Source organism: Anastrepha ludens, chromosome 2, assembly GCF_028408465.1.
Source record: "Anastrepha ludens isolate Willacy chromosome 2, idAnaLude1.1, whole genome shotgun sequence".
NCBI lineage: Eukaryota > Metazoa > Arthropoda > Insecta > Diptera > Tephritidae > Anastrepha > Anastrepha ludens.
In genome coordinates, this window is record NC_071498.1 from 171,543,847 (window position 1) to 171,615,935 (window position 72,089).

General features: G+C 37.5%; 1 protein-coding gene across 1 annotated transcript; it reads right to left on the reverse strand.

Annotated features, from left to right (window-relative positions):
• Positions 1-37,253: 37,253 nt before the first annotated feature.
• Positions 37,254-46,182, reverse strand: LOC128855779 (uncharacterized). The gene is made up of 2 exons (XM_054090956.1): positions 45,693-46,182; positions 37,254-37,456 (listed from the first exon to the last, which is right to left on the reverse strand). Exons 1-2 carry the CDS (start codon positions 46,180-46,182, stop codon positions 37,254-37,256), a joined length of 693 nt encoding a protein of 230 aa, XP_053946931.1.
• Between the last annotated feature and the right edge of the window lie 25,907 nt (positions 46,183-72,089).

Here is a 72,089-nt window from a genome sequence, read left to right on the forward strand (position 1 = left end):
ATTTTAGCGTATGAATGCCTGATTTCGTGAGACGCTCTTCCGAAGGGCTGTTATAACAGTAAACTGAGGAGGTTGAAAAGAGCTGCATGAATCGGCATCACCGAAGCATGTAGAACTTGTCCGAGCACTGCCCTGAATGTCGTTTTGCGCTTACTTCCCATCGACTTTTATATGCTTTCCATCGCTGCTTAAAGTGCAATCAACTTAAAGGAGGTTGGCTTCTGAAGGCAGTCTCGCAAAGGACATGGTAGCATCTTTCGGCAGTTAACACCGCACTTCTCTTCAGATTGCTTTCTACAGATCTCTCTATCCCTAAACTGGAGTTTGAGGGTCGTGCCATGGCAATCTTTGCAAGTAGACAGAATTGCAACAAGGGGAAAGTGCGCACCGATGCTGGTAGCTCTGCTTCTAGTAACGGCTCCAAGATGGGATTGGGAGTCGGAACAGGGGTTTTTTCTATAAAACCGAGTTCAGGTAGAAGTCCCTGCGATAGCCAAGCTTCGATCCAGACACTGACGACGCCATGGTGCAGATTCAAACTAGTCAACTCCTGTAAGGAGGAGATCAAAGCTCTTGGGTGTGTAGGTAACACTTCTCTGTTCTGAGAGAAATAAAATTGCTGATATGCTTGCCAGAAAGTGGACTGAGTTAGTCTCAGAGACCTCTTATCCGGTCGCCGGTGTCCCCCTGACAGTTGCTAAAGGAGAATTGCACAACTTATTTCTCAGGAAAGCGCAGAAAAGATGGTGCTTCATTTCTTCGTGTGCTATTTCGAAAAGCTTTTGACCTCAGTACAATACACGCAGGACGCAGAAAGTTCTGAAAATTTGTTGTTCAATTTCCAAATTCTTAGCTGTGTTTACTGGTCATTGGCCGTTCGGTAAATATGCGGAAAAGCTAGGTTTACCACTTAATCCCCATTGTAGAAGCTGTGGGGACCTTTTTGATAAACGGTTCACTAGAGAGGGCTAGTTTACTGGGGCGGCAGCTCTTGGTCGGGAAAAAGTCGAGTCATTCCGGTAACGTAGAATTGGCTGCCATGGGAATGGGGGTGATAGACGGCTCACTAGACAGGGCTAGTTTACTGGGGTGGCATCGCTAAGGAGACTGTTGAGCACTTTCTCTGTAAATGTGCGGGTTCGGCAGCCAGACGATTAAGGTCACGTGGTGTTCCTTTCTTCGACAGCTAAATTCTATTAATCTTCTCCATTAAATCAACAGCTGTGCTTGGCTGTAGATATCTTCGCATTTGAGGCCTCAAAATGATATCAAAACGGCATTTTAGTGGTACTTAGGGATTGTCAGAGTGGTATTTCAACCATTTCACCTAACTACCGACCTATGAAACCATATTTTCTTACAGACTATTTAATAATTATACTTAAACCAGGGCATTCAAGTAATAATATTAGTAAAAGTTGCCTTAGGCAAAGAAAAATCAAAGTCGATAGATGTTAATTATAAGTAAAAGATAAAGAAAGAGCAGATCGTCCAGATTCTAGAAATTTCAGAATTACTAGAAGCTATGCTGGTCTATATGAAATGCGTTGGGTATGTAGTGCAAACTTCAGCACCTCAGGCACTCAATTACTATCCACCTTAGTTTACTAACAACATCGATCTTGAATTTCGGGTCATCGAATTTAAAAATCGAAAGTTCATAAGCAACTTGAACACGAAATCATCCGCAGCCAGCTTTATTTTATCAACAGCCAATCGAAAGTATTGACTTCTCTAAAATATATCAAATTTGAAAGATGAACTCGAAATAAAATAAAAAGCACTTAAGGCGTCAAAGGAATGTTATAAAAATATCTCCACAAGAGCATTGGCATTTTATCAGCATCCTTTGGACGAGTTAGCACAAATACGTTCACAAAAATATATCCAATAAAAAGTTTATTTTCAGTAGATTGCCACGGTTTATAGCCTAGGTGAAAATTTGCTATTCTCAATAGTCATAAATACTCGCGTTGCACATAAAGAAGTTCTTTATACACACACACACACATGCATACATATGAAGGTACGTTAGGGTGACTCAATGAAGAAACAGGAATTTTATGACTTCTACTAAAATATTTCGGATAATTTTTTTTTGATTTATGTGAGCTGAACGGGTTTTAAGGTATCTACAAAAATCGAGTTCATTACGAGTAAATTTAATATGCAACAAAACATTTTTCGAAAAACCATTTCGGATGCTAGAAGAGTTTAAACTTAAAAGGTCTGCAGTAAAAAATTGAAAAAATTTATGAAAAGAATCAAAAAAATCAAATTTGCGAAAAAAATTGGAGTTCCAACGATAATTTTTTTGAAAAAATAACTTGGGAATAAGTTTCTGTCCTTTCTTAGCCAAAGTTACGAATTATTTAAACATTTAAATAATAAATGATATTATGTGAAGCCATTCGAAGCCACAACTTTAATTAATTTTTCAGGCAGCATATGGATTCCTCTGGCGAAAAATTCGAGTTCTTTTGACTTGATCCATTGATCAATTCATTGAGCCAGCTTGCGATGCTCTTGTAAAAAATGAACCGCTGTTCAATAAGGACTGACGGCATTGATCGCAACAGATGGTAATCCGAAGGTGCAATGCCTGAGGAATACGGCGTGTGGTGCAAGATTTCCCAATCCAGTCTGACTAAATATTTCTGGACCGATTTAGCAACGTGTGGCCCTGCGTTGTCATGCAGCAAAATGAGTTCGTCATGTCTACCGTCCCATTCCGGCCTCTTTTCTTTGAGAGCTCAGTTCAAACGCATTAGCTGCAGTCGGTAACGATCGCCAGTGATGGCTTCAGATGGTTTAAGGTGTTCATAATAGGTGACACCCTGCTGATCCCACCAGATACACAACATAACCTTTGAAGCATGAATGTTTTTGTTTCGCTGTCACTGGACCTGGTTCACCTGGCAGGCTCTAACATTTTCGCCGGTTATCATACTAGATACACTTTTCATCGCCAGTGACGATGCGATGCAGGAAATCGTTTCTTTTCTGCCGTTTAAAAAGCATCTCACACGTCACCAAACATCTCTCGATATCCCAAACGTCTCTCCTTCAATTGATGTGGCAGTCAGTTATCTGCTTTCTGGACCATTCCCGTCGCATGCAAACATTTACCGATTGATACCGGTTGATGTATCAACGTCCGACTCTTTAGATATATTATATCATAAAGGTTTCGACGGTTCGACATGCGTTTTCATCCAATAATTGTTGTAGTTGAGCATCTTCGAATTTTTTCTGTGCCCCTTCGCTCGTTCGATCTTTATAACTCACTATGTTAAAATTGCCACTTTGGAAGCGTCAAACCACTTTTTACAAGATTTATTGGGAGGAGACGTTATTACCGTAAATACTGATTTGATTATTTCTGCTGCACTTTTCTTTAAAAGGTAATAATAAAGCATGACTTCCCACAAATTCTACTTTTTCGAGACGAATGTAGATATTTTTGACGGCAGATAAAAAAGGATATTTACGCTGAAACCGAATGTCAACTACTGCGATCGAGACCTTATACCTATATAAGCCTTCAAATTTCCAGTGTATCACTAGATTGAACACAAAATTAGTATAAGCAGCGACGCCTCTTTTGCGAGGGCAGAAACTGTATTGAAGTTACTTAAGTTTTTCCTGAACTCTTCTCGAAAAGGAGTCAAATGTACAGTAGAAAATCTATTTTTTTTTTATATTCCATTCATATATTTTTGCTTACCATTTTTACGCAGGATTTTAAGTTTAAACCTTTTTATCAGCTGTAGAAATTAACCCTCTAACCGTTTAGACCGTCTGTAGACGGTCAATAATTTTTTGCCAACAACTACGACTTAAATATTATTTTAGAATAAAAAACCGTTACTCCGCACTGTTGTGAGTATGCTTTTTATGAAGTGAAGCTAACAATCTCAGTTTTCTCTCTATTTTGAGCGCACACGCAAGTGGAGTGCCGCAGGTCAGTGTGATAAGTGAAATAAATTATTTTGAAAACTGGTGAAGTTACGATTCGAAAGAAACTGCAATTTTTACTTATGCTGATGCTTTAAAATTTTATGGTAAGCTTAAAATAATATACATTTTGATAAGTTATCATGTTCCTTTGAGTAAGCCAAAGGTTATATGTATTATTCTAGCATTTTGTGATGACCGTCTGTAGAAACAAAAAGAGAAAATGTAAGTTGTCTAGGATGTCGGATGAGGAGATAGAAGCATATATGATGTCAGTTGATGAGCAACTCAACGATGATGGCTTCGATAGTGACGACGATATTTCTGACCCTGACTTTCAACCTGATGATTTCATTGAGGAGAGTACCGATAGGGCAATATTGGAGTGCTTAGATGAAATGGAGGAAGCTAACACAAGCTCTGCATTTTTGAATGCTTTGGATTTGCCTTTGAATGTCAGCTCTGTTGAACAAGGTATATCTGAAAACTCTGTACTTTCCTTTACAATGAATTTCGATTTAATTTTTAAGAGAAACTAGCCCCTACCACCTCGGCAGCAACACCTTTTAAACCATCAAAGCGAAAACGATCTCCACTTCCTGTGATTGAAATCGAGGGACCTTTGTCAATTCCATCTAACGGAGGATTTAGCTGCAAAAATGTGGGGGAAATCGATATCAGATCGAAAGAATTTCAAAAAATTTGTTGGAAGAAAAAGTCATTACAACTTCACGTTAACGACATCGCATTTCGAGGCAATACATCTTTGCCAGCATTCATTAATAATTTAGAAACGCCATTCAATTCTTCAAATACTTTTTTTCTTCAGAAATTGTCGACCTAATTGTTATGGAAACAAATCGTTCTGCACATCAGGAAAATGTCAATACTTCGTTTTCAGCTACAGAAGCAGATATTCACAAATTTGTAGGAATTTTGTTGTATATGTCACTGTACCGATATCCAAACATGGAAAGCTACTGGAGCAAAAACGCATTTGAGCCAATACGAAAAGCAATGTCTTGCAGGCAGTTTGAAAGTATAAAGCGTTACTTATCATTTGCTGACAAAGAGCAACGCGCGGAAAGAGGAACTGCTGGTTATGATCCGTTGTATCGTCAGACGTATTGCGGAACTGTTTAATGAAAGGTTTGAAAAACAGCACGCCTTTGTACTGACGAACAAATGTGTGCAACTAAAACTAAGCATCATCTACGTCAATATATGCCGAATAAGCCACACAAGTGGGGTATAAAATTGTTTGTTTTATGCGATACTTCTGGGTATGCGTATAGGTTTGAAGTATTTATCGAAGCGGGCGATAACACTGTTTTGCCAGGAGAACCGGACCCCGGTCCCACAGCAAACGTAGTAGTTCGCCTAAGCCAATCGATTCCTGAATTTCAAAATCAGATTTTGTATTTTGACAATTTTTATACCTCACTGCCTCTTTTAGTTTATCTGCGTGCAAAAGGAATTTTTTCTTTGGGAACTATTCGCTCTAATCGAATTCCAAACTCAAAGTTGCCAAGTGAGAAAGGCGAAGAATATTCAGTTTCGAGCAGGGGATATTCCGTTGAGTATGTTGGTGCAGCATATGGTGTGGACGTTTCAACAGTGACATGGAAGGATAACAAAGCAGTTCGACTTGCATCGACATATGTAGGGGTGATGCCGTTTTTGAAGACCAACCCCACAGCAGTCTCAACGAAATTACCACGTTACGATCGTAAAAAAAAATCGTATATCGAAGTAGACTGCCCACAAATAACAAAAGAGTACAATACCCACATGGGAGGGGTGGATTTGATGGATGGACTGATGGGACGATACCACATCCGACTTAAGACACGCAACCCAATGAACCGAATATTTTACCATTTCCTCGATATGGCCGTAACAAATGCATATATACTCTACCATCGCGTCAATCCAAGCGATAAAATTAATCTTCCAGACTTCCGCGAGAAAATCGCTTGTGGCCTTTGTTCTTTTTCGCTTCCAAAGAAAGTAGGGAGACCATCAACAACCTCCTGTCAGCCAACCAAAAGCCAAGGAAAAAGGTGTGTCAGACCTATAGATGACATCAGATTTGATAACACTGGACACATTCCCGCTATGTTTGATAAATCAGGAAAAAGGAGATGCAAATATTGCAAACAGTCCGATACTCAAATATATTGCTCGAAATATGAGATAAACTTGTGTTTGACGCCTAACAAAAATTTCTTCAAGGAATTCCACTCGAAATAAAGCTCATTAATAATCTTTTAATATGATTTGTATTTTAAACCATTGCAATGTAGTATATTTTAACTTTAATTGAATTATTAAAATACATTGCTTACCAGATTTCATATTTGATTTGTTTTGTCTCAAACCGTTTTGACCGTCTACAGACGGTCAAACTTTTTTCCTCTCTAATTTCCTCATTTCGGGAATTTTATTGATCTGCAGTATTACAACATTATTCAGACTACTAAATTCACCGGAAAATAAAATTCGTATTCATTTTAAATCGTTATTTAAAAAAAACGGTTAGAGGGTTAAATTACAATACTAATTTTATTTATAAAAAAAAAATCGATTTATAGAGGCACTTCCAATTCCATCCAGTCCAGTTCACGCGAATGTTAATGTTTTTTTCGCAAAAATCTTAAAATGGAATGTCTTTTAAAATTCCGCTTAAAAAACCGTATCGATTATCATTATTATTATTTTTGTAATGAAACTTCTTAGGCGTCGATGGACGAACGAGAATGCAGAGAAAAATTTCAAGGTCATGCAACGTTTTGTGCTTTTTCGTTCCGCGCGAGAGAAAAAAGATATAATTCAGAGAAAAAGGAGAGGGAGAGCTATATTATATATAATTTAGATAAACTTTAGGCTATTTTTCCTGAGTTTGTCCTTGCCTACTTTTTGGCGCTTGTTTGTTGGTGCAAACTTGTAGGAGATATATTTTTGGTGCCTATTTTTTGGAGTTATGTTTCCTTGGTGCCTACTGTTTGGGGCGTTTTTTGGTCTCAATTTTTTTGGTGTTTTTTTTTTGGTGCCTACTGTTTGGCGCTTATTTGCGTTTCCTGGCTAGTGCTTGTGCGTACTATAAAGTGCTATCCATTTCGGCGTCGGATTTGTTGGTATAGCCTTGCGGTAATTTGTGCCGTTGCTGCGGTCCTGGAATCGCTGTGTTTGTGCGGGTGATAAACGCTCGGATCGGCGCGCGTCGTTGCCACGGCTTATGTCCGGCGTTTATCTACACCGGTCGACCCTTCTCCGTTTTTTGTAAATTTTGTCTATATGTATTCTCTGCAAATGTTGTAGATTTATTTTGATATATATTCTTTCTCTCTCTCTCTCTTTCTCTCTCATTCTCTCTCGGGTCTCTCTCTCTCATTCTCTCTCGGGTCTCTCCCTCTTTCTTTGTCTGCCTTGAAAGTTTCACTTCTGTTATGTGTACTACGCTACACGCACTTTTTTTATTTTTTTTTTGCTATTTATTTTGTATATCGATAGCTTCACCCTAATGCACACACATACATATGTATAAGAAATTTCCTGCGCTTGACTTTTGTTACACCAATCGCTATTTTATTTCTCCATACAATTCACCGACTACAAATTGCACGGGGAAGCAGTGGAATAGTGTGGCGGCGCACAAATACAATGCGGCGAAATTCCATAAAATGTTATTGCATACATATAGGAGCAGTATGAGTCTAGTACAAAGTAGACATTCTGCATGGACGCGTACTATTTGTTGTATTTTTTTATTGATACCCATTACAAAGTAGTGTCTGCAATAAAAGTATAATAAGTCATAATAAATATTTATGAAAAAAAGCTGGGAGCAATTTTTACTTTTTCATGTTTTTTATAGTCTGTCGTTTTTTGGTATTTTTGTAGAATTTTGCTTGAGTATTGTAGTTTAGTATATAAATATATGTTGCAGACTAATATAGGTGTCTGCAAGAATGATAGGATAGGAGACTGTGACCTCCGTATACACTGTGACGTCAGACGTCCAGAATATGCAATCAAAAGGAAAGAGAACTACTTGCTTGTAAAGAGGAAGAGTAGGTGAAAGCAGTGGAAACTATCAAATACACGAATTTGTACACACACACACTCCCTTGCGACTGCATCATCCGCATCAAAACGCAGAAAAACTACATTTGGAGGTAGTTTTACAATTCGAGATTTCACAATTTAACACGGGTCATCTCGTTTTCATTAGTTTGTTTAGTTTATATGTTACTAATCAGAATATAACGAAGCCATTCACTGAATTTTTACAACATCCAATTTCTCCTCCATTTGTTTTGTTTATTTGGTTTATATTAAGGTGCCCGACGTTGCAGTTGCTAAAATGAGAAAAATTAAATAACGGTTTTAGGAAGACGCCACCTGCTCTACTCAATTCGTCTTGAGATGTTTTTTTACTTATACAGGGTCATTTAATTAGCTTTTAGAATTGGAACTATCGATTTTATTAACTCTGATATTTAACGCGCATTTATGGGACATCAAAAAGTTACCGTCGATTTGCCGGAAAACTGGTTTATTTGTACGCTTGCATATACAGTGGCTCAGAGCTTATTTCATGCAGTTTCAGTTTATGAATTTAGATTATTGCGCACAATTATTATTCTATGCAATTTTAGGTATTTTTGTGATCGCCAAGTGGACAGCGTCCGATGGTTTTTACGTGGGTTCCTGCCGACGACGGTCCGACACCACGGTGCTCAAAAGCACAACGGATCAAATCAATGCGTTGATCAGCGGCCCGAAAATACAAAAAGCATTTAAGGTACCGATTGGCAGTGTGGAATCGACGCACTAATCACCTTGCTAGGGTTCGAGGTCTATCTAACCCTCTGCCGTACTATGGGTCCGGCACCCGGTTGCAGTGCAACTCCACATTGAGCCTAAAAGGCTGCCCGCATTAAGGTGCTAAAAAACAGCCACCACGATACTCCCCGAAGGGCCTACCTCATGAACAGGTCGGAGCAAGCTCCGAGGGTTCCTGTTCCCCGTGGTACCAGATTTAAGTCTCCGGTCGGACTTCGTAGCCGAGACTACTACCAGTTGAGCTTCCATACAGCTCTGGACTGGTGACCATTCCCCGCGTTTAATGCCCAATCCCGTAGCAGAATAACCAGATAAGAATATCTAGAAACTAATCAAGTGAACGCCTAATATTTGTTCGCCGCTTAAAAACCTCTCGCGCATATTGCCCTAACTTTTCGACATTCCGACGGTTGGCAACCACACCACTCACATCATACCGTCCATCAGTCCAACTAATCCCTACACCCACAAGATCCCTAATGTCTTAGTACAGGCATTCACAGATGACGTGCACCAAGTGCTTTCTTGCCGACCCACATACACATTCCTCACTTGTAGACAAGCGCTTTTCATGCAAATACGCATTAAGAGGCACATGTCCTGTAGGGCAGGGGCATACATAGCCTCCTTCTCAATTTGAAGGCAACAGCATGCTGTATGACTAACAGGTCAAGAGTAGGCGCACCCATCAATACCTGCAACGCATCCATACTAACTGTATGGCATACAGGCATGCAGGCAAGCAGCATAATGCACTGGCACGCCATCAGATGACGTTGGCCACCAGTCGTTAACGCCGATTCGAACCATACAGCAGACCCGTAGGTGGCACAGACTACAAACTGGCCCCGATATATGGTGCGAAGCGCACGTCGACTAAGGCCCCAGTCACATCTGACAACGCGACGAACTTGCCCGACAATTTCCTGCAGCCCCTCCCTCAATAACACTATGTGTGGAGTAAAACACATCCGTTCACTCATTGCCAACTCTAGGTATTTGACTTGCGTCTCGTATCTGATATCAACCCCGTTCAAACGTACAATCGGTGGACGACTTGGCGACAATCTGCCCTTAAGCAGCATTGTCACAGTTTGGTCCATCGATATGTCTACTCCCATATCTACCCCCCAATTGTGGGTAATTGTAAGGAGGTGCCCATCCATTCGCTTCAGTTCCTCACGTGATCGACCCTCCACCCGCCAAGTGGACAATATAAAAATATAAAAAAAATGTTCCGATGTACTACGATTGAACAGCGAGAACTGGTCATCAAGCATTTTCAAAGCAGAAAGTCGCAGCGAAAAATTGCGGAAATATTTTGTTTGAGTATTGCTACAGTACAAAGTATCATTGAACGCTTCGTTCATGAAAATTGGGTGCAAAATAAAGTCAGATGTGCCCCAAATAAAGTTTTTGACAAACGTGATGAGCGTTTAATTGTTCGAAAAATAAAAGAAACCCCAATGCTATCGGCTCTAAAACTGCTTAACGAAATTCAGCGGAAACTGGTCAAATCATGTTGCGTGGAAATAGTGATAGACGGGTACTATGTGAAAAGGTCTTTAATGGTCGAGTAGCATGAAAGAAACCATTCACAAATAATAAAAAAAAACTAGGGTCTGTCAGACTCACGCACGGTAGAAGTGAAACTTCTAAGTTGGTTGTTCCATGCATGGGAGCCCCGATTTAGATCTCTCCCCCGTCTCTCGTGTTAAATTCAGGTTTTCATATTTTTTTTTCTATATCACTCCACATAAATTTGTACTATTTATTTTTGTCCTTATTAGCTTCAAATTTGACACTTGGGTGCAGTGTTGCACTTGACGCTGACATTTCTTTGCACTTCCAATGGTATTTTTTGCCTACTTTTGGCGCGTTAATCAATTTGCTTCGATCACCGAAACGGTTGAAATGTCATTTTACAACCTTCTACTTCAACTATCGTCACTCGTTTGGCAAACGCACTCATTGTATCGCTTCGTCTCCTCCATGCCTACCATCTATTTACTTCACAGCAGTTTCTTATTGCTTTCCCGCTTACACACATTCAATCGGCGCTTTATCTGATACTCACACACAGCACTCATTTGCACGGGCTATGGCTATCTATAATACCCGTTGTCGGTTGTCGATTGTCGGTTGCCTCCCTCACATCGTTCAGCGCTTGCGATGCGAGAGAGCGACAGAGAGAGGGAATAGGCGAGAGTGGGAAGGAGCAGCTGTTCCTTGGCCCCGCCCATTTGACGGATTTCGGTAACGCTCTGAGCTTACCGTTTCACTCGCCTATTTTCAATCTGCCTTGGGGCCCCCGACGCGCCTAAAGAAGTTTCACTTCAAAAATCAATTGAGGCGAGTAGCCTTCGCCAGAAAGCTCGAAATTAAAGATTTTGATTTTTGAAAAACGGTAGAATTTTCTGACGAGTCCAAATTCAACCTATTCGGCTCAGATGGTATGTCTTACGCATGGCGTAAGCCTACTACAGAGCTCCACAAAAGCAACATAAAACCGACTGTGAAACATGGTGGTGCCAGTGTAATGGTATGGGCATGTATGTCAGCAGCCGGAGTGGGGAATTTAGTGTTTGTCGAGGGTATTATGGACAAAACAATGTACCTCAATATTCTAAAAGGTAATCTACTCCAAAGTGCTGCGAAACTTGGAATACCTCAATATTTCCGTTTCTACCAGGACAATGACCCTAAATATAAGGCGGCAATCGTGCAGACATGGCTCATATGGAACTGTGCACATTTAATGCAACTACCGGCTCAATCACTTGACATGAACGTCATCGAGAATTTATGGTCATTACTGGAAACAAACATCCGCACACATCACATAAGCAATAGAGATCAGATAAAAATCGTAATTTTGGGAGGAGTAGAACAAAATTGGGCCGGAAGTAGCATAAAAGCTATTGGGTTGAATGCCAGAAAGGTTAAAAGCTATTAATAAAACCAAAAGATACCACACAAAGTACTGAATCCTTTTTAAATCATTAGTTTACCTTAAATTTAAGAAAAAATTAGTACTAATTAATTAATAAGAAATAAGCTGTGACATAAAATTTTGCACCGTTCTGTGTTCTTGTTTTTTATATTTTTTATTTAAAGCTTAAAAAATATATGAATTACCTTTTTATACTACGATTGCGTATAAGTTATTTGATATTTAATTTTTTTTCAAGAACAGTTTTAGCTTTCAAAATACAGCATTCGAAGTTTTAGTATTTCGCCAGCATGAAATAAGCTGTGAGCCACTGATTAGGTTATGGTGGTAGTCGGTCTGCATGCCAACTCACTTAGACCTTACAGGTCCATTGTGATACCACTGTGCTAAACGGAACCTCATTTATGTTCCCTTGTGGAACGATTTTGTGGCTCTTATGAAACAGTTTTGTAAGAGAATTAAAAAAGTATTTACCTTGACATCCTGCTCTGATTTTAGCTAGGGCTGGACCATTTCAAAGGAAGTCCTCGACTGTTTCTTCCTCTTCCTCCTCTCTGCAACTTCTGCAATACTCATGGGAGAAAAGTCCTAGTCTCGAGGAATGCCTGCGAAATAGCCAGTGACCGGTTAAACAAGCCACGACCTTCGAGATATTTTTTCTTGAGAGTCTAAGCAATTCCTTTGTTCTTTTCTTGTTTATTTGCGGCCATAGTAGCCTAGGTATTAGACACGTATCTTCATTTCTGCATGACCTATTGGCATCTTGCATAATGTGGTTTTTTATTATTAGTTTATTCGTGGCCATGGGTATTCCAATGGTACTTTTATCACTGAGCAGTTCGAGAGCAGTGCCTTTTCTGGCTAGCTCATCAGCTTTACAATTTCCCTCAATATCTCTATGTGCCGGAACCCAAATAAGGCTAACCTTGATTACGTCACTAATATCATTTAGAGCTACCTGGCATTCCTGTGCAACTTTCGATCTTAGTAAAGCCGCATTCATTGATTTGATGGCCGCCAGGCTACTCGAGAATATATTTATAGCCGTTTTTGTTTGAATACATTTTATTACGTTTTTGTCAACCACTTCTTTTATAGCTAGTACCTCTGCAGACGGTGCAGAAGTATGGTAGTCCTTCGAGAAAACTCCATAGCCAACCTTATCGTCTAGCATGGAGCCATCTGTATAAAAGTTTAATTTCCCCCTTCTCCATGGCCTTGGTGTCTGCCATTCCCTTCTTGACGGTACACTCGTCTTGAAGAGCCTTTCAAAGGTGAGTCTAGGGATAGAGTAGTCTATTTCTTGTTTGTGACTATTCAGAGAGTGCAAAATAGAAGCGTGGCCAAACCACCGGTCTTTCCATAGCGCCATACTTTTGAGTCTGAGCGCCGAGGCTGCAGCCACGTATTTCCCTACCAGATTTAGGGCAGGTAGATTGATTAGCATTTCCAGCGCTTTGTTTGGGGTATTCCTTAAAGCGCCAGAGATGCATAAAAAAACTGTTCTTTGGACCTTACTCATGATTTTAGAGTAAGTCGCCTTTCTAACAGATGGCCACCATACAAGTATTCCATACATTAATATTGGCCTAACTACAGAAGTATAGAGCCAGTGCGTAATACGAGGTGTTAGTTCCCATTTGATACCGACCGCTTTGTTGCAAGTATATAATGCAACGTCGGCCTTCTTTACTCTTTCCTCAATATTAGATGCCCACGTGAGTTTCCTGTCTAATGTGAATCCTAGGTGCTTGACACTCTCCTTCAAAGGAATCTCCACACCCTTAAAAATTAGCGAGGAAATTATAGGGAGCCTATGTTTCTTTGTGAAGAGAATTATTTCAGTTTTTGAGGGGTTTATATCGAGTCCCCTGCTCTCAATCCAGCTTCTAAATGTGGTCATGTTAGAGCGCAGAATATCCATAAGGGTGTTAGGTTATTTGCCTTTAACGGCAATTGCTAAGTTATTAAGTTATCTGCGTAAGCTGTGACGTGGCAACCACCTCTTTCCAGGGTCAGCTATAGGGAGTTTACTGCCAAAATTCAAGGAAGAGGGGAAAGGACTCCGCCTTGCGGTGTGCCTCTGCAGACGTGTCTGCTTAGAGTAGTGCTGCCTAATTTAGCCGTTACCTTGGTTTTGACGAGTATATCTTCTATCAGGGCTACGACATGTGGTTCAACTTAAAAATCTTCTACTGAATCTACTTGCATTTACATTGTTGAAGGCGCCTTCTATGCCTACGAAAGCAACCAATGAAAACTCAAAAAAAAATTTATAATTGTGAAATTTTTTCAATGTTGAAAATTTTATTGTAGAGTTTTCTCGAGCGAAATATATTCGATCCTGATTTACAACTAAATATTTTTTTTTATGAAAAATTTTTTTCCCTTGTTCATCACTCTTCTCGCGAGCATAGGGCCTCGACAAGACTCAGTCTTCCGTTAATTTCTTTCATCTGTTTTTTTTTTTTCTAAGAGGGTGGGTGATTAGCCTGCCGCTATGAGTCCTAAGTAGTGGGAGTGCCCACCTGTCGTTGCTTAGGAACAACGCCTTCTTACTGCTTCAGGCGCCATCTGTGGTTCACATTTTTCTGGCAGAGTCTGTGCGTTCGGATGGTTGCGGACTTCACTATATTTGGTGTGTCTGCGCTATTATCGCGATTGTGTTTATGTAGTGCATCTGGAGGGATCAGAAGGGTGTCATCTATTTTGAACTCCTTAAACCATCTGAAACTATCACTGGCGATCGTTACCGACCGCAGCTAATGCGTTTGAATCAAGCTCTCAAAGAAAAGCGGCCGGAATGGGACGGTAGACAAGACAAACTGGTTTTGCTGCATGACAACGCAGGGCCACATGTTGCTAAATCAGTCTAGAAGTATTTAGAGGGACTGAATTGGGAAATTTTACCCAACGCACCGTATTCGCCAGACATTGCACCTTCGGATTACCATCTGTTCCAATCAATGCAGTCAGTCCTTATTGGGAGCTGTTCACTTCTTACGAGGGCATCGCAAACTGACTCAATGAATGGCTTAAGTCAAAAGAACTCGCATTTTTCGTCAGAGGAATCCGTGTGCTGCCTGAAAGCTGGAGTAAAGCTTTAGCTTCCAATGGCACATATTTCACATGATAAATGGTTTTCCACTAAGAGATGTTATTTTGATATTCAAAGAAAAATGGTATTTTTTACATTTATATTAATGATGTTTCGGATGTTTATTTCATTATAAAGAGGACGGTATGCCGTTAATAGTGGAAAATAACATCAGGCAAATGACCACCACGGCCACGCTTACAGGACAATATCCTTTTCATGAAATTTTCTATAACCGATTTGCAAAGTGGCTGCCCTATGTCCTCGATAGTCCCACGAATTCCATCTTTGACGTCTGGAATCGACCCTGGACTGTTAGTGTAGACCTTCTCTTCCATGTGGCCCCAAAGAAAAAACTCATAAGGTGTTAAATCACAAGATCTCGGTTCTCGGTCTCCCTATTATGATCACCTCTTCGAGAGATAACACGGTCCGGCAACTTTTCCCGTAAAAGATCAATGGTTTCATTGCTTGTGTGGCACGTAGCGCCGTCTTTTTGAAAATAAACGTCGTCCAGATCAATACCATCCAATTCCGGCCATAAAAAATCGATAGCGCAATTCATTCACCTGTTATTGGAAAAACCTTATATAACTCAGTAAGAGCCCTCGTAATAGGGACAAAGCTATTGTAGTTTGATTTGATTGTTTTTGACGTTAAATCAATAGATAATAAAATCATAAAGTTTTGTAAAGACCATTGAAGCCAATCTGTTTTAGAGCTTCAGGAGAATCAACAAAACCACAAATAACATGAAAAACAAACATCGATTTGTGAAATGTACTTCTACTGGCAAGGGACCCCAGAGCCCGCGCTCTAGGGTAGCATTGAATTAGAGAAATGAAAAAGTTGCCGGGCGAATCGAGTAAGATTTCATTGCACATTTTCAATATTCTATTTGAATAAGAGGCATCAATTGGATTACAATTTCAAACCAAAGATGCATATTCTATCTTAGAACGTTAGGGAGGGTTATAATTAATGAATTCGTTGCGCCTAGCGGGTTGTAATTCAGCCCAAGGATGTCTAGCTCGAAAATTGCTGATACATTTTTTAAGAAATCTGGACCAAAAGCACTTTTTCAATAAAATTATTTTATAGATGAAGAAAATTTCGCATTTCTAAATGATATCAGTTAACTTGAAACGCCCTGTAATAAGCATAAAATTTTTGCCATACTTAAATGAAACAAGTAGCATAATTTTATTTACTTTGAATAGCCACTTAGATTTCGAGTTTTTCGAGTTTTTAAAATTCATTCCCACTTCGCAAACATTCATTCATACATCCATACATACATACATACCATACATATATACATACATACACGCATCTATGAAGAAACTTATATAAATTCGCGCAATATTTAAGCCGTTAACAAGTCTATTTGGTGTCAATTGCAATCGTCGCTGAATAACTTTTGATACACTGTACTCCATTTTACTCACTTGAGTTGAAGTAGGAAAAGTATAAAACAAAAAGTAGAAAAAGTTAAAAGCTGCACTTGAAGTTTTGCACTGAAAACTTTGCAGTCACAGCAGAAGTAAGCACTTATGTAACCAGCCACCGCATCAAGCATTTACTACATTTGTTACATTCGAAGTATACTTCAATTGTTGCTGCTGTTTTAGTAATTTATATACGAATATGTAATCACGAAAAACAAAAAACCAAAAAATGAAAAAAAAAATAGTAAAAAAAATTGAAAATGGCACAAGTTGCAACGCAATGTGAAAAGGTTAAAAGCCATTACCGGCGTCAAATATACACAATACATAATTGCGCTCATACTACATACATTCGCACATTCATAGATTCACATACCCATTCATTCATACATGCATTCACACACCTACACATTCATTCACTCTTTCATTGCTGCAATCATTTGCTGATTTGTCATGTACTCTTTGCCTCATTTGTTGATTTGTCGCTCAGTTCAAATGACTTCGCTTTGAGGTCAACTCTTCATTTAAATTCATGACTTTGCACAAAACTCTCACAATCCTTTGATTCAACAAAAGTTTTCCCATAGTGCATTATGCACCTATTTACATACATACATACTTATGTGTGCACATGGCAACGCGATGTGTGTGTGAGTGTGTTTGCACTACTAAGTTTTACTGCGGTTTTGTGTATGCTGTTGGTATTGTAGCAGCTTCATTGAGTAAATGAGCGCAAATAGAGTGAAAGTAAGTTGTGTATGGAGAATGGAGAACGGAGAGGAGAGGTGAAAATGAGGTGAGGGTAAATGTTGGAAAGGAAATATGAATGGAAAAATGAATATAAGGCGGAAATGGAATCACATAAGGTGTATTTACTCAGAGGTGTACATACATACATACATGCATACATATATACAAACATGAATACACATTTACATATATACATACATACACACATATATACATACATACATCTATGCATACATACATATGCTTGCGCTCATTAATAGTTTGTGCAAAGGATAAGGCTTTTTCACTTTATTTTGTTGTAAAAACCAAAAAACCATAAATGACTTTTATCAGAATTCGCAACCACGTAGACAAATACAAAATTAATGGGAATTGCGGAAGTGAAGTTTGAAAGTTTTGAAATCAAATGCTCTAATGCCAAATAGTTGCACTCGAGGGACAAAAAAAAAGTGTTTGTGCTACTAGAACAAGAAAATGTGGAAGGCCGCTTTTGCAATGCAAATCCAATTAAATTGTATTATAAAGAGATAGAATTTTTTTTTCTGAGAAATGTTTCCCCGTAATAAAATTAAATAGAACAGGACTCGATTTGTCACATGAACGCATAGGTAATCATATATAAAACATTTATGTGATGCGCAGGGTACTAAAAAATTAATGTAAAAGCGGATAGTAAGACACTGAAAAATTTAATATTTAGTGATATTGAAACCCTTACCACTAAACAATTAGCGTTAGTACGACCGCGACATGAACAACCCTGCTCAAAAGGAAGATGGCATACGAAGTCTAATGGATCGCATTGCCCTGTCTATTCAAAATGGTTTTTATGTTCCTCTCTGTTTTGGATGGTATTTTTGATGCACAATAAATATGGAATTATCGAAATATATTAATTTAAAAAATTACTTCAATGAAGCAAAACTTAACATCAACAGACTTTGTTTTTCGGATTATCTTCAGCCCGAGAACGCCGAAGCAACAACGAACGTTCACGTATGTCGTAGTTCGAAATAGAAATACTCCATTGACGAGTTGTTCATTCACGGAAGTAACGATTCGAACCCTCGAAAAGTTATCGGTATACCGTTATGAAACTTTCAGGGACTACTGAGTATATCTTCAATAATTAATGAAAAAATAAGAAAACCAGCTGAAGTGGAGTGTTTTTCAAAAATGGCATAAAAAAAATTATTAAAAAATTTTCACAAAAAATTTAATATTAGATTTTATACAAAAATTCAATATTTATAAAAAACTTTAATATTTATTGAGTATGGGAATAAATTTGCGTCCTTCCTTAGCCAAAGTTACGAACTACTTAAACAATTAAGTAACACAAGATAAAGGGTTTTCCAATAACAGGTGTTATTATGCGCTACCGGTAGATGATTAACGATTTTTTATGACCGGAATTGGATGGTATTGATCTGGACGACGTTTATTTTCAACAAGACGGCGCTACGTGCCACACAAGCAACGAAACCTTTGATCTTTTACGGGAAAAGTTGCCGGACCGTTTTATCTCTCGAAGAGGTGACCACATTTGGCCACCAAGATCTTGTGATTTAACACCTTGTGACTTTTTTCTTTGGAGCCACGTAGAAGAAAACGTGTACGCCAACAGCCCAGGGTCGATTCAAGACCTCAAAGATGGAATTCGTGAGGCTATCGAGGACATAGGGCAGCCACTTTGCAATTCGGTTATGGAAAATTTCATGAAAAGGACTTTGTAATTGGATCCTTTAAGCGTGGTCGTCGTGGTCATTTGTATGATGTTATTTTCCACTATTAACGGCATACCGCCCTCTTTATAATGAAATAAACATCCGATCATTTATATTAAAAAATACCATTTTTCTTTGAATATCAAAATAACATCTCTTATTGGAAAACCCTTTATAAGCATTGCCCCAGAAACAATAAGAAAATTTTGTTAAAATTTATACTTTATGTCTCACGCACAACCGAATTTTCAATTGTACTCAAATAAACAGACTTTTACTCCTGATTGTTTACTACAGGGTGGGCCATATAACGTTTGCTGTTTGAACCACCTATTTTTTTGAGAACGGTAACACAAATGACATATCAAATGTGTTCATAATTTACTTGATGGTTTGACATTTACGAAATGGGACGCTATACGCTTGAACAAAATTGGGAAATATTGAAAACCTATTTCCAAAGTGGTGAGTCCTCTTCTTCTTTTCTGATTTTCACATCAGTGGCTACGTCAATAAGCAAAATTGTCGGATTTGGGGCTCAGAAAATCCACACAACGAGTCACTGTTTGGTGCGGTTTTTGGTCTGGCGGCATCATCGGGCCATTTTTTTTCGAAAATGAACGAGAAGCCGCGGTTACAGTAAATGGCGAGCGTTACCGTGACATGCTCAACGAGTTGTTTCCAAAAATTGAAGAGGATGACATGGACGACATTAGGTTTCAACAGGACGGTGCAACTTGTCACACTGCCAAAGTTACACTCGAACTTTTGGCTACTGTTTGTGAATTCCGATATCAATTGGCCACCTCGGAGCTGTGATCTAAGCCCGTTGGGCTATTTTTTGTGGGGAGCCGTTAAGGACAAATGCTGTGCGAACCATCCAGAGACGGATGATGCATAAAAACACGAAATCGAAGATGCCAGTTTTGAGTTTAGAAAATCTTTATTTGTACCTCTAAGCGCTCGATTGTTTATCTTTTTATATACAACAGCTGTTTAGTTTACAAGTGTCAAATATGATTGACGTCTTCCGACAAGGTGATTAATTTTGCGCCGCCTAGTACATAATAATTTTTTATGAAAATGTTGCATTTCCTTTGTTTTACAGTAGTATTTAAAAAATATAATAACTATGTATATATGAAAAAAAGGTGTAAAAATTATTATGTTTTGTTCCAAAAAAACTGGCATTTAGATTACAGTGCAGTAGCCCAACCCCCACCTACATTAAACAAACTTACTGTTTCAATGTTTATCGCTATGTATGCATGCCTCGAAACATTTGACTTTTCCCTTGTAAGAGTTTATTGGTTCATAATTTATAAATAATCCAAAGTATTTCGGTGGCAATTAAGAACTTGAAATTGCCAAAGCACTGAACCGAAGAAAGAGTGGCACAAACCCCAAATATAGGTAAATATATTAACAGTATAACGGTATTCGTATAATAGCGCGTTAATATTACGGATCGACTGAATTTAAAGCGTCTCTATGCTAGTCACATTCTTTGACTAAACTTTATGATTCACCGAAAGTGGCTGTCGTAAATTTTACACGCGGCTTAAGTACAGTATCCTACTACAAGAACAAATGCTTCCCCAACTAGAAGTGATCAAGTGCTTAGAGTTCTGCTTTAGCAAGCTTGCAGAGTACACAAATGCATGCACCTAAAGGGAGTACAACAAAAACGTTTAACCAGCAACGAATATTTTATCAAATAAAACCAGTGAAGCTTGAAAATCCCTTACCGTTTAAGCACAATACCACACACACACACACACACACACACGCGCAGAATTGCTTATTGCTTTGTAGTAACAAATAATTAAGTAATAAACGTAAGCTGCCAAAAGCAAAAGCAAATCGTTTAAAATTGTTGTTGTGCTTTGTTTGTTGTTATGGAAACTTTTCAAAAACATTTCCACTCAATTAAATTTGCTGAAAACCGAAATTTATTAATTACGCATAACTACAACATACATACATACAAAAACACCAACAAGCACAAACACCAACAAATATGTTCGAGCATTTAAAGAGAAATCAAATCTTCAGCTGGCGAGACATGCGAATAACGAGACCTGAGCTGCTGAGCCTTTCATGGCAGAACAATTAAAGCCAATTTGACTGGCTTATGCAAAATTCTATCAGCATTGGCAACTAGCAACTAGTTTGCAAAATTGCAAGTGAAAACAACCTACAGTCTATGAAATGATATGCCAAACAAGCAAAGCAACAACAACACAAAGCAACAGCAACTCAAAAAAGCGAGGTAGTGCATAATTAAAGCCTTCTCGTTTGGCAAAAGTGGGCGCATGAGTTAGAAAATTAGAAATTATTAGCAGTTGAAAGAATAATCAGAAATCATCTGCGCTATTTAAAATTAGAAGAACGAGGAGAGGAAAATGAGAAACTAACGGGGCGAGGTTAAAGCATTGAAATCTCAGCTAAAACAGCTGGCGCAACAGCAGCGCCCACGAAAGCAGCTTGAAATAAAGGGTGGTTAGGTTACAAGGGCCGATGTTGATTTTGAATAAAATACAATTTTTTTAAAAAATTATTATCATTTCTCTTTATAATGATAATATTGGTATGGCTCAATTACGCATAGGGCAAAATATTGGCCAAATAGCGCCGTGGCACACCTCCATCCGATGGTTCAAATTTTCGATGACGCTGAGGCATAATTGAGGTTCTATTCCGTTAATGTGCCAAATTATCTCATCCTTTAGCTCTTGAATTATTGCTGGCTCATCGACGTACACTTTTTCTTTCAAATAACCCCAAAGAAAGAAGTCCAACGGTGTCAAATCACATGATCTTGGCGGGCAATTGACATCGCCGCGACGTTAAATTAATCGGCCATCAAATTTTTCGCTCAAAAGAGCCATTGTTTCGTTAGCTGTGTGACAAGTGGCACCATCCTGTTGAATCCACTTATCGTCCACATCCATATCTTGCAATTCGGGCCATAAAAAGTTCGCCATCATCTCACGATAGCAAACACTATTCACAGTAACTGCCTGACCGGCCTCATTTTGGAAAAAATGCGGCCCAATGATGCCGCCGGCCCATAAGCCGCACCCAACATTCACTCTTTGTGGGTGCATTGGTTTTTCGGCAATCACTCTTGGATTATCTTTCGCCCAAATGCGGCAATTCAGCTTATTGACGAATCCACTGAGGTGAAAATGTGCCTCATAACTGAAGATGATTTGCTTCGAACGCCCGTTTTGATTTGAACGCCCGTTTTCATAATAAGCCTGAATAACTTTAACGCGTTGCTCGATTATGCACCTTTCCATGGTACAAATTGATTTAGTCTGAAATTGAAAAATGTAATGAAATGCAGAAAAAACTTGAGCTTTAGGTGCGGTTCACATTCAAAATCGGCCCTTGAAATTTAACCACCCTGTACCTAAAATCAGTGCGTACCCAGTCAAACCCCCACACCCAATCACGCAATCACCCACTCCTATCAGCTAAGCCACCACTAACCAAATGCTGCTTGTAATTTATGTTTTCTGTATCTGCACACAAATTAGGCTTTTCTGCATCAGCTGTCACATCGACGGAAATCAGCGCCGCTAAAAAGTAGTTACGCTGTTGCGGATTTAAATACATGATTTTGTTGCTGTTTTCTTGCTAACTACTCAATTGCCATATTTATGCGGCTGCTGTTTTCTTGTTACTAAAAACAACACTACTCGTATTAGGCCAGGAGGCTTGCAGCAGTCGCAAAAAACGTTTGCTTTGTTCGTCTCAAATCAATTTGCGAAGTCAAAGGAAAATGAAAAAATCGTCGGTTGTTGTTAAAAGTTTGAAAGTGTAATTATGTTTTATAGTAAGCAGAAAAGTAATTGAAGTTTTTCGTTAATTGCGGCGCGGCGAATGTTTTTGAGGTTTGTTTACACAACAGAAATTATCTGAATATCCGAAAATTTAATTTTACTTGAATTTTGTAGGGGTTTTCCTTCCGACCTGAGTGAGGCAAAAACAAAACTAGAAAATGGGCTATATAGCATATATGGCTTGATTAGATAAGCCACGCTAATCTCTTTAAAAGCTCACTAGATGGCCAAAGAGGCGCATTAACAAGCCCAAGCGAAGACTTGTGTACACCTAGTGGCCGATTCAAGGCGGAAAGCTTAGGCATCTATCGAAGCGGCATCCCCACTTTGGAATCGGATACCTAAATTTCATATTTTTTTCCTGTAGTTAATCTATTATGGGAAGAAATATCTGTAGGAGTATGAATATTATCATTGAACTTAGCATCAACGTGTGACGCACAAAGATTTTCATTAGGTTAGGTTAGGTTAGCCTGGTTGGCAATAAGCCACGCATAGACCTTTTGCTCCCTGGCGATACCAGATGCAGAGCGACCTCTATGAATACTGAAAGTAGACATCATGTAGGATGTCAGTGCTTTTGGTGAATCGAAGCAGCGCTGGGAGCTCCGCTTTGGAGACGTCAACCAGACCCTCAAACAGTGGGGCTCCCAGGTATTTTAAACGCATGCCGGACAAACGCACAGAAGATGTTCTAAAGTTTCCTCAACATCCTCTCTGCATTTCCTGCATTTGTCCGTGTTAGCAATCCCTATCTTGTACGCATGTGCAGCCAATAGATTATGCCCTGTTAGCCTACCTATGATATTTCTGCAGTCCTTTCGCGAGAGCGTAAGTACGAATTGAGTTAGTTTTTTGTCGTTAGTTCTGCACATAACTTTTGCCGTTTTGCATGTGGTCAGATGAGTCCACTTAGCTGCCACTCGCCTTTTCATGTAGTCGACCATTTCGTTGTATATAGTATTTAGCGGTTTTGATATGTCGTTCTCTTGCTCAAATGGTAGTCTAACGGCACTTTTTGCTAGCTCAGCTCCAATTTGTTCCCCATAATGTCTTTGTGACCAGGTACCCAATAGATATGCAGCCGACTGTTCGCGGCTAGCCGTTCTCTTGCTCAAATGGTAGTCTAACGGCACTTTTTGCTAGCTCAGCTCCAATTTGTTCCCCATAATGTCTTTGTGATCAGATACCCAATAGATATGCAGCCGACTGTTCGCGGCTAGCCTTTCTATGGCCTCCCCTGCTCTGTTGAACATTTTTGGACTTAACACAATATGAACTTATTGTTTTTATTGTTGCCTGACTGTCCACGTATATTTTAATTGTTGAGTTCTTTCTTGTTCTAGTGTAGGTTAGCTCCGCGACTTTCCCCACAGCAAAAACTTCCGCTTGGAAAATACTGCTGTGGTCAGGCAGCTTGATAGGCTGCCTTATCCCTAGTTTTGAGCAGTAAATACCCGCTCCTACTCCGTCTAGAGTTTTAGAGCCGTCTGTATAGATGTGAAAAGTCCTACGGCCAGGCTTCATGCCTTTATGCCATCCCTCATCTTCAATTGTAGTACCTTCTCTCCCAATTAAAGTACGGCGTCTTGTAGTCTACGCAATCTGTACTCGTCTTTCCTATTGCGCTATGTCCGAAGGATCTACAGGTGTATACTCCAGCAGCCAATAACCTCCTCGCGGATTTCGCTTCCAGGTTTTCCGCCATAAGGCCAATAGGTGGCAGGCTGAGTATCATTTCCAGCGCCGCCGTTGGAGAGGTTTTCATTGCTCCTGTCATGCACAGAGTAGCGGGTCGCTGAATTCTTTCCAGGGCATTAAGGGGACCGTCTAGCTTAGCACTTTCAAAAAATCTCTCTATGACCTATTGGCCTTCTGAAGAATATTACTTTTTATCCTTCATTTGCAAGTTGCCATGGGAATTCGAATATTGCCTCTATTTTCAAGCAGTGGAAGATAAGTACCCTTTCTGCTTGGCTCATCGGCCTTGGAATTTTCTTCAATAAGCAACTTGGTGAAATTTCACACTAAAATTTTTTTCCTGTTTCGGTTTGTTTCGTTCAGTTGTGAGTTACAGTCTGTTAATTAGATTTTATATATTAGTTTTTCTTTGAAAAAGGCAAAAATGCAAGCCAGGTAGCTAAAACTGTGAATGGTGTTTATAGCGCCGATTAATTCACATCTTATTTATGCGATAGACGAAGCCTGTCAATGATTGAGGGTAAATGATCGGAACCTTTCATTGCATCATCAGGGGTACCTCAAGGCAGTATTTTAGGGTCTCTACTATTCGTTCTATATATCAATGATATCAATGCCTGTTTTTCGTTCGCTAATTTTTTCCCATATGCCGATGACTTGAAAGAATTTCCTGCGATTAGAAATACAAAGGATGTTCCTATTTTGCAATCTGATATTAATGTGCTCGTTCGCTGGTGCAGCAACTCCTTGCATCTCTTTAAATATCAAGAAATGTTTTCATACTACTTTTCGCAAAACTCAAAATGTTTTTCGGTCAACTTATGGTATTGCTAATATACCAATAGTGAGGCAATTAAGAACTAGTAAGTTTGACTGTGTGGCTACAATTCTTACTAAACGTAGATGTACTTGTTGTTAAGTTTTAGCAGCTGCAGCTAGGCAACCGAACTTAATTAAATTTGCAACTATTTCCAAGACAGCGCATGAAATTGGGCCAATATTATATGGATTTTCTGTGAGTTCAAATAAATATCTATATATATGTATATATGTATATACACATGTAACAGCTATAAGAGTAAAAGTATGCAGACACACATGCATTTATGTATCACATGTGTGATTGTGTGTGCACAGTACATACAATAGTAGATATCTACCACATAAATTCATGCTGCGCGCAAATTGAAAACACTTTCCCAAAACGAACCGAAAAATAATATTTTCCCTCTTGCCGGAATTGTAGGATGATGCGATCGCATAGCTTCCGGCTTTTTCTATCTTCTCGAATCTGCCTTGGCCTGTCTATGGCATTCCTTTGGGTTTTCAATGAAGAAAGTCGAGTTTTCGATTGTCTTCAGTGTTGCGCTCTTTGTAATTTTGTGTTAGGTGTATGTGTGTGTGTACTTTTATGTAGTACTTATATGCATGAAACCTGTATGAATGTATGTGTATTTATGGGTAGTAAGATTTCGTATTGTGGATTATGTGCTTTATTATGTGATATGAAATTTGATTCTCTGCGCTATTTTGCTTCTCTGCGCTTCGAGTACCTTTTTTGCATTCCCTGCTGGAAAGCTCATAAAAGCTCTTTGTGAGCCATTGTACGCTTCCTTCATACTGCGAACCGCTAATTTATTCGGCTTGCTGATTCCATACTGCACATGGAGCACATTGCATATTTCTTCTTTGGTGGTTACATCATCAAAAGCTTTCCATTTAATAGTCACCATATGCGTTTTGGCTGCTACGATTGCAGTTCCCTTCAGCATATCTGCCACTGCTGCCTGGAATTCACTAGTGTTGTTATCAATTTGCTTCTTCAGCTCAAGGAGTAGTTCGCCTGTGCCTGTTCTTCGGATCGTTTTTACGACTTCACCTAAAGCCTTCAACGAATTGCTGGACCTAACGGTAGGTAGGATTATAATAAAAAACAATTCATTTCCACAATATTTCTGCTTTTTAATATCATTTTAAGTATTCAGCCTCTTAAGAGCGGAAACTGGTTTAGGAGGCCAAAATTTTTGTGTTTTTCGAGAATTTTTTGAACAGAAATTATTTAAGTTTAGAGAATATTTTATTTATATTTTTAGGTACACTTCTACACTTTTTTAAGCTATTTCCGTGGGAGATAGTGGCGTTAGAGCGTGCTGTCCATGGACGATCGCCATCCGAGTGTCTTGCTGGTGGGAATTCCTGAAGTTGCAATTTTTCTCTGAAATCAACAGTAACTTGTTTTGTTATTAACAACGTATTTCCTAAGAATATGAACCTAATTGCGATAAAAAAATTTTGAAAATTGCATGCTTTTGAGGCGCTTGAACACAAAGTAGTTTTTTTATACCATACTTTTTCATTTATTTTGCTTAAAAAAACATTTTTTAAATAATAATATTATCCCAGGATTAGGTTCATATAAATAAGAATTGAATAAAGAAAAAATCCCGAAAAATTTTAGAACGATTGGTCTATAACTTTTTAAGCTAGAGTGCCCTCCAGATGAAAAAACTCGTTTCGAGAAAAACGCGTTTGAAATAAAGCATCGTATCGTAAGCGCTACGGGGCCGAACCGACGGGCGCTCACTTAAGTGCTCATAGCATGGGGAATAATAGGAATTTCGCTTTAAAGTTTTTTCCACATATTCCTGACTAGTTATACTAACGATTTTTGCAATAAAAAACTCGATTTTTTGATCGATATAAACCGGTTTCCCTCCTTAAAAATCCAATCGACATAACTCTAACCATCTCTCTCTTTCTATCTCTATCTCTTCCTCTATTTCTATTTCTATCTCTGTCTCCATATCTATCTCTACCTCTAACCCAATCTCTATCTCTATCTATATATCTATCCCTATCTCTAAAATAAAGAAAAAATACTGGGGAAAATAGAGTAATAATAAAAATAAAAATAAAAGTAAAAGAAAAAATAAAAATAAAAGAAAAAATAGAAATAAAAGAAAAAATAAAAGTAAAAGTAAAAATAAAAATAAATAAACAATAAAAACACAAATAAAAGTAAAAACTAAAATATTATAAAAACCAAATTAAAGTAGAAGTAAAAACAAAAGTAAAAATATAAACAGAATTTAAAATAAAAACTTAACTAAAAATAAATATAAAAATAAAATTAGAAGAAAAACAAGAGACAAAATATTAATAAAATTAAAAATAAAAATAAAGGTAAAACTAAAAATAAAATTAAAAATAATAATAAAAATAAAAGTAAAACCAAAAATAAGAATGAAAATAAAAGCAAAAGTAAAAATAAAAATAAAAGTACAAATAAAAATAAAGCCAAAAAGTAAGTAAAATCAAAATAAAACTAAAAGTAAAAATGAAAATAAAAGTAAAAGTAAAAATTTAAGTAAAAATGAAAATGATAGTAAAAATAAAACTGAAAGTAAAAATAAAAATAAAAGAAAACATAAAAGTTAAAATAAAAATAAAAGTACAAATAAAAATAAAGCCAAAAATAAAAATAAAAGTAAAACGCAAAATAAAACTAAAAATAAAAATGAAAATAAAAGTAAAAGTATATATAAAAATAAAAGTAAAAATCAAAATAAAAATAAAAGTAAAACTAAAAATTAAAGTAATTAAAAATGAAAATAATAATAAAAATAAAAGTAAAAATCAAAAGTAAAAGTTAAAATCAAAATAAAAATAAAAATAAAAATGAAAATAAAAGTAAAAGTATATATAAAAATAAAAGTAAAAATCGAAATAAAAATAAAAGTAAAAGTAAAAATAAAAGCAAAAATCAAAATAAAAATAAAAATAAAAGTAAAAATTAAAGTAAAAATGAAAATAATAGTAAAAATAAAAGTGAAAGTAAAAATAAAAATAAAAGTAAAAGAAAAAGCCCTTTGGTTGGGCACCTATTGCGGCGCGTCCCAGGTGGTGGATAGGGTACGCCACAGTTATCTTCTGTGGTTAAGTAGGCCATAGCCTCGGCAAAAGCCTACTCGCGAACCAGCCTAGTTCTCGTCAACCAACAACTATGGTAGGGGGAACAACATGTAGTGCAGTGTTACTGCACGCGTGCCGTAACTGCCATAATTGCTGGCAGTGACCCATATCCACTTCGGTGGATGGCGAGAAGCCACTCGTATTAGTAGGTCATGTCTCTGCTAATACGAATGGAATAAACATGGACTCACGGGGAGAAGGCCACTTCCTTATATCAAAGGCTACCAATCCAAGGTGGAACAGCACACGCCGAGGGATGCATGGCTTAGGGTGAGCTAAGTCGCTAGTATGCGGACTCTGGGGCACCTGTCGCACCCCAGTTTAAACTCGACTTACCACGGCATAGGGCTCTGGCGTGGCGAACCCCATTATTTCCCTACTAACATCTCTGGTTACGACTGCTGACTCGTCAGCTGAGTGACCGCCCCGCAAAAAATGAATAAAACTAATACAAAACAAACAACACAACAAAAAATTCCTTCCCGACGCGGAAGACCTGTTGGCTCCACCAAACTTATGGCGGGGTCAAAAACCACCCCTTCGGTGTCGAAAGTGCTCACTAAGAGCAAAACCGTCAAAGAGACACCACCGCATTCTCTTGTGGCTTCTTCCTCCAAAACCGATTCGGCTGCGGAGAAACAATCAATAATCAAAACTGTTTTGCCAGAAACTGGGAAAACTAATCGGACAGAAGTCTCCAAAAAACCTGTCCCTCCTCATCTCCGTCGATATAGAGACAAAAGACGCGCCACTTTCCTTATGGAAAAGCTCGGCAAAACCCCTGAGGAGGAGCTGTCCGACCAACAAAAGGCAACTCTCGATTGGGCCCGGGAATTCCTTCGGAAGTATGAGGCGTCCAAAGAAAAACCGAGTGCAGCTAAGCGGCAGCGGTCTTCAGAGGATCCTCATAGCTCCAACGACCCCAAGAAGCACAAAGCTTCCTCTGAGGTCAAAATACGCAAGTTCTGCGAAGTTGCCAGAGATAGTCTGGTCATGGCGGTGGTAGATAAGAGCCACCCTGACGGTTTCATCTCTCCATCAAACTGGAAGATTGTGGAGAGAAAACTTCAGTTGGGATACCTGGACGTTCTGAAACAGAACCCAGGGCCTCCTCCTTTCTGCTCTGACGCGGGATGGTTCCAGGCAAGGGTCAAGTTGATCGCGTGCTCGGATCAACGTTCTGTCAACCTTTACGGCATGGCCCTCGACCGACTCGGCGAGGTATGGCCCGGGGCGAATCTTAAGCTCGTCAATAAGAGCGAAATTCCAAACCAACCACGCGGCAGAGCCAGAATACCTCTAGAGCCATCCGATCCGGAAACTATTCTGGAGCTACTGAAGATCGGAAACCCGAACCTACCCACCGAAAACTGGAGGGTAGTTAAGGTGGAAGAGCCTTCAGGAAACTCCAGGCACATCACGCTGCTCCTGGACCAGGAAAGCGTTAAAGCACTGGACGACCGCAAGGGGATTGTGGCGTTCGGGTTCATCACCACTACCATTTGGACCTATCAGCCGAAAAACCTCCTCGCACCCAGCGAAGAGAGTACGGCGGCCCCCAAGATGGATGTCGATAAGCCTCTCTCACAAGCTTCGACGATTGAGTCCGACTCGGAATCGAACAGCGAACTTGTGGGACACTTATTTAACATTCAACTCGGGGACGAGGATAGACTTCTAGATAGCAGTGATGACGCGAACGACACAGTCATTGAATGTGCGTCTAAAAGTGCTGCAGATTAATCTGCACCACTCTAAGGCTGCCTCGGCAGCCCTCATTCTTCGTCTCTCTGACCTCAGAGAAGACATCATTCTCATCCAAGAACCCCGGATATCAAACAACAAGATATGCGGCCTGAAAGACAGGCACTACACCTTGTTTCAAGGTGAGGCTAACGTTAGATCGCGCTCTTGTATTCTCATTCGAAAACATATTAATGCTTTTCTTCTTCCCTTTAGCAACGCTGACACCACTGCCATAGAGGTTGAAGCTGTCCACGGCCCGATCTGGATTGTGTCGGCTTACATGCCTTACGACGCAGCGGAGGCGCCTCCTCCTGAAGCAGTGAGAAGGCTCGTCAATACGGCGCATCTGAAGCAGAAACGCATCATCATTGGAGCAGACGCTAATGCCCATCATATCGTTTGGGGTAGTACAAACAACAACACACGAGGTGAGCAACTCTTTGACTACATTCTAGCGAATAAGCTTGATATATGTAATAGAGGTGATGCCCCTACGTTTCTTAACTCGTCTAGAAGAGAGGTACTCGATATTACTCTTGCTAGCGAATCATGTACACAACTGGTGCAGGACTGGAGCGTTGATAAACAGCACTCTTTTTCCGACCACCAATATATAACATTCACTTTAAAAGCCGAAACGGCAAAACCCATGAAGTACCTTAACAAAAAACGTATGAATTGGATCAAATATAAAGAACATCTTGCCAATGGACTTCCTGATATCAGGCAGTTTGAAATGGAAAATAAAAACGAAATCGAAAACGCTGTCAACATGATAACGAAGACGTGTCAAAGCGCAGCACGACAATCTTGCCCCCTGACGAAAACAGGAGGTAAGCATAAACCTTTTTGGTGGACTCCAGAAATCTCAGAACTTCGCAATCGAACTCGGAAACTCTTTAACCAATCTAAAATAACAGACGAATGGGAAGAATATCGACAATGTCTCAAAGACTTTAAGAAAGCCGTCAGAAGTGCAAAACGCACATCCTGGCGATCATACACTCAAGAATTAGAGAACACTTCAGAAGTAAGCAGGCTACGCAAGATTCTTGCATCAAACCCAGTCTCTCCCAGTTTTATCATGACTCAAGATGGAACTTGGACTACTTCAACTGACCACACTCTTAGAATACTTCTAGAATCTCACTTTCCAGGCTGTGTTGCCAACCTACCTGCACTTCCCAGTACTCTTCAGAGTAATTATGGGAATAGATCAGATCTAATCAGCTCTAATAGCATCTCTACAGCAATACTAAGCTTTAAAAAATTTAAATCACCAGGTCCTGACAACATCATTCCAGCAGAACTTCAAGAAGGACTGGAAGTTCTACTGCCTTGGTTAACAAGGATCTTTAACAAGTGTTTAAATCTCTCTTACCTCCCGACAATTTGGAAGAAATCGAAGGTAGTATTCATTCCGAAAACGGGGAAGCCTTCACACTGCAAACCAAACGACTTCAGGCCCATTAGCCTAACCTCTTTTTGCTTAAAGGCTTTTGAAAAAGTCTTAGATGAGCAAATCAAAACCCAACTTGATACTAAGTTGATCTCTGAGGCACAACATGCCTACACTAAAGGGAAATCGACTGAAACGGCACTTCATTCACTGGTGCAAACAGTGGAAACTTCCCTTCACAATAAGGAGTACTCTCTTGTCGCATTTATGGACATAGAAGGTGCTTTCAATAATATTGAACCCAACGCTATTTTGTCTGAAATTGCCAAATTGGGTATTAATTACTCCATCCGAAAGATGATCGAACAAATGCTCCAAAATAGAATAATCACTTCAGAGCTTGGGTTAAGCCGCATGAGAATGTACGCCGTCAAAGGCACCCCTCAAGGCGGAGTACTTTCACCCCTTCTCTGGAATCTCGCTGTAAACAGTTTGCTTCGAAATCTCGAAAAAGCAGGCTGCAAGGTTGTAGCCTATGCAGATGATATTGCACTCTGCGTGTCAGGCAAACACCTGAATACCCTCACTGAGCTCATGCAACGCTCAATCAATATTCTGTCAAAATGGTGCACCGAATGCGGACTAAATGCGAATCCAGCAAAGACAGATCTTGTTCTCTTCAATAGGAAACAACAATCTCCTCCACTGCAAACAATAACTTTAAAAGGGGAATCATTACTCCTATCTGATTCAGCTAAATATCTAGGAGTTATTCTAGATAGGAAGTTGAGTTGGAAATTGAACATCGAAAACAGATGTAAAAAAGCTTTCATAGCTCTCTATACTTGTAAGAAAGCTATAGGCAAAACCTGGGGTTTTTCACCTCGGATCATTTATTGGATATACACCTCGATCATCAAACCGATACTCTTCTACGGTGTGGTTGTATGGTGGACAGCACTCGGAAAACGATGCAGAGTAGCCACAATTGATCGAGTCCAAAGAACAGCCTGCCTCCTGATAACAGGATGCTTAAGTACAACACCTACTAAGGCTCTAAATACGTTGCTTCACTTGCTCCCTATCGATCTGGCTGGCAAAGCGATTGCAGCGAAAGCAGCGACACGCATGAATGCTATATCAAAATGGAATAAGTATCTTGGCCATTCAGCCATACTGAACAGGAACACTGTTATCTCTCCCGACATAGACTATCATGTAAGTCTTCCATCACCACCCTTGCTATTCTCCTGTTCACTCCCAACTAGGGAAGAATGGAAGACAAATCTAACCGAAATCGATGGCCCGCTGATTATATATACAGATGGTTCAAAACAAGACGGCAAAGTGGGATTTGGAATCTTTTCCAAATCCCCTCACATCAATCTATCATTTAGATTACCCGACTACTGTAGCGTATTCCAAGCGGAAGTATGCGCTATCTGGTATGCTGCGAAAACTCTCTTAGAAAATAGAATATCACTAGAGGATATCCGCTTTTTCACCGACAGTCAAGCGGCCGTTCGAGCACTCAGCTCCTCTTATACCCACTCAGATGTGGTTCGATCCTGTCTCTTATCTCTTAACGAGATAAGTGTTCAGAATTCTGTCCAAGTTATCTGGATACTGGGTCACAGTGGATTCGAAGGTAACTGCAAAGCTGATGAGCTCGCAAGAGCTGGAGCTGCGCAATCAAATGTTAGTGACTTACCCACAATCCACATTCCGCTCTCAACATGTAAAATGCTCATCGATCGAGAATTTCACAGCATTGCTGATCGGAGGTGGCGAGTGGAAACTACTTGCGTTACGACCAGACAAATCTGGCCATCCTACAATCTGAAACAGACAAAAACCCTTATAAGTCTTTCGAAACACGAACTAAGGCATATGATATCTCTTATCACCGGCCACTGCCTTTTGGGCACTCACGCACGTCGGCTCGGGGTTCTTCAGAACGACCTGTGCAGATACTGCGAGGACGAAGATGAGGAAGTATCGAGCAGACATTTGCTGTGCAGTTGTCCGGGTCTAGCCAGAAGTCGACTCGCTCTTCTAGGCTCTCCAACAATTGACAATCTTTCAGTACTCTCGGACCTGAAAATCGAATCTCTCATCAAATTTTCGAAACGAATTAATATCTTTGATCAAAATCTACAATAAAAATCTCGGTTAGGTGGGGAAATCATTCAAAATAATGAGCTCTAGGGCAACACAACGGACCCAACTTGCGGTCTATGTGGTACTCCGATGCGGGGTCACCCTTAAACCAACCAACCAACCAAAAGAAAAATCAAAATAAAACTAAAAATAAAAAGTAAAGTAAAAACAAAACTAAAAACAAAAGTGAAACTAAAAATAAAAATGAAAATAAAAGTAAAAGTATATACAATATAAAAATAAAAGTAAAAGTAAAAATCAAAATAAAAATAAAAATAAAAATAAAAGTAAAAGTAAAAATAAAAATTAAAGTAAAAATAAAAATGAAAATAAAAGTAAAAGTATAAATAAAAATAAAAGTAAAAATAAAAGTAAAAATCAAAAAAAAAATAAAAGTAAAAATTAAAGTAAAAATAAAAATGAAAATAATAGTAAAAATAAAAGTGAAAGTAAAAATAAAAGTAAAACTAAAAATAAAAATGAAAATAAAAGTAAAAGTAAAAATAAAAATAAAAGTAAAAGTAAAAGTATATACAATATAAAAATAAAAGTAAAAGTAAAAATCAAAATAAAAATAAAAATAAAAGTAAAAGTAAAAATAAAAATTAAAGTAAAAATAAAAATGAAAATAAAAGTAAAAGTATAAATAAAAATAAAAGTAAAAATAAAAGTAAAAATCAAAAAAAAAATAAAAGTAAAAATTAAAGTAAAAATAAAAATGAAAATAATAGTAAAAATAAAAGTGAAAGTAAAAATAAAAGTAAAACTAAAAATAAAAATGAAAATAAAAGTAAAAGTAAAAATAAAAATAAAAGTAAAAGTAAAAGTAACAATCAAAATAAAAATAAAAATAAAAATAAAAATGAAAATAATAGTAAAAATAAAAGTGAAAGTAAAAATAAAAATAAAAGTAAAAGTAAAAATAAAAATGAAAATAAAGATAAAATAAAAAAAAAAAAAAGTAAAGGAAAAGTAAAAGAAAAGAAAAAGTAAAAATAATAATAAAAGCTAAAATAAAAATAAAAAACACTTACTGTCACAAAATGTCTCACATTTTCCTGCATATAGAAGACTTACCAATATAACCGTTATTAAGAAGAAGACTCCCAACATTATATGCAACTAAAAATTGTCAAAAAACAACGTGACCTCTGACCTATTCCGCTCTTACACTTTATTATAATAAAATTGCAAAGTTGAGCATTTTGATGACAATTTTTTGAGACTTGTAAAATTTTCGCGAATTTTGTATAAAGTCTGGAACTTTCTGGAACTTTGATTTAGAAAGTTTTTGTTATACAATGAACTATATTTTTATCAAAAATAAACTAAGAAAGTTAGCGATTTATTAAAGGATCTAGTGACATACATAACTATTTTCATTTACTCATCTATCAAATCTAGAAATTCGAGGTTTCTTACAGTCTACATAGAACTAACTGTAACATACTTCGCAACTATTGCAAAGTTCTTTGAACGATAAATCGAACTTCAAATCTGATTAAGCTCACTCAGTGTTCGAATCAAAGGTGCTTGCGAAGCACAAACAGTTCTTATCCGCTCTAGGAAGAATAAATCGTAACTCTGAAGATTTTTTTTGGGATATGTGAAAATGAGTGCGCTTTTAGAGTAAAGGCGAACACCTACAGTCCAACTACTATCAATTTACTATTGAAAAGTTACGACTTTATCCAGTTAAGGAGAATAGAGAGAAACACAAAACTTATTAGTGTGGAGATTAAGGTTGAGTGGCAGACTTTATGGAAAGCTTTTGAAAAATCCGTATGCCCTTCATCGGCTTCAAGACAATGTTTAACTTATGGAAAGCCGACCAGCCATAAAATCATGCCGATTAATAGAAATATTATTGAAATATTGTTTTTCTTCGTACAAGAGTGCTCATTCCTTGAGCAACCATACTAACCTAACCGAATAGAAATATTACGTTTTATGGCGAGATATAATTTTTGTTTTATAATATAATATAAAGTATCGGGTTTTAAATATTTAGGATGGAGGAAAGAATTTCAGAAAAAATTTGCTGAAAACAAGAGAAGATTCACAATCAGGTTTTACTTTTTTTCATTGTCATGCGTCTAAATGCTCTTTTATTCCGTTGTATTTGGATCAAACTTGTTTTCATTAAAAAAATGGTTTTTCCCTTATTATTAATTTTATTATTTTTATTAATTTTTTAGAACATTGAGATGATTTTATAAAGTTTTAAGGATTTCGAACGGGTTTTTATCATAAAAGATTGTTTAATACTGCATGAATACAAAATAATTTCTAGTTCTCAGTAAAACCTAGAAATTATTCGCAAGGCTGAAAATTAAGTGCTATGCTGTGCATGTATGTAATCTCTACTCGTACTCGAGACGCGCAGGGCGTATACGTAATTTATTTTCTATGACTACTAAAAGTGCGCAACTAAATAAAGTGTGAAGGCAACATGAAATATGTAAATATAATAAAATTAAAAAATTAAAGAGAGATAGAGAAAATTAAAATATAATAAAAATTAAAAAAAAAAAATTAAATAAAAAAATTGTGGAACATAATAAAATTAAACACAACTTGCAATGTAAAGTAGATCAACGCAAAATTTCCAACACTGAACCAAATTCACGCAAATAACCATAAAAACTAAAGGGAGTAAAAGGAGTAAAAGAACACAGCTACAACTCATGCAACCAACAAAGCAACGCACGTACGTTTTTGCAAGAATTTAAGTATTTCCCACGTTTCACAGCTCAAGCAACTTTTTAATTGTTTAGTGTACGTTGTAGTTGTTTTAATACTAACTCCTCTTGGTTTTTGCGCTCTACTATGTAGGTGTATACGTGTGTGCGCCTTTGTGCGTATTTGTGTCAAGTTAGAAGTTAAACAACAGCGACCGCACGTAGTTTAACACTCTGATTCCATGCACAGTGTGGCTTAGAAAAAATGATTAAGAATACAAAGTGAGTAAATAACAAAAAAGAAAAAAAACGAAAAAAAATAAAATAAAAAAAGCAAATAGCAAAATAATGCACGTAATGCAAAAGAGAAACCACAGGACGGAAGCGAGTTCGTACCACAGGAATTAAGGAATCTGCGCATGCGCACGCAAGCTTTCCCTTTAATGTGAGAATGTAAATCTGCAACGCACAGCAGTGTAGACTACCCGTATTACAAACGACCACACGCAGAATATAGCGGTACAGAGCATAAAAGCAAATGCAAAAAACTTTTAGTTTCAGTTAAAAGCGTTTAAGTAAGCGAGGAGAAGACGCAGCAATGCAAGATGTGGCGGTATTTCAGCTCATTTCCAGCGAGTACAGACAAGAGATACTTTTTTTCGACATTTAACTGGAATTTCAAAAGGGGTACTTACTTTGCAAAGCAGCAGCTATTTCCTGGCTTAAACACACATGCATATATACATAGATACATATATATACACAAATACATACATACATATATATACATACACACGCATATGTGTATAGTTTATATTTCTACCAAGCACATCTTAGTTGCAACCACGTCGTTTGACCAACAGCAACGCAACACCCTAACTGCATAGAAGTAGCATTTCGCAGGCGTCTGGCAATATGTGGCAACCAGTCGCAGCTCTTTGCAACTTACTTATACTCATACACTTACATATATACTTGCACATAGCTATCAGCAGGTAGAGGTATAAGTGCAGGTGCAGCTGCTGCTGGTTTGCTGGTGGCACTGATACTGGTACTGAACTGCGCCAGCCGGTGGTTGATTGCGATAGCGCGCTGAGTTACTATTACCCACTTAATTGTTGCCACTTGCAGTTCGCGGTTGCTGCTGTGCTGTGGTCTTAGAGCAGCTTAAGTGGGTTTAGAGAAATTTCGGTGCTCAAGTGCACTGAGAGAAACTATGCAATCAGGCAAGCTGAGGTAGGAAAAATTCACTCATTCCGCAATATGCGGAAAATGTTGTAGTTACTTATGAGAAATCGCATTATTGGACAAATCGAAAGCTAGCAGCAGTGACACTTTATTATTTTTTGTTTTGCGTAAACGATAGCCTAGAATGCTTTTGGACGCAAGTGCCATTACCAGAGTTGATAATCTTAGCAAAACTTAATTTCTTTGAAGACATTGTCTACTTTGCCAGTACAAGCACCTGAACATATTTTTAGTAGTATTACACTGTTCAACAAATATTTGTATTCTTACTTTTTTTTCAAATAACAAGGCCTATAATAAAAAGGACCAAGAAATAAAACCAAGTACCGTTAGTTTTTGCGCCACTAATTTTTTTTTATTGTTCTTATTTTTTATCACAAAAATTTTTTTTGGTGTCAAAGTTTTTTTCTTTCTTAGGATGAAACGGCATAAAAAATAGCAATATTTTTGCATTCTACTTCACAACAAAAACAATTTTTTTTTTAAATAACAAGGCTTCTAATAAAAACGATCAAGAAATAAAATCAAATACCGTTATTTTTTTACAACTCAATTTTTTTGGGCCCCAAAATTTTTCTCTTTCTAAGGATAAAAAGGCATAAAAAACAAAAATATTTTTTCATTGCACTGTACAACAAAATAATTTTTTTTCTGTTTTTCGAAATAACAAGGCTCATAATAAGAGGACTAAAAAATAATATCAGATACCGTTATTTTTTTACCAAAAAAATTTTTTTACCGTAATTATTTTTTACCACTAAATTTTTCTCTTCTATGGATGAAACGGCATAAAAAATAACAATATTGTTTCATTACACTGTGCAACAAAATCATTTTTTTTTTTTTGGAATATAACAAGGCTTATAACAATAGGACTAAAAAATAATATCAGATACCGGCATTTATATTTTTACCACAAAACTATTTTTACCGTTATTATTTTTCACCACATATTTTTTTTACCGTTATTATTTTTTAGCACTACATTTTTTTGGGGTTTCAAAATTTTTCTCTTTTAGGGATGAAACGGCATAAAAAATAAAAATATTGTTTCATTACACAACACAACAAAATTTTTTTTTTTTCAAATAAAAAAGGCTTATAATAAAAAAGACCAAGGAATAATATCAAATGCCATTAATAATTTACTCCTAAATTTTTTAGGATAAAACGACAGAACAATATAAAAATATTTTTCAATACACTGCACAAGAAAATCATTTTTTGTTTTTCAAAATAAGAAGGTTTATAATAAATGGACTAAAAAATATTATCAGATAGCATTATTTTTTATCGCAAAACAAAATTTTTTTTACCGCTACTAGTTTTTGCGACTAATTTTTTTAAGGGTCAAAAAATTTTATAGAAATATTTTTACCGTTCAATTTTTTTAGCGTCAAAATTTGCCTCTTTCTTAGTGTGAAACGACATAAAAAATAGCAATATAAAAATATTTTTATTTAAAAAAAAATTAATTTTTAATATTTTTCAATACGCTGCCCAACAATTTTCAATTTTCTTTTGCTTTCCAAATAAAAAGGCTGGTATTAAAAATTACCAAAAAAATATGTGATACCGTTCTTGTTTTAACCCTCAATATTTTTGGTTGCACAACAAAATCTTTTTTTTTTTTGCTTTTATCTGCTCTTGCTTTGGTTGTTTGGCCGAGCTCCTCCTCCTATTTGTGGTGTGCGTCTTGATGTTTTTCCACAAATGGAGGGACCTACAATTTCAAGCCGACTCCGAACGGCAAATATTTTTATGAGGAGCTTTTTCATGGCAGAAATACAGTCGGAGGTTTGTCATTGCCTGCCGAGAGGCGACCGCTATTACAAAAATGTTTTTCTTAATTTTGGTGCTTTCACTGAGATTCGAACCGACGTTCACTCTGTGAATTCCGAATGGTAGTCACGCACCAACCCATTCGGCTACGGTGGCCGCCAGACGAAAAACCTTTACCCTTTTTAAATTTTTATGGAAACTATTGGCCCGAAATTAATCGAATTCTTAGACTTTGAGCAAACTTTTAATTTCTTCTTGATTGGCGCGATAACCCTTTACGCGATTTTAACTTTATTTTGATATCATACAAATATTTTCAGAGACCTTTTTAATCGCTGATCCACTTCATGAGTCCTGCAGAACTGATTCCGATTATTGACTCTCGCCCCAGTGGGGGAACTGCTGATCCACAGTTGGCCGATTCATTGGCAATTTCATTCCCTAGAACCAGCAATGTCCTGGAACCCATATAAGTACGAGCTTATTCTGTCTTGCAACAGGATTAAACTTTTTCTTAGATTCTTGACCAATCTTTGAGGTATGTTTTGCGCTCTTCAGATCCTTTAATTTAGTCTGATTGTTACTAAATACTCGAATACTCCTTTCAGAGTGGCATAAATTCCCATTTGGAAAAGGGTTGCCTCTAGTTCAGACTGACAGTAACTGAAACCTCCAATCTGTTTCCTGCTCCATCTCCTCTCCATTAACCATTCGGCTACTTTCAAAATGGCAAAAATTTCCGTTTGAAAAACAGTTGTCATTCCTCACTCCTATTACTCTCATTTAAGTACCATCCGGCTTCAGAACATATTTCATTCTTGGACCCATCGGTAAAGAAAATATTCGTCAAACCTCTTTGAAAGCACTCTGGATTACTACATTACTCACGCAATGGATATTTCTCATCAAATTGTCTTCCATATCGTTAAAAAAAGTATTTTCACATCTCTGGGAAGAGCTTTAACACTAAAAGTGTAAAGAATATAAGACCACTTTGAGAACCATATGTTTGTATGTCACCCTTTACAGACAGAAAACTTGGTTATAAAAAGAGGTCACTACTGTGCGTCTTTTACTGCTTAAGCTACCTTCCGAAATAATTCAAAGTGTACGGGCTTCTAAAGAACACAGAAGGATTTCAGTTGCTGAATGGGTTTCGGTTTTTGCGCTGTATGTACTCGGTAGTGGAGTAGTTCTAAGCGGCTATAAGATGTACGAAGAAGGCGAATGCGATGTTCAACTCTATAAAGGTTGATTTGTTAGAAGTTTTTGATATGATAATTTTTGTTTTTTTCTCAAACAGTCTTAGACTAATAACCCCCACAAACTACAAAAGAAATAATTTCTTACTGAATCACCCTTTTTGTGGTATCCTTAGCGAATTCACGCTTTCCGGCAGGAACAGACCTGCTATACACGGCATTAGCCTTACGCAACCTACATAGATGAATTTTTCCGACTAGGATTTGCACGCTTAAAAATAAACAACAAAATATGGAAAGTACGGAGAGAAAGTGACACTGGAAATTGTATAGAATTATGAAAAAATGCTTAAATTGTGAAACAAAGAAAAATTCAGTTGACAGCTGCGTGAAGGGAAACGCGGAATATAAAGAAAACGGCGGAGATACCTGCACGGAAAGGATTTGGACAATATATGTATATATATGTGTGTGTGTGTGTACGTGTAAGTAGGTGTACACGCACGTATTTGTGCGGTTACCTTTTCACGTATGCGCGCAAAATAATGGCAAGGTAGCGGATTATACTAAGCGAAAGTATTTCACTCACTTTTTTCAACATTTTCATTTAAGCGTTTTTTCGCTCTCTTTCATTTCTTTGCATTCTTTCTGCCTTTGTTTTGCGGTTTTCTAAATGAAGACTCTTATGGCAGCGTTAAAAAGCGATTTTTACTCGACTTTACTCAGCTTCCCGATTTTATTATGTGCGCGTAAAAGCATATGCGCAAAAAGTGTGGCTGGGCAAACATGAATTTATTGTATACGTAGGTTGGTATGTACACCTGTGTGCAGTAAAATAGCAAGGCAATATATTTTAAGGTTCAGAAAATTAATTTATTTTTATTTAATTTTCTTTTTATTTAAAAAAAGGTTGGTATGGACACCTGTGTGCAGGAAAATAGCAACGCAATATAATTTAACGTTTTGAGTATACATTTTTTTAATTAAATTTTGTTTATTAAAAACAAAGGTTGGTTTGTACACCTGTGTGCAGAAAAATAGCAACGCAACATATTTTAAGGTTCTGAGAAGAATTTATTTATTTTTATTTACTTTTTTTTATTTAAAGAAAAAGGTTGGTATGTACACCTGGGTGTAGAAAAATTGCAACGCAACAAGTTTTTAAGTTTCGAATATAAATTTTTTTAATTTAGTTTGCTGTTTCCTTCAAAAAATGATTGGTACATACACCTGTGTGCAGAAAAATAGCAGCGCAGCATATTTTAAGGTTCTGAGAATTAGTTTAGTTTTATTTCATTTTTGTATTTAAAAAAAAGGTTTGTATGTACACCTGTGTGCAGAAAAATAGCCACGCAATATAATTTAAGGTTTTGAGCATAAATTTTTTTAATTCAATTTTTTTTATTTAAAAAAAAGGTTTGTATGTACACCTGTGTGCAGAAGAATAGCAATGCAACATATTTTAAGGTTTTAAGTAAAATCTTTTTTTATTTCATTTTTTATATGTAGGTAAAAACAGATTTCGTACTACAACAGAAAACATTGTTTAATACCTTGTACAAACTTTTTAAAAATTCAAAATTGTCCAGAAAATTTCAAACTTTTTAGTCAGAATTTGTAGAGACATTCTGGGTATACAATTTCATAGCTCATTCAATTCTGGCACAATACTGCGCCAGTTTCGAGGCAGTTGCTCATCTTTTCATTAGTAGGCAGGTCCCGAACCCACCGCTCAACCAGATATCCTGGGTTGTTTCGCCTTTTCACACTAGCTTGCTCTCAAACGGATGTTCGGAAGCTGCCTAGAGTATACTTGAGCGAAGTTGCGAACTGCCTGAATCGTATGCAGAAGAATCGTCTGGGCCACTCCCAAGTGAATGGCGCTCAGGGACTTTCCCCACTTGCGTTGACCTCTACACATGGAACCACCGTCCCTTTGTCCTATCCTAAAGAAAGGTGACTCCACGAACTGCGCAAACTATCGAGGGATCAGCCTTATCGATATCGCATACAAAATTAATTTCCTGCCTGCTATGTGATAAACTGAAAACTAACATCCAATCCCTAATGGGGCCATCCCAGTGCAGTGCAGTTTCAGACTTGGTCGATCTACCATCGACCAAATACTCACACTGCTGTAGATCGTGGAGAAGGCCCATGAGAATCAAGTTGGCTCGTCGACTACAAGGCAGTCTTTGATAGCCCGATTCGCGACCAACTATATCGCATAATGTCTGAGTTCAGTGATATCCTTTTGATATCGTTCGAGGTCCACGTGATTGCGTCTGGCGGTAAACGAGGGCAAAACCAAGTGTATGCTGGCGTCCTGCAAGGAGTCAGAGCGTCCTTGAAGTACGGGTTGAAGTTAACAACTGTAAATTCATTGTGGCCAAAGACTTCATTTATCTTGGTTTCGCTATTACCAGCAACGACGATGTCAGCCTTTTGTTTGTTTTTTTTTTAAAGGAGGTTGAAATCAAATGTCAGAACCATCTCAGAGGCACCGTCACACCAATGGTATGTGGGGAACGCTCCCACTAATACTATGACAATCCTCCACCTCGGCTAATTCTACCCGGTGACCACAAAAGTATAACTTCTGGGCCGCATTTATGTCCGAAGACACAACTGGTACCTGCGTCGAGGTCCTCTCCTGCAGGCATATGAAGCCTATACACCGTCAATAGTCCCAATTACTCCCACTGTGTTTATTTCAAAGTAAAGGAGATATCGAAAAAGTTGCAGTAGTGTTAGCCGACGTCAGCCTTGAAATCAAGCGACGGATAACTCTTGCCAACAGTTGCTCCTTTGGGCTAAGTGTGCAATTGAGTAGCAAAGCCCTCTCGACGAACGAAAACAACACTCTGCAAGACGCTCACCATCCCGGTCTTTTTCTATTGCGCTGTAGCTTGGACAGTCAAATATTCAGATCCGGCTGCTCTTGGTGTTTTCAAGCGGAAAGTATATTACTTCGCAAGATTTTTAGCACTGATTGCATAGAAGACGGTTACTTCATTCGAATGAACAACGAGCTGTATGAGGTTGCCGGGTCATATCGTCCTTACGGAAGGAACTGCTCTGACGAAGAAAATGTGCGGAAAACGAGAGATCTAGTGAGATATTATTCGGCAGGTTATAACTTGGTAACGAGTTGTTACGGCCAATTAAATAAATAAGTATGTATTATGCCAGTTTCAAGTAGCTCAAGATTCGCATTAGTTTTTAAGATTTTTTTATTTACAAATTGAATGTTTTTCCCTTCTTCACTCCACTCGGGAGCATAGGGCCTCACAAGACTCAGTCTTGCGTTGGCTTCGTTAATCTTTTTTGATTTCTGACAGGGTAGGTGATTAGCCTGCCGCTACCGGTTCGAAGTAGTGGGAATGCCCATCTGTCGTTGCTTAGGAACAACGCCTTCTTACTGTTTGGAGCGCCATCTGTGTGTCACATTTTTCTGTCAGAAGGATCACACAGATGGTTGAGGACTTCGCTAATGTGGCGCGTATGTACGGAAACTATAAGTTTTTGGGGTTGAGGAATAAGATTTTTTTTGTTTTAGAAAGAGGAAAAAAGGTAAATTTGAAAAAGTGTGAGGACCGTGCTTTACGTGGGATTCTGGAATGACAGGCTAATGCACCTACGCTAGACCATAGAGGCCTCATTTGTTTCTAAATGGAGAAAATTACAGTAAAAATTAAAGCTGTCAAAAATCAACGCGGTTTTGGGCCACTTCAAATTTGACATTAAATTCCATTGGCTATAAAACTGTGGACATGAAATTTTTCTAAAAATTCTGATTAAAAATTGTAAACTTTTGATGAAATTTTTCTGAATGTTTTTAAATTTTGCACAAAGTTCGAAAGCGTTTCTGAAACAATTCATTATAAATTTTGTTAACCATTTTCCGATTTTTGTTTTTTAATTTTGCACAAATTTTGAAACTTTAAGTAGTAAAAATTCTGATTAAAAATTTTGAACTTTTGATGAAATTTTTTTGAATGTTTTTAAATTTTGCACAAAGTTTGAAACCGTTTGTGACCCTTGTAAAAAAACAAAATTAATTTTAAATTTCGATAAATATTTTATAATTTTTTTTAATTTTCGAAAAATTTTGGAACTTCAAGTTACTATATTTTTGTAAAAAATAAAAAAAAAATTAAATAAAAAAAAAAATTTCGTAAATTTTTTGTAATTTTTCAAATTAAATTTGGTTAAACATTTTCAGATATTTGTTTTTTAATTTTGCACAAATTTTGAAACTTTAAGTAGTAGATAAAATAAAAAAAATTAAATAAAATTTTAAATTTTGATAAACATTTTCTGATTTTTGTTTTTTAATTTTGCACAAATTTTGTAAAAAATAAATAAAATGAAATAAAATTTTTAATTTTCATAAACATTTTTCTAATTTTTCAAATTAAATTTTGATAAACATTTTCTGATTTTTGTTTTTTTAATTTTGCACAAATTTTGTAAAAAATAAAAAAAAAATTAAATAAAATTTTAAATTTTCATAAACATTTTTGTAATTTTTCAAACTAAATTTTGATAAACATTTTCTGATTTTTGTTTTTAAATTTTGCATAAATTTTGAAATTTTAAGCTACTATATTTTGTTTATTAATTTTCATAAAAATTTTTGAAATTTTCCAAATTAATTTGGATAAACATTTTGTGGTTTTTGTTTTTAATTTTGTACCAATTTTGAAACTTTCAGCTACTATGTTTTTGTAAAATTAAAAAAAAAATTAAATAAAAGTAAACAATTAGTCAAAATTTTGCAATATGCGACAAACGCTGCTATCAGCAGTTTAGATTCTTATCGAAAAAAATATATAAAAAAAATAGGTTGCTCTAAAATAACTTAACAGACTATATTGAGCAAATTTATGGTCTGAGGAACTCAAATGCATTACCGCGCACGTAACCACCTATAAGCCATCTCAAATTGATTGCATATTTTTAGGGTATTGATGGCGAATAGCAACACATCCCAGTTCTAGAAGTGCACAGAGTGGCTGCTGCTAGCCTTTCTCTCGCATATGAAGCAAACGAAAAGTGCGTATCAAGGAAATTGTTTCATTAAAATTTTTATTTTTTCGCCGTTTCCATTTCGCATTAGAAATTCACACACACATTCACATGGTAGCAAATAGACTTTGGCACTTACCTCGATTTGAAATTGCTGCATTTACGCCGTGCCACAGCAAACTGGCATGGAGGATACAACCAAGGCTAATTACAATTAAAATAGGGCAATTCATTCTGAATGCACTGTAGGAGCGTTGAGATGAAGAGGACGACGTAAACGACGATGGCGATGACGATGCAGCTGTAGATGTAGATGTAGATGGAATAGCTGAAGTCGCTGGAGTTGACGGCAGCACCGAAGTGCAAGCCAAATGTGCGGCAGCGACAGACGACGAGTCAGCGGACAATTGTGGCGCTGTAGCGCGTCGTCGGCTATGCAATTCTGGGCTTGCAATTGTTTTAGTAGCCTGAGTCGGTGTCTGTTTCGTAACGGCGGATTTGATAGCGTTATCGGTGGTGGTGGTGGTGGTGATGGTGGTGCTGGTGGTCTGGTAGTTGGTTGTGTGTGCAGCGTTCGCAGCAGCATATGCTTGCGCGCCACAACGTATGCTACGCGAAATTATGCGCATTGTTACAAAAATGGGTGCACACTTAGTTGTGAATACACTCAAATGTTGCTTTTGTTCGGGCGCGTAGGGTTTTTGTTGATTTTTTTTTTGGTTTTTTTCGTTAATTATTTTTCGTGCTTTATTACCGTTCTATTTTTTGCCCGCCTTTTTTATTCCTTTTGTTTTTTTGTTGGAGCTCTATTGTTTGCCTTTGCATATACTCTATTCCCCTTTCTAGTCCGCTTTTTGTCGACAATTTTATACTTCCTTTGTGTTGCCACTTCCGTGATGTCGAAACGGGCTTTCAAGCAATAAAAACAGTGCAGCTGAAAATCTTAGCTAAGTGGCTTTGTTATTTAATTTATGCTCTTTTATTACTGTTTTTATTCTTTGCTCGCGCGCCTCGCTCGCTCGCTCGCTCTGTATGTTCAAAAGGCAACTTTTAAAGAATTTCCTGCCTTTTATAATTTATTTTATATCCTGCTATTAGCCGAGTCTAAAAAGTAAACTCTTTTTATGTTTGTTTGCATGAAATTGCTCCCACTTGTTTCACGATAAATACTGTTGCATATACGTAGGCGCTTAAAAGCGTTGCCGTATGTTTCATCTAAACACACACGCACACACACACATTCAAGTGAAGACACTTACTCGTGTTTGTGGTTGTGTATTTGTTAATTTGCCACCGATATTAATCAATTACTCAATTTATCACATAAATAAATAAATAAATAAATTTCGCATTAAGTATGCGTTGAAATTTTCACTTTTCACCAACTGTTGCACGCCGTTATTTATTGCATAATTTTTAGCGCTTCAACTCACATATGTTTTTTGTAAATATTTACTTTGTCAACGCAAAATATTTCCTATTTATGCAAATTAATTTTTAACACGTTCTCGCCACAAAATGACACATATCCGCATGCACGTACGCACACCCACACACACACAAACGCAACCCAAAGTGGAGCAGGTGTGCAGATCGGCGGGTTTCAGCAAATACTCCGGAGAGTGTCTGACAAGGTTTGATTTATTTGAATTGTTTACCGATTCGCTGGCTGCGTAGTTAACAAGGATTGACGTGGCAGCCTGAAAAAAAAGTAAAAATTAAAATTAAAAATATTTGGCAAATGAATAATTTTAATATTTATGAAATAAATATATGCAGCGCTAGGTATTTACTGTTAAGCACAAATATGTAAATGGAAATGCTGCTTAACTCGAATTTTTTTTATTATTTTTTTTTTCGCAGTAAAACTAGAGGTGTAAATATGGCATAAAATACATTAATTCCCTCTTGATTATGCAATAAATTTTAAATTTTTAATATATAAATCTAAGTTGAAATAAAGCCGAAACTTCATGTATCATTCACAATTTCAGCGACCTGTCTTGCATTTTCTTCTTTTCCAAAAAACAAAAAAACTGTTAAGTGTACTGAATTTTCTTCCATTGTTAACACCCTGTAACTCACGACTGAGTGGAGCAAACAGAAAACAGCAAAATAATGTTTTTAGTGTGAAATATCGCCTTGACAACGAGCACAAACTTTAAATGGTTTGATCCATACTTTACGAGATATCGATCACTACAGCCATCGACCGAGAAAATAATGTATTTCTTTTTCTCCAAAACTAATATACTTTAATTGGCCCTCTTTGGGCGTTCGGCCGAATTTCTCCTCCTATTTTTGGCGTGCGTCTTGATGCTGGAGGGCCCTACGGTCAGCTTAAAAACTCCGAACGGCAGACATTTTTTATGAGTAGCTTTTCATGGGACAAATATACACGGATTGCCAGCGGCCGCAAGCGCACTTTTGGGCAAGAAAAACTGCCATGTACAGGAAGAGCTCAGAGCTCGTGAGTTTCACCAACTGGCAATGCATCCACAGAGAGTTACTGTTTGATACGAATTTAGGGTCAACGGCGCCATTGGCTCATGAAAAAGGCGTTTGTGGTTCATTAAATTGCCTATGGGTCAGTGTCACAGAGGCAGACTACATACTAATTTTTTTATTTCGTCCTTATTAACTTGAGTCACATGTGGGCGGGAAAGCGCTATATGCATTTAAGGCTTGCTATTAATATTTCTCGTCCAACAGTGAAAAAATATACATATACCGATATCGATAACTATGGTTCGACAGCTGAGAACGGCAATCTGTGTTCGCATTTCTGTTCAGTAAGGTTTAGGACTTCAACCTGAACTAAAACCTCGTCCTAATCATCGGGAAGCCATTCCTGAGTATGTTAACTCAAATAAGTCGGTTTCTGATGGCCCTAAAATTTGCCCGGTATTCGTCTTGCAACGACTCGTCAGCATTTCCATCAGCCTGGAGATCAAGGTGTTCATGGCGTTTGCCCTTTGGATCCATTCTTCATCACGCAGCGTATTCATTATGCGCACTGCTGGCATCCTGTGGGATGCTTTCCAAAAACCCTACAGAGGTCGTCTCTTTCGATGTCGAAACGAGAGCACCGGAATAGCATATGCCTTGCACTCTCTGGTTGGGTAGGGTAGACTAGTGTTGCGGTGTAGATACTTTTTAAAACATCCGTAACCTCTCAGCAGTTGCATCACGTAGAAGGCCGTTTTTGATTCCAGCGATCATTTTTGGAGAGGTCCCAGCTTTGCTGCGACTCTCTGATGGTTCGCTGTCTCTCTTCTTCTTTAATAACAACGAGCGGTATTTCTCGGGCTAGATTACACAGCTTCTGCAGCTCTTTGACCGAGAGATCTATAGGGTTTTCCTCGATATGACTGCTATGGCATCATCTGAAACAGTGCGTTAAGCGCTCGTCACTCTAAGCGCGGTTAATTAATGTGTGGTCCTAATTTCTTTCAGGCGCGATTTTTTCGTTTTTTCTCAATTCGGCGCTGCGTATGTTATCACCGATGTGGTGTGAATTGAAAGCACCTGTCGCTTTTCTTCCCGAGGTCATCATATATTTGGCATAAGTCTCGAAAGCGCTTTTCTGCTGACTGCCTCACAATGATCGTTATTCTTGAGTCAATAGTGTCTCCTAGGTACTTAAAGCACGGCTTAGGCCTTATGGAGTGCTCGCTTACCGTGATCACGATCTCCTCGCGTGCCTTCCTTTTGCTTAGCAAGACTACTACCGCCTTTTGCGCTGCAAGTTGCAGTTTGGCTGCTATTAACCATTTTCGTATACGCGAAATTGCGTCTGTAGCTCGAGACGTTTATCAACAGCCACCAGCGCCGGGATATCAATAATGCGCTGTAAGTACACCGGAACTTTGGAAGCTTCGAGCGCGCCCATAATTCGGCTCCAGTTCGCAGTGTTTAACACATTTTTTATATCTAGTTTTACTGTCGCGCAATAGCCACCAGATCTCCAATTCCTGGGTATTGTGGCTTCTTGTGATAATGTGGCATGAGAGCCAAACTATTTGAGAGCCCATCAAACTTTTCCAAGAAGTCCTGTTTTCCTTTCCACACTATCCAGCATTTTGCCGATTGTATCTAACATACAAAGTGGACGATACGGTGATGGTTGCTCTAGTAGCCTACAGGGCTTTAGCAAGAGCACTAATCGCTGAGTTTTCCAATCGACGGGGAATACGCCTTTCAGGAGACAGTTGTGAAACAAGGTGGCGAATACGTTCGGCCTCGCTTTGACCATTCATTTTAAGGGCAATGTTGGGTACACCATCCAGTCCGGGGCTTTATTGGCCTTGATGCTATCTAATGAGGCTAGAACCTCATCTGTGATCACTTGTGGAGTGAGCTGATGATCATTGGCTCAATCAAACGTGATTGCCTCCTGGGGAGGAAATGTGTGGTAACGCCCGTTTCCATGAGCGTCGGGCATACTAGTTGTGGTGCTCTCGGACCTTTAACCATTTTTATAACCATCTTATATGCTTTCCCCAAGGGGCATCTTCCGCGCCGTCTGCTCCTCTGCGCCGTCCGCCGTCAGCTTTTTAAAGCATTCCCGTTTACTAGCTTTAACCGCCGCTTTGAAAGTTGATCTGCACCTCCTGAGTTCTGCCCTCAGTGAGGCTGCTGTTGGTTGATGGCGAGCTTCTCTACTTTTCTACGCGCTTTAATACACTCTTCCCTGCCTGCCGCAGTGTTGTCGTTCTACCAGTAAGTATGCTTCCTTGTTGTTCTATTGCAGCGCGTGGGAATAGACGCATCACATGCATTCGCTATCACTGCCGTTACCTGGCTAGCTATTTGTATGGCTGTCGTTTACGGTATCACTGCCTCATTCCATACGATGCTGAAAACTGATTCCACAAAACCTTTGTTTCCTCCATCCTCGGTGTGGGGCTTTCTGTACCAAACAGGATCCGACACATTTTGACCGGTGATATTTAAAAGGATGGCGTTATGATTGCTATGCGAATAGGCATCGCTTAGGGGCCACTTTGAGCTCCGTGCTATCTCCCTTTCTACAAAACTAAGGTAAACGATAGATTTGCCATTTCCTTTTTCATAGGTATACACTCTCGGCTCGTTTAGCAATACCAGGTCGAGCGATGCCAGACTCTCAAAGAGAATTCGCACTTTCTACACAGTCTGGTTCGGTCTGATTCTGTACACCGTGCGGCCATGTGGCAATGGAAACAGCGCTTTGGCGACGAGATTTCACGCAGGTGATATGAAATTTGATTCTCTGCGCTATTTTGCTTCTCTGCGCTTCGAGTACCTTTTTTGCATTCCCTGCTGGAAAGCTCATAAAAGCTCTTTGTGAGCCATTGTACGCTTCCTTCATACTGCGAATCGTTAATTTATTCGGCTTGCTGATTCCATACTGCACATGGCGCACATTGCATATTTCTTCTTTGGTGGTTACCTCATCAAAAGCTTTCCATTTAATAGTCACCATATGCGTTTTGGCTGCTACGATTGCAGTTCCCTTCAGCATATCTGCCACTGCTGCCTGGAATTCACTAGTGTTGTTATCAATTTGCTTCTTCAGCTCAAGGAGTAGTTCGCCTGTGCCTGTTCTTCGGATCGTTTTTACGACTTCACCTAAAGCCTTCAACGAATTGCTGGACCTAACGGTAGGTAGGATTATAATAAAAAACAATTCATTTCCACAATATTTCTGCTTTTTAATATCATTTTAAGTATTCAGCCTCTTAAGAGCGGAAACTGGTTTAGGAGGCCAAAATTTTGGTGTTTTTCGAGAATTTTTTGAACAGAAACTATTTAAGTTTAGAGAATATTTTATTTATATTTTTAGGTACACTTCTACTTTTTTTTACGCTATTTCCGCGGGAGATAGTGGCGTTAGAGCGTGCTGTCCATGGACGATCGCCATCCGAGTGTCTTGCTGGTGGGAATTCCTGAAGTTGCAATTTTTCTCAGAAATCAACAGTAACTTGTTTTGTTATTAACAACGTATTTCCTAAGAATATGAACCTAATTGCGGTAAAAAAATTTTGAAAATTGCATGCTTTTGAGGCGCTTGAACACAAAGTAGTTTTTTTATACCATACTTTTTCATTTATTTTGCTTAAAAAAACATTTTTTAAATAATAATATTATCCCAGGATTAGGTTCATATAAATAAGAATTGAATAAAGAAAAAATCCCGAAAAATTTTAGAACGATTGGTCGATAACTTTTTAAGCTAGAGTGCCCTCCAGATGAAAAAACTCGTTTCGAGAAAAACGCGTTTGAAATAAAGCATCGTATCGTAAGCGCTACGGGGCCGAACCGACGGGCGCTCACTTAAGTGCTCATAGCATGAGGAATAATAGGAATTTCGCTTTAAAGTTTTTTCCACATATTCCTGACTAGTTATACTAACGATTTATGCAATGAAAAATTCGATTTTTTGATCGATATAAACCGGTTTCCCTCCTTAAAAATCCAACCGACATAACTCTAACCATCTCTCTCTCTATCTCTATCTCTTCCTCTATTTCTATTTCTATCTCTGTCTCCATATCTATCTCTACCCCTAACCTAATCCCTATCTCTATCTATATATCTATCCCTATCTCTATCTCTATCCCTATCTCTATATCTATCCCTATCTCTATATCTCTCTTTATCTATATCTTGATCTCTATCTCTATCTATATCTCTATCTCTATCTCTATCTCTATCTCTATCTCTATCTCTATCTCTTTCTCTATCTCTATCTCTATCTCTATCTCTACCTCTATCCCGATCTCTATCTCTATCCCGATCTCTATCTCGATCTCTATCTCTAGCTCTCTCTCTATCTCTAGCTCTGTCTCCATCTCTATCTCAATCTCTATCGCTATCCCTATTTCTATCTTTTCTTTCATACCTAAACTCTTTACATATCCAATTAGTTATAGTTATTCTCTGTAACTTCCTGAAACACCAAAATGCAATTATTCATCCAGCAAAAGACACCGTTGCGTGCAATTAACAAATGGTTTTGTTATGAAAGTTTATACCCAGCTTTACAATTTGTGCGAATATCCGCATGTCCACACCAAAATATTTATGCATACGAGTATACTTGCACATTACACACATTAATGAAACATTTCAAAAACATAGTTAACAAAATTCAACTTTACCGCCTCCTACCCACTCGTACATTTGCGGTATCAACTTTTATGTGGGGATAATTAAATTTTTATAACAAACAAAAACTCAAAATATGATTTAAAAAGTGAGTACCGACAAACTTTCACACACAAAACGTCAATTATTTCATTATCACATGCCATACAATTCCACTAATAAAAACAGTTTTCGAACATAAAATGGTCAGAGGTGGTAGGTGGTACTACCCCACCAGGGCAGTTGGATGAGTGGCTGCGGACAGCAGCAGTCGACAGGCGCGCTCAATATCGAATGGCGAAAAAGTGAAGCTATAAATTTAGATTAACCTCGAAGTTGAGATAGTAGGTTCAGAAACAGCGGCGATGAAAGGGACAAGTTGAACAAAAAAGGACTTCCATTTGGCAGCGGGTGGAGTCGAGTGCAGCGTGGCTCATGCCTTACAAGCATAGACACCTTCATGTACAAGAGATAGAAAGCTTGGCAGCAGCACCAACATGCCATTGGACGGTCAATGTTGGCAAGCTATTAAAAGTCACTGTAAAAGTCGTCCGATGCTAATAATTATCGTTTGCATTATAACAACACACAAGCACCACACAAGCCCATTCTCGCGCACAACAGCAACCACGAAAGTACGCATAACAGCCAACCTAATAGCCCATTTGCCATAGCTTTGAGGATAAGCGCACATAGTCGGGCGATTTTACTTTTATTTCGCCTACTGCTAACGCTTCGTAAGCCACTTTGAATGGGATATTCATATCCTGGAGGAGCAATAAAACATTTTTTTTTTACTTGCTTGCTTTTTTTTTGCTTTTCCCTTTTATCGTAGAGAGGCAAAGGGGCGCATGTGCATACATACATATTTGGTCTACATGCATAACAACGGGTACGGCTCAACGATAAGTGGTTGGAGCGCTGTTGGAGTGCAAATCCGCTGCAAAAGTAATTACTCAAAAAGTTACTCCCCAATGGAGTGCTTTATGGCCAAGATAGGAACTGTATCTATGTTGGCATGCGCCAGAGCATGTAAATCAGCGCACACTCTTAAAAAATAAATGTAAATTTTCATATCTATGTACATACTTACCTATGTATGTTAGAGTATATGCATCCGCGTTTTCAGTTCAAGTACAGAGGTGGAATTTGCTTGCCGTGCATGCTGCCGCACAGGATAACACCAGCTGAATTAGCGTAAATGTCGACTTTTGCTGGCAGAGGCGCAATAAAATAAGCGTGAAAATATTTTCAACCACATACACACACACACACACACACAAGTCACCCATAAGTATCTATGAAGCATTTAGCCATATGCAGGCGCCAAGGTGAAGGTACATATGTGGCTACCAGTAAGAGGTGTACTTAGGCGGCCGCCGAGTTAAGTGCAGAGTTAAAGCCGATGTTTACAAATTGATATAGCCTGGCTCTACGCGTTGGCTATCGCGCGGGTTATCAGTTTTATGTGCTTCTGTGGACTTTTACGCTCGCAGTTAGCCACATTGAACCAGTGGCATTTGGTCAATATCTTTTTTATGGTTGTACTCGTATGAGTGTAATGTAGGGACGTGCATGTTACAAAAGTACACTTGGCAACAAAAACAGCGAACGACATTAAACATTTTGTATTTAAAAGTTTGTGTTTATATTTATAGTCAACTCCATTATCTTATAATTTTCTAATAAGTCCTTCCTCTTGATAAAGGGTGTCCAGTGACAGAATTGGGTTTTAAATTTCAAGTCTCTCCCTAACCACTAAGCCTACGAGTAGGCATGGGACCGCATTAGCTTTGTTATTCGAGCGGGCTACTAAGTTACGATGTCGCAGTGGCTAGGTGAATTACATGCCCTTGCAAGTCATATTACGTACTTGCTTTTATTCGACGAATTAGTTCGGACTTTAGTATTCTCATCCGAGGTTTTGTCGTCGTTTTCGTTTTTATTTTTCATAATTGGCGCTTGCCCCCTTTTCGGGTGTTTGGCCGAGCTCCTCCTCCTATATGTGGTGTGCGTCTGGATGTGGTTCCACAAATGGAGGGACCTACAGTTTTAATCCGACTCCGAGCGGCAGATATTTTTTATGAAGAGCTTTTTCACGCCAGAAATACACTCGGAGGTTTTAGGATTTTGCCTTCCGAGGGACGACCGCTTCTAGAAAGAACTTTTTCTTAATTTTGTTGTTTGACGAAGATTCCAACACACGTTCTCCGAATTCCAAATGGTAATCACGCACCATCCCATTCCGCTACGGCAGTCGTTTTCATTGGGGAAGGATGTTTTACGTAGCAGGTTCCAAATCCGCTGCACAACCACATACCCAGGGTTAATTCTCCTTCTCCCACTATCTCGCACTCAAACGAATGTTTCCGAGCTATCCAGGGGAGTTATCCCCAGGATACTTGGGCAAAGCCTGGAAATTGTGAGCTGCTTGTACTGTATGCAGAAGAATCGTCCTGACGACTCCCAAGTAAATGTCAAACAGCTCTTTACCCACGTGGACTTCAACACACGGAACCATCCACCCGTTTTCAAATCCAACGGAAGATCTCTCTTGCCAACAAGTGCCATTTCGGACAATGTAGGCAACTGAGTAGTAAAGTCCGCTCTCGACGAATAAAGCTAAAATTCTGTAGGGCTCTCCTTATGACCGCCTTAACGTATGGCGCAGAACCTTGGACGAAGACAACACCTGATGGGGCGTCCGTCGGAATGTTTGAGAGAAAGATTCTGCGGAAGATTTTTGGCCTTTGCACGTTACTGATGGCGAGTATCGCAATGAGGAAGAATGAGCTGTATGAGCTTTACGACGACATAAACATAGCGCAGCGAATAAAGATCCAGCGGATAGGTTGGCTGGATCATGTCATCCGAATGGAAACCAATGCTTCAGCTCTGAAAGTATTCGATGCGGTACCAGCTGGTTGTAGCAGAGGAAGATGAAGCCTCATCTGCGTTGAAAATATTAGGTAGATAAGGACTTGGCTTCACTTGTGTTTCTAACTGGCGCCGGTTAGCACGAGAAAGAAACGACTGTTGTCCGGTCAAAAACGCGTAGGCGGCGGTTATCGCGCCCATAGAGAAGAGCAAGAAGTTCGGACTTTATTGATCCATACACTCTAAAGCTGTTGTATAACTTTCTGGTGCGTTCGAAGCTGCCATAAGCCATATTATGCTTCTCTTTTTAGTACGGTTGAATCTGTCCATCTGTGCGTTATGCTTTGCATTCTTTGCATTTCACTGATCCATCTTATAAAAGTCTCTGCTTGCTCATTAATCTGAAATCGTTAGATAGTATGAATGAATGAATATAGAATGGCTAATTTTTCCGGCACTTTCGTTTTCGATTTGATAATAGGTGTGATTGGCTCTTCATCGCTACTCGAAAAAATGAATTCCAATATTTTTCAGCGGAGCCTAAGAAATCAAGACATTTTCTGGTTAGGATGGTTGGAACTATTTATGCTTCCAACGCTCTGGTTTCTAGATTTTTAAGAGAGAATTTTATTCGGTTTCAAGCAACAAGTTCGGTGGCAAACAACCCGTTACCGGATTAAGGCCGACTGCTACAAGTCTCGCCAGGCATATCTGCTTTGCGCGCGCCTTTTCCAATTTCTTACAGAAAGCGATGCTAGGGTTCCCACGACTTGGTCCCTTCATCTATCCTCGACTTGGACCCATTCGCGTCATGGTCCTTCCATCAGAGGTATGGTCTTCCCCTACGTCGTTGTCCTCTAACTTGCCAAGTGAACTTCTTCTTTTCTGGAGCTCCTGCATTCATGCGCTCGATGTGACCCAAACAGTGCAAGCGTTGGCTATGTCCACACCGTCGCAGAGCTTGTACAACTCTAGCGACCTGCCACGGGTAAGATGAGCGGCTTTTAGAGTGTTAGCTTTGCCGGGCGAATGCGGTCTGTGCTACACACTCTCTTGCCCGACAAAGTGCTTAAGACTAAAGATTACAATTCGTGTAAAAATTTATGCGAGACAATCTTGGAGCGATTACATTATTTTTTGGAGCAATGAAGCCCATTCGAATGAATTTGTGAATAAGCAAATTTGCCATTATTGGTCACTTAAAAGGCAGAACCCACTATTAGAACACCAACAGCCACTTGATAGTCCCAGAGTGACGGTTTGGTGTGCCTCGTCAGGCAGTGGAATAATTTGAGTATATTTTTTTGAAAATGGTTGAGGGCAAGCAAATTCTGTGGACGGTTTCTCTTATCCTGGCTTGATGAATGAATATTTTCAGCCAAAAATGAGCGAACATCCGTCCTTCAGTACACAGACAAGGTTTTAGCAATTTTGCGGCCAGAAAGACCATAGCGATGCTGTGTGACTTTTTCCCTAACAAACTGATAAGCTCTTTCGGTGACATGTCCCGGCCAGCCAGGTCGCTCGATCTTATCCTATAGAGTTTTTTCTATGGGGGTATAATACCTCAAAGGTGAAACAGGCTCAGCGGACATCTCAGCACTAACGGAAAATACCGTTCGCATGGTTAATGGCAACTCGACATCACTTCTCCAGCGTGTGACACAGAGTACGGAGGCCAGATTTCAAGAGAGTATCTGACGTTTTAATCAACATTTAGAGGAAATGATTTCAAAAAATTAAGATCCGCGCTTGTCTTCTTTGTAATATAAATCTCTTTTAATATAAATCAATTTTCAATCGCTAATTCTGCCACAGCACACCACCCTGTTTGTCTTGTGCCTGCGTGTTTATTTGAATTCAAGCACCGTCGCATGCATAGTGCATAGAGATATGAGCTCCCACTTCTGCAAAACGTTTTCACCTTTTTTTTGTTTTTTTTTTCCTCTTTTTTTCTGATTATTTTTATAGCCCGTTGAAAATGGAGAACTTCTGTTTTTGTTCGTTTGTTATCGTCAAAAAATTACACTCTGTACAATTTAATTTCCGTAATTGTAGCTTTTGATTTTTTTTTCTCTTTTTTTGGTGGGTGACCGTTAAATGGCTGGGCGTTATTGTGCTTTTAATAAGATAAAAACAGAAACGTGTTAACGTGGGAATAATAAAGCGTCATATACTTTATGATTATCTAAAAGGTTTTATATTGGCGTATGCGGCGATGAGGTTTTGCTTCAAACGTTGCAATGGGTTATGGGAAAGAGAATTTATAAAAAATTCCAAAAAGGATCTGGCAGTTCCAGGTATGATAGCCAAATATATGTTTCTCGGAGAGCTATTATTTCCTTGCTATGAAAGCTATCAAAAAATGTTTATCGTAAAAGCGGTGCTCACGGGAAAACCGGCAATCTTTGTACTATACTAAATTTCCAGGTACTACAGAAAAGTGCCAAGAATGACAGAAACAAGATTGCGCCTATCAGAGAATGTGTGACGTCACATGAAAACAGTTGTGCAGTGTTGCCAACCCGTTGCCTTCACAATAAACTTGGTTCTCTTTTATACCCAAAATGCGAAAATTTTTGAGCTTCTTTCTTTGACGGTTTTTTTTATTTAAAACTACCAAAATTGTGATTAAACAAAAATTATATTTGAAGAATTGATAGTTAAAAGAAAGAAAAAAAAGGCAAAAAAATGGTACTCATGCATTTAAAATCTTGTGCTGAGAAGATTTCAGTGCTATTGAAATTTATTAATCCTTCTTAACTTTGATGTCTTGAAAGTGTAAAACCAATTTTTTGCTTTTTTTAAGGTTATGCGGGGCAAGAATCTTTGTTCCTCTTCTCTCAACTCTGCTTAAAATTAAAAACTTTTTTATAAATTTTAAAAACCTTTCGAATTTATTTAATATGAACTAAAAAACCGCAAAAATCGCGTAACCAAAAATTTTTCCATTTTTGCGTTGTTGCTGCTACTACTCTAGCACTGCTACGCTCTATATCGTTTTTGCCGCCGTTATTGTTTTCTCCCTCTCTTTTGTTATGTGTTAATAACTAAAAGATGATCTCTCGCAAATCGCCTCATTGTCACCTCTTTGGGTTTGAGTCCACTAACACAGCAAAATTTGCGCAAAGAGGACAGTTCGCCTAGTGCTGAGTGGGTCGCGCAACTAAAGGCAAAAATCGTGAGTGCAGTGACGGATTTAACTTGGGAATCAGGGGACTGCAACTACTTATCGGAGAGTTTACGGCTTGACACGATGAAACATCGATCTACGATATAACGGAACGGAACGGTGGTGAAAATTAATTCACATGGGGCTCTCATTAGTTTCATCTTGTCAGCTGATACGGGCGTATGTTTACGTTGGTGAGTGTGAGCACCATAAGCTCACAAACCTTAAGTAAAGCGTAAAACCTCTTGAAGAAAGAGTAGATACAAGGAAACGCGACTATGCTGAATTAGATAAGTTTTTCCGAGTTGTGTAGTATTGCCAACCATTTGCTCTTCGCATAAATTTAGTGCCTTTTTATTCCCAAAATGCGAAAGTTTTGAAGTTTTGTGTTTTTGGTTTTTAATTTAAAGCTACCGAAACTTTAAGTAAAAAAACTGTATTATTATACAAAAGAAGGTTAAAAAAGGCCACTCTGAGAAGGTTTTAGTGCTAATGAAAATTATTTGGTGCTTATAAAATTTGATATTTTGAAAGTGTGAATGTAATTTTTTGGTTATGGAACAATATTAAATGTCCCTCTCTCCACTCTTCTTAATATTGAAAACTTTTTTAACACATTTTAAAAGGCGTTTGAATTTACTGAATGTGGATTAAAACTATAGAAGTGTAATCGTTTCTTCCGGCCATCAATCTTTAGTGGGACATGGGGCATCAAGAGGTGTATTCATTGTAAAAATAAGCCACAAAATACTAATAACCTCAAATATAGCAAATAAGTCGTTCCCTTAACAAAGGAGTTAGGTTAGGTTAGGCTGATATGGTTACCCAGGGAACGGGCATACTTGGGCGCAGAAAGATTCGTCCTTTGTGATGCCATTATGAAGGGGTGAGGTGGGAGAGAAAGACCGATGGGATGCAGGGAGAGGGCGGGGAGAGGTGGTGGAGTAAATATTTACTTTCCTGACTGTTAATGCGCATTTGAGCAGCCAATCAGCTGCCTCCTTGATTGCGGCCACCTCTGCCTGGAACACACTGCAGTGGTCCGGAAGCCTGAATTTGAGTCTGAGCTCCTCGCAAAAGACTCCTCCGCCAAACTTTCCTTCCAACTTCGATCCATCAGTGAATAAGTTCACCAAGCCCTGCTCCAAGTCCACTCTTCAAAGAGTCTCGCTTAACAAAAAAAAAACTCATAAATTAAATTGTACATAAGCTTAAATTTTATTTACATTTATTAAAAAAAAACGCACATTCTAAAGACAATTTGTCACGCATACAAAGTTCTTTAAGTTATTCAATAAAAATTTGCTATTTTATTTTATTTAAATGGGCATTTTAGTGCGTTTTTATATCCAAACCTAGGCAACACTGCAGTAGCGAGAGAGAGATTTGACTACCGAAAGCAGAAGAACACCAACAACACCTGCAATCGCGGGCAATGCCACCAGATGTTATTATTTAACTAATTATTAAAAAAGGTATATTTTACAAAATTATAAACATTACATTTTAATTAGAACAGGCTAGAAAAATGTCATGAAGAAAGAACTAAAACTCCGAGACTAAGTATAAAAAAAAAATGCTAAATCAAGTTACGAAAATCGAAATAATATGGCCATACTGCAGCTAAAATCACGTAACTCGTTGTCAAATTCGCTGAGCGCAAAGTAGCGGGACCACGATAGGCGCCATCTCATTATTCTTTCCATCATGGGCACCAACTCATTCTTCTATTCATCGAGGAAAAATGCAATAGAGAAATTAAAAAACATTGAACTCAAGATTAAATTAGCAGAAGAGGATGGAGCACAAATACAAGGTGACGCAAAATTAATCACCCACTTTTAGTTTTGATTAACTTTCTTAACTAACTGTAAAATGAATGAGTGATTTTGAGATCTTCATTTTGCTTTTACGCGCCTCGTTGATTTTCTGTTTGTAGACTGCAACTCTATGGTTCAAAATGATTGATGTACGACGCCATTTGCAAGAATTATAAATCTTCCTACAGAATGATTAATTCCTCGGCACCTTGTATATATACTCATACATATATATATATAGATACTCTATACATATAGTTCCAAACTTTTCTGCGTGCCATTGAAGCACTCAATTCGCATACCTGACAATTTGTGATAATTAATTATCAGGTACTCAATTTAATTGCCACAAATCATCCGCTTTCGCCATCCGCATACCCAACGATTTTGCAAACAAGCGAAAATTGAGAGAAATGAATACTGGAAAAACGTTTGCTTGTTACAATTTGCCAGCAAGAAAAACTGGCACTGCCATACAGATGATTCTAATTTAAGCAAATAATTAATTATCTTTCAGAATATTAAATTTCTAAGTACTTACAAAAAACAAATTAAATATGCGAAAAGTAACTAAATATTCCTTTTGTTCAACTACTGTTCAGCTCTGTAATTTGCCCAGCACTTAAGCACTTAATGTGGCAGATAAAAATTTGAGACAGAATTTTGGTGCCTCTTCATTAAGACTGTTGAAATTTAAAAATTAGTTGTCTTATTAGCATACGCTTGAGACTTAAAATAAGCTCAAAAAAAGATATCACCAAACTTAATTGAATAATTCACTGGAACATTTTTTAGAAAGCAAACAAATTTTTTTTGGTATAAGCTAGGCGTCTTCGATTCGTCACTTCTCTGCTCGCTAAGTCCAGCAGAGCAATAATATCAATATTCTCTCAAGCATACAGCATAAGCTGTCAAGAGCAACAACAACAACACACCAATGATACCACGCACACTAAACCACATTTACTTTTTTGGTATTTATTGAAGCTGCTGTCATTCAATTCTCTTCTACAACTGTAACTCAACTCAAAAATGATGCGCTCAGTGCGAAAGTATGAACAAATAATGCTTGAAAATTTTTACAAGCTCGTGAGTTGTCGCTGGTTAAAGTGTAAGTGAGTACGAGCATCGTAAAATATGTGGGAGGGTAAGAGGGCAGTGGAATCGTTGAAGGCAGCAGCTAAAGTGTCTGTTACAACACATCAGCGACAATTCTGAGCGACCAACAGCGAAGGAGGGTAAATTAGGAGAAACTAAAGGTGACGTAGATTTAGAAGAATTAGATGTAGGAGTAGCAGGCAATGTAGAAGAAAGGGTGATATATTATGACCAAATGAGATGTAAAAGCAATTTAACAATAAATGTTGGCAGTCTTTTTGAGTATGCGTCACCGGCCGATAGACTGCAGAGTCCAAACGAATATATAAGAATGTATATTAAAGTAGATATCTACTCAGCTCAATGGACTTTTTTTAATGAAAATGTTGTTTCCTTCAAAACCAATATAAATTATAGATCCAGATACTCAGGTATCGAGTAGTGCGAACAGCTGGAAAATCGTTCATTTGTTTCGAAATTTTTGAGCTTTTGAACAGCTAACAAAAATTAGCTTAGATTAGCTATTGAATTAGATATTGACATCATCGATCTTAACAACCGCGGGGTTAGTTCTGTATCTTACTATGGACGTAAGATATTTTGAGTACAGTACATCGCGCATTTCGAGCGGTGATGGAAATGGCTCAAGAATCAACAGAATTTTCGAGCCACTTGAAATATGCACTTTTCTATACCAACACTAAATGAGCCAAACAACTGCATACTCCAAAGTTTTATGAACATTCTGATCAAATGGTGTGAAATTTACTTTATAATACTTGTATAGAACTGCTGTTTTTTCACTCATATTTTCCTTAAATTTAAACAAAAATTTAAATATCTTCATAATACATAAATAACTAAAGTACAACACCTGCTGTCTCTCATCATCTTGTAAGTTTGTCTGCATGTCAAGCTTCATTTATTTATCACCACATAAAAGTGACAGCTGAAGGACAGCTGAAAGACAGCTAAAAAACTAATAAACTGGCAGGTAGTCTGTCTGTCACAGTCATCAAATCGCATACACATAAATGTAAATTTCATAAAAGGCATACAGAGCGAAGAGTGAGAAAGGTAAGCGAGACGTTTTGAATTTGCCTTAGTGGAATGGCAATGGATTTTTAATTGATTTAAAGATATTTCGTATGCTCTTTCTTTTTTAAGCAAAATAAATTCGATGAAGGTAAACTTTGATGGAAAATTATTTTAAAAAGCAACTATAAACTAAACTTGACACATGAAGTGTTTGCAGCGGCGAATTCTACGAATCAAAATAAATGCAAGTACAAATTGGTTTAAGTTGAGACGCAACTGAAATGTATGCACCAAGCGTACACGTGGAGGAAAAATTTTATATGAGGTATGACCTCAAAAAGTATATCTGCAATGTATGACTGTATTGGCGGCATTAGAATTCATTTGAAATATAAATGCGAAATACAAAACATAATTATATAAGTGAAATAGTTATTTTTTGTCTACTTAGCCTTCGGAAAATTTGGAAAAATACCTAGGCCTAGTTTGGGTGGTTTGTCGTGCTTATGTATCGAAAATGTTTCCAAAAAAATATTTGTGAATGATGGAGGAAGCGCCATAATAAAAAACATTTTTTTATTGATTTTCGTGGTTCAGGAACGAATTTTATGGGTAAAAGAGTAGATAAAATATTAAAAATACAAAATTAAAAAAAAAATCTCGTTTAATGATTTTCATGTTTCAGAGATCAAATTATGTGAGAAAAGCAATACGAAAATAAGAAAAATTAATCTGAGAAAAGTATAAATCTGGAGAAAAATGCAAAATGTTTTTTTATTGATTTTGTTCGTTTCGAGATCGAGTTAAATAAGTAAAAGATTAGACAAAATAATTCAAAAAAATATTTTCTTTAATTTTCTTTTCTTTTATTTTTTTAAATATTTTATTATTAATTTGCGTGTTTCAGGTATCGAATTGCATACGAAAACAAAGGAAAAAAAATAAAAAAATATTTTTTATTGATTTTCGATGTTCATCGAAACATATATTATATGTAAAATAGTAGGTACAATATTATATTAAAAAAATTTTTTTTAGAAAAAAGATTTACTTTGTATTGATTTTCGTGTTTTGAGATTGACTTATATAAGAAAAATTAAAGAAAAAATACTTTTTATTGATAAAAAAAAATAAATGAAATTGAGAAAAAAACAAAAAAAAATACTTTTATTGATTTTCGCCTATTAAAGATCTTATTACGTAAGAAGAGCAATGGAAATACGATTTCTTTTATTAATTAGCATCGTTCAACGGCCGAATTGCATAAGTAAAAGCAAAGATGAAATATTAAAACAAGATTTTAAGTGAAAAAAAAAATGTAATAACTTTCGTGTTTCAAAGATCGAATTATATTTAAAAAACAATAGGAAAAATATAATAAAAAAAAATACAGAAAAAATTTAAAATTATATTACTTTTATTGATTTCCATCGTTCAGAGGCCGAATTACATAATTAGAAGAACAGATAAAATATTAAAAAGAGATTTTAAGGGAAAAAAATTTATTTGTTATTGTATTTCGTGTTTCCGAGATCGAATCATATAAGGAAAACAATAATAAAAATAAAAAATAAATACAAAAATTATTTTAAAGAAAAAAAAAATATTTTTAAGAAAAGCCAACTTTATTGATTTTCGTGGTTTAAAGATCTAATCACATAGGAAAACTCATAGGAAGAATATTTTTTTACTAATTTTCGTCGCTCAGAGATCGAAAAACTTGAAAAACAAAATTTCCTTTTTATTGATATTCCTGGTTCAAAGATCCAATTTAATAAGAACTACTGTAAGAAAAATATAAAAAAATGAGAAAAAAATTTTTTGAATTATTCGAATTATATAAGAAAAACAATAAGAAAATTAAAGAAAATAAAAAAAATTATTTTAAAGAAAAAAAAATTCAAAAAGTACCTGTATTGATTTACGTAGTTTCAAGATCTAATTACAGAAGAAACATCATAGAAAGATTTTTTGCTTCGTTGATTTTCGTCACTCAGAGATCGAAAAAATTTAGAACAAGAATTTCTTTTTATTGATTTTCGTCTTTCAGAGGTCGAATTACATAAACAAAAAAGTAGTTAAAATATTAAAAAAATGCAAACGTAAAACATTTCTTTTTATTGATTTACCTTTTTCAAAGAACAAGTTATATAAAAAAAATAATAAGAAAAATATAATAAAAAAATTTTAGAGGACTTCAGGCCAATCAGTCTCTCATCTTTCTTACTGAAAACCCTTGACAGACTGGTTGCCCATAAGAAGCGAAACTCCTCGGGGTCGGTTGTCGCATACCCAACATGCCTATTGCAAGGGTAGATCGGTGGGATCTACCCTCCATACAATTGTAAAAGAGATTGTGGAGTCTCTTTTTCAGAAGGAGTTTGCGGTGGGCGCCTTCCTCGACATTGAAGGGGCTTTTAACAACGTCCTCCCGGAGGCAATTACCAGGTCTCTAGGTAAACTGGGGTTCGGAACCGACCTTATAAGATTTATCTAAAAAATGCTCAGCGACAGAACTGTCGCGGCAGAGTGGGGCGGCATCTCTATCCACTGGCAGGTGAATAGAGGCACTCTGCAAGGTGTTCTCTTACCATTCCTCAGGGTTGTTGTTGTAAATGACCTGGGGGAGGAGCTGGTGAAAGGGGAATGCAGGGTAATTGCCTACGCGGATGTCGTGGCACTAATTGTTAGAGGAAAATGAAGTTGACAAAATATCAGCTCTCGAATCTCGTGGGTCACAGGTCACAATGCGCGAGGAATGCATGCGGTGAGGCTTGGAATTACCTCAAGTCCCTTTTGCGCTGGATGTATGGAGGATGAGGTGGAATCATCTCAGTTTCTTAGCTGCCCTGCTTTGGCGGGGCGAAGGCCCACGCATCCCAAGACGCCAGATATAGCTGGCGTTGACATTAGAAATCTGATGAATTTCATCAGCAGCGCTAAGCGATTGACGTAAACGCAGCACTGTCACCTTTCGCAGTCCATACACTCTAAACCCAACCTACTAACCATCCCAGCATCACCTCTTCCCGCCCTCTCCATGCATCCCATCGGTATCCCTCCTTCATAAAGGACGAAACTGTTTTTTTCCTCGTCCAAGAGTGCTCATTCCTAAGGCAACCATACCAACCTAACCCATGTAGATGTAAGACAGTTTGTAGTAACTCTTTTCATATTTACTTATAGCTTCAAATTTTTAGTAGCATAAGGCGAAGGCGCTATTAGCTAGCGCTTATCTTTAGTGGATTAATTATTCATAATCTCATGTAAATAATAAATAAATAAACAAAATATTTTCGATTTAAACTTTTAAATTTGACGCAAGCCTGTTTAATTTTCCACAATAATTTTTCTCAACAAGATTTCGCTTTAAAGCAACTTCCTTACAAATTCCCCAGTTTCCTTTAGAACTACACACATTTGATGCGTTTCTAAAAGCATTTGCAAAATCTGAGCATTGCACAAAATCTCTTACACTTTTTGCTACTTTAAACTTCTGGGATATGAAGAGGATTTGCGCTCGAGTGGCAGAAGTAAGTTACTTTGTTTTAACTTAAAAATCTGAATACCGACTTTTTTATCCGTTTTATGCCGTCAAACGCAACGCTTGCTCTCAGCTGTAGACAATATTGTAGAGTGTATGTATGTATACATGTGTGTATATATGTATGTCCATATTCATATTTCTCTATAGTCATATGTAAAATTTAATAATCCTTTGCTGCTGCGTTTTGCTTTGCTGTTATTAAAAACTTTCGCTGTGGCACGTGCGGCAACACGCGTTGCTGTGGTAGTGTATTGTTGCGATTGTAAATAAAACATGCATAAATATATATGCATGTGTGTAAATATGTATGTGTGCATAGCAGGGACACCAATGTTTCCCAATTTTTATGATCCCGAAATCCCAGGACTTGTTTGAAACATTTGCATGGACAATGAGAAGTTTCCTATCAAATAATAAAAAATAATAAAGAATAAATAATAAATAAAAAATAATAAATAATAAATAATAAATAATATGACTAAATACAAGTCACGTCACCCAAAAAGTTCTGTCGTTCGAATGATGCTACCTAGAAAAGCGGGAGGCAGAGGACAGATTGATGTTGGAGCACTGCATGACAAACTTATCTTGAACATAAGAGCATATTTCCAACATAAGTGCTCCTAATCCGATCTGCACAAGGCTGCAAGTGCTGCGGATGATAATTATACCCCACTTAGGATGAATCAACCATACGAAATCAGGAACACAACCACAATAGATGAAAAAATCCAAAGATGGTCTGAAATGGCTGTCCACGGCGTATATCGAAAAGACTTGCTGAGCCCACATGTCGACCAAAAATTGTCGCACTTGTGGCTTACTAACAGGTCGATATTTGTGATAGTGATAGTTCCGATCTTCCAATTTTTCGTCCAATTTCACGATTGGAATAGCCCTCCTCGTGGTAAACACTGACCAATACCCGTTCCTCATCATTTAAGTATTTTGCCTTAGGCATTTTAGAAAATCTGAAAAAATTAGGTTAAAAAATTTAATTTAACTAAGAAATTTGAATGAATGTGTAAAAACATTGTAAGAATTTACCAAAATATTCAGTTACAAACAATATTCACAAGTTAATCACTTTTAACTTAACTACTGCAGTCTTTAACAAACTATGCGTTTATACGAATATGTAGCATTTTTAAGCATAATTTTAAATAGAGACCCGTTATGTTACAACAAAAAGCAATAGATAAGAAACAAATGCAACGATGGTTTACTGTTACCTAAACGAATAGTTTGGAAGAATATTTGTTGTTGTTATTGTTGTAATCTTAAAACAGTTCTAAAGTAAACGAAAAAAATGCAATGCGTTTAAACGAATATGTAGCACTGTATAGTTGATATTGCTGTTCCTCTAAACAGAAACATGCAAAAAACATATGCAGAAAAAATGTCCAAATATTCTGACTTAGGGATTGATGTCAAACGCCAGTGGAAGCTAAGGAAGGTGCACTTACTACCAATTATCATCTCAGCCCACGGACTAGTGCATAAAAACTTAGCAGACAACGTCAAAACTCTTCAACTCCCTGAATATTTAATTTTCGACATGTAGAAAGCTGCTTTACTCAATTCTTGTCATATAGTCCGAAACTTTTTAGAGTAAACGTTTTTCTTATTAGTAAATTTGTTAACTATTTTGAATAATATTTATATATATATTTAATTGTAATATTTTGTACCTGTTATAAATTATTGGCTTGCAGCTAAGCTGTCGCCTATTAATGTAAAACACTCCTTTTTTGGGATGCAATAAAAAAAAGATAAAATAAAATAAATAATAAATACTAAATAATAAAGAATAAATACTAAATAATAAACAAAAAATAATATATAAATGGGTTTTAAATATTTTTTTTGTTTAGAGTGGAAATTATTTCCTTAGTAACAAAATAAAAGACAACATTTTTCTAAATACCCAAATTTCTAAGCACAATTCTACCACTACTACTGTTTTGTGAAGATGAAATTCAAAATTTTATATTGATTTTCGATCTTCAGAGTTCAAATAAAAATATAAAAATAAGGACGAAATATTTTTTTTATATAAGAAAAACAATAAGGAAAAAATATAAAAATTTGAGAAAAAAATTATTTTGGACAAACAATGCAAACAGTACTTTAGTTGATTTTTGTGGTTTAGAGATCTAATTACATAAGAAAAAAAAAGAAAAAATAGTTTTTTACTGATTTTCGTGTTGCAGAGAACGAATTATATAAAAAAAAATTTTTTTTAAAATAGAAGAAATCAAAAACTACTTTTATTGATTTTCGCGGTTTAGAGATCTAATTACATAAGAAAAACCACAGAAAAAATATTTTTTTACTGATTTTCGTAATTTAAGTATCGAATTGCAAAAGTACATAAGATAAAATAATTTTTTTTAATTTTTCTTTATAATGTCAAATCAATAAAGTGTTTAGGAGATGGATTTACATATTTAAGAAAAACAATAGAAAAAAGTGTTTAATTAAAAATAAACTTCAGCAAAAAATAATTAGGAAAAAAGTGCGTGAAGCGAAGTACAGAGAACAGAAGTGAAACTTTCAAGGCAGGCAAAGAAAGAGGAAGAGACTCGAGAAAGAACAAGAGAGAGAGAGGGAGGGAGAGACCCGAGAGAGAATGAGAGAAAGAAAGAGAGAGAGAGGGAGAGAGAGGGAGAGAGAAAAAATATATATCTAAATAAATTCACAACATTTGCTGAGAATACAAACAGACAAAATTTACAAAAACGGAGAAGGGTTGACCGGTGTAGGTAAACACCGGACACAAACCGTGGCAACAATGCACACTACTCCGAGCGTTTATCACCCGCACAAACGCAGCGATTCCAGGACTTTAGCAACGGCACAAATTACCGCAAGGCAATACCAATAAATCCGACGCCGGAATGGATAGCGCTTTATAGTACGCACAAGCACTAGCCAGGAAACAACCGCCAAAAAATAGGCACCAAACAAAAACGTCAAAAAAATTGGGACCAAAAAATGCCCCAAACAGTAAGCACCAAGGAAATATAACGCCAAAAAGTAGGCACCAAAAATATATTTCCTCTAAGTTTGCACCAATAAACAAGCGCCAAAAAGTAGGCAGTGTTATTTCTAGAAATTAGCAACCATAAGGAAAAACTCGGGTAAAATAGCCTAAAGTGTATCTAAGACACATATAAGGTATAACTCTCTCTCTCCTTTTCCTTTACGTTATATCTCTTTTCTCTCTCGCGGAACGAAAATGCCCCAAACGTTGCATGGCCGTGAAATTTTACTCTCCATTCTCGCGCGTCCATCGACGCCTAAGAAGTTTCATTTGAAAAATTCAAAAATTACTTTTATTGATTTTCGATTTCTAACTACATAACAAAAGAATATTTTTTTTTTATTACTAAAAAACAAAAAATAAGAATTAGTGGGCTTCTGTAGGCTTCTACTACGTAAGAGATTACAAATCCCGAAATCCCTTGATCCCGAAATCCCTGGACTATCATCACTATTGCATAGCACTTTTATCAGTGCTTCCATTTATTGTTAGAAATATTACTTGTATGTACGTGCATTTGTCTGTGTCTATGCATGCGTTTGAGTAGCACAGAACTTGTTGCACATGCCAGCAACTTAAACTTATGAACTTCGTGCGCTGCGATGTCCCAAATTGGATGGAAGCAACAATGTTTCTATGCCATTTCCCTCCTATGCTGCGCTCTCTACTGCCATCCATTTGTTAAGTCGGAGTTCGTTATCGGTTGGTTTGCTCGCTGAAATGTTGACAATAAAAAGAAATTTACGTAAACTTCCATTGAGTTGCACTGCCTCGCTGCTTGCTTCCTTCCTTGGCTTTGTATGTGACGCTGTTTGTAAGTTAGTACGTACGTGTGTATGAATGTGTGTCATATTTTGTAAGTGATGATGTAACTTTAAAGTCTTGCATGCTTTCAAATGTACGTTTGATATTTTCATTGGGGTCACAGAAACAAAAGTGTTACGAACATTGCTTGAATGGCTGAAAGCAAGCCAGAATATGCGAGTGCAAGACAGTAAATACATAAATCATAATTGAAGAAATGGATGCTTCTTTATACATATGGATTTATCTTTTTTTTTTTATTATTTATATTTTTATTACTACCAGTTTTTTTTTACTTGCATGAGCACCTAAGAATCTCTTTAGAGTTTTTTTTATCACTGTTAAATAAATTTCCTTTTGACAAGATAAAGTTATTTGTGCTAACTCTGTGCTCCTCTCTGAATATGAGAGACAAGTATGGAGCTCTCGGCTATCGTAGGACTATTCAATATTTTTCGCACAAGAAGTCAAAGCAAGAACGCAATTCGTGAAGGATATAGTAACTCAGCGGCTCTCTAACTGTGAGGTACATCGCCAGCACGTAAATATTGAGTCTCAATACAGGATCACTCAACTTCGATTTGTTTTTTCTTTCTTATTTCCGCTGTTTGTGGAACCCCTGCACTATCGAATCCAGTAGTCACGCGGCGATTTCCATGACTACGATCTCCTAATATGGAAATTTCAAGGGGAAGCCAGAATAAACAAGACTGGTGTCGTAAAAATGTTTTTCATATTTAGCAGGAAAATCTCAACCAGCGATTGATCGTGAGCTCGAGCACCTTAAATTAAAAAAAAAAATTGTTTATCGCACCATTATTCGTTACAATGATACTGGTAGCAACGCGAAACGTCATGGAGGTGGTCGTCAAACGACTGCAACGTCACGTGAAATGGTTCAAAAAGTGAAGAGGCGACTTGAGCGAAATCCCCGACGAAGTCCCAATCAAATAGGGAAAGAACTGAAAATATCTGACCGGAGCATCCGCCGCACACTCAAAAATTATCTCAAAGTCAAGGCTTACAAGATCCAAAAGGCGCATGATCTCACACCAAAGCAGCAGCAAGTCACATTTGAGAGAGCGAAGGAGTTGCTTCGCTTGACCGAAAGCGGTCAATATCCAAACATTGTGTTTTCTGATGAAAAAAATTTTCAAATAGAGGAATTCGTAAACTCCCAAAACTAAAGGGCCGATATTGACCGCCCCTTCATATGAGAATTTGAGTCATCGATTGACCACCAAGAGGCTGCACCCGCCACATGTAATGCTTTGGGCTACTATAACTTCTAATGGGCGCTCTCCAATCGTTTTCAGCAAGCCTGACGTCAAAGTAAATGCGAAAATTTATCGGTAAAGTATTCTGGAGGTTACTTTGATGCCGTGAGCAGACAAACATTTTACTGGCTGACCATGGACGTTTCAACAGGACTCGGCACAATCTCACAAAGCTCAAATGAACCAAGAATGGCTAAAAAATAACTTTTCGAACTTCATAACGTCCACACAATGACTCTCAAGTTAACCAGACGCGAATCCAATGGATTATTCTCTTTGTGCCATTTTGGAGGGCAAAGTCCGAACTAAAAGATTCACCAGTCTCGAGGCGCTGGAAAAAGCCACAGTCCGCGAGTGGGCAAAATACCTGCAAGTCACATTCGGGCAGTTTGCGATTCGTTGCTGGACCATCTCAAGGCCATATTCAAGGCAAAATGTGGTCATATGGAGCAAAAGTATTATTTTCACACATTTTTTACTTTGAATTGAATGAAAGTAATTTTCCAAAATAAATTTATGGCCTTTTTAATTGGTAATACTTCGAGTGCCGGACCCTGCACATTACAAAAAACGAAAAAAAAACGGAAAAAATGTTGCCTTAAAAAATACTAAAGGTTAAACTACTCAATTAAGTCACAATAAATAAATAAATAGTCAGAACTTATCACTTTGAGGTGTACATTTTCTTCGACGTGGACTGTATAATTGCATTCGTTAATCCTTCTT

Coding starts and splice junctions, on each gene's coding strand:
- LOC128855779 (XM_054090956.1), bottom strand. CDS start 46,182: ATGCGCATAATTTCGCGTAGCATACGTTGTGGCGCGCAAGCATATGCT. Junction 37,457..45,692: donor TGCAGCAATTTCAAATCGAG/GTAAGTGCCAAA, acceptor AACCCACTTAAG/CTGCTCTAAGACCACAGCAC.